Source organism: Lolium rigidum, chromosome 3, assembly GCF_022539505.1.
Source record: "Lolium rigidum isolate FL_2022 chromosome 3, APGP_CSIRO_Lrig_0.1, whole genome shotgun sequence".
NCBI lineage: Eukaryota > Viridiplantae > Streptophyta > Magnoliopsida > Poales > Poaceae > Lolium > Lolium rigidum.
This window is the reverse complement of record NC_061510.1, coordinates 339,827,014-339,899,102: the sequence shown is the minus strand read 5'-3', so window position 1 is coordinate 339,899,102 and position 72,089 is coordinate 339,827,014. Positions and strand designations below refer to the sequence as shown.

Sequence of the window (72,089 nt, the reverse complement as noted above, 5' to 3'; positions counted from 1 at the left end):
AAACCAAGTACTAACACGGTGCACGCACTGTCACCTTTGCACACATGCAGGAGGAATAAAACTACTTTAATAACACATCACTAGAGTAGCACATAGATAAATTGTGATACAACATGCCGCAATCATAAAGAGATATAAATAAGCACCTCACTATACCATTCAATGAGTAAGTATTCTGTGAAATCTAGCCTAAGAGACCCACACGGTGCACACACTGTCACCTTTACACACGTGGGAAGAGGAGTCTCCGGAGATCACATAAGTAAAACCCACTTGACTAGCATAATGACATCTAGATTACAAGCATCATCATATGAATCTCAATCATGTAAGGCAGCTCATGAGATTATTGTATTGACACACATAGGAGAGAGATGAACCACATAGCTACCGGTACAGCCCCGAGCCTCGATGGAGAACTACTCCCTCCTCATGGGAGCAGCAGCGGTGATGAAGATGGCGGTGGAGATGGCAGCGGTGTCGATGGAGAAGCCTTCCGGGGCACTTCCCCGCTCCGGCAGGTGCCGGAACAGAGATCCTGTCCCCCGGATCTTGGCTTCGCGATGGCGGCGGCTCTGGCAGGTTTCTGTGGGTTTCGTCAATTGGTATCGGGTTTTCTGATCCAGGGGCTTCTTATAGGCGAAGAGGCGGCGCAGGAAGGTCGAAGGGGGGCCCACACCCTAGGGGGGCGCCCCCCCCCTTGGCCGCGCCGGGGTAGGGTTTGGTGGCCCTGCCTCCTTTCTCTGGCGGTTCTCGTGTGTTCTGGATGCTTCCGGGTAAAATAGGAACCTGGGCGTTGATTTCGTCCGATTCCGAGAATATTTCGTTACTAGGATTTCCGAAACCAAAAACAGCAGAAAACAGGAACCGGCACTTCGGCATCTTGTTAATAGGTTAGTTCCAGAAAATGCACGAATATGACATAAAGTGTGCATAAAACATGTAGATAACATCAATAATGTGGCATGGAACACAAGAAATTATCGATACGTTGGAGACGTATCACACCTCGCCGTCGGGCACGCTCCGGTGACCAAACCGGAGCGGCGCCGCCACCATTCGATCTGTCTCGACTCCCTGATTCCAACGAGCACGCGCATGCCCCCGCGGGAACCCGGAATCGCCGGCGGCGACCACCACTGGCCGCCGGTGAGGCACATGGTTGCCACGTCGGCACCACGTGGCCGCCAGCGTGGACACGGCCCACCAGTCATTGACTGTGGGTGTGTTCTGCCCGGGTACATTTAGTAATTCCGCTTTAAATTTAAAACTCAGAATATTGCTGTAACTTCACATGAATTTAGAAAATTCATTATAACTCAGAAAAATACAAATGAGATATCAAAATGATCCTAAAAATAAGATCTATCCAATAAAAATATAATATGAAATTTTTATTGTTAATAAAAATTTAATTGTTTAATATTTATTAATTAAGCCTTTATTTCTATTCTTAATTGAATTAAAAATTCAATAATTAGGAAAACTTTCCAAATTAAATAAAAACCAGTAAATAATTAAAGAAAACATTAAAACTAATTTTCTTTATTTGTTAATTTATTAAATCCTTATTAGAAGGATTTAAACCCTAAATAATAATTACCTTAATTATTAATTATTTAAAAATAGTAAAATGCCAAATCCAATCTTATGTTTATTTTAAAGTGATTAATAACTTCAATCTTATAATGAAGTTATTATCTTAAGAACTATATGGTAGATTAGGAAACCCTAGTTCTATTACACATAAAATAGCAGTTCCATAATTTCATGTGAACCCTAAAACCCTAATTCAATTAGAAACTCTAGCTCCATTAATCCATATGAACCCTAATTTGTCCTAAACCTAAACCCTAGGTTATACCATGTGATCATCCTACTTCCTTTTAAATCATAGAACCATACAGAACCTAGATACTGGTCATGTACACATAAAATGTAGAAGACCTATCACTAATAAGATGTGGGTACCCCATATGTTCGTCTTCATCTGATCTAGATGATCAAATTGGGTTAACCAAGTGTAAACCCTAGATCCTATTACCAAAGCCATCATACTTTATTAACCTTATTTAGCATCACACAATTGTGATGAACCCCCAATAACAATTATGCCAAATATTGTGCATTACCTAATCATATTCCACTAAACCCTATTAGTATTAGATACTTATAAACCATAGTATCCAGGAGCCAACTATACCCTATTTAAGTGGATCCCATAATAAAACCTAGACCACCTCAACCCTAATTGATATACTTCTTATTAATTAAGAAGTATGTTCTTCAAAAGTTTTTCTTTTGAAGAAAATATGAAGTAGCCAACAACCCTGCCTAATAGGATCTATAAACCCTAGCTATCTATCACCAATAAGATATAACCAACTTTGATAGCACCTATGTATAACCAGTTGCTTAAGATGCTTAGGCTTAACTTAACCCTACAAGCCCTAGCTGATGATGAATCCAACTAGGTTGTGATCCATCTAATACTTACTCCAACAACTACATGAAACCATAGTCAACCATAGAACCCCCAACTTAATTATCATACTTGTCCTTTATTAAAGAATATGTTCTTCAAAAGTTATTCTTTTGAAGTATATAATAATCAATCATTAACCATGACATATAGTGCTAAAACCAACCACTATTCATTACATGTTAGGATTTTACCAAATGTTATCGTTGTGTGCTATTAATGCTATTATTATGATATATTGCATCACATGTTTAGGATACCATGTAACCACACCTGAATAAGAACCTTGTATGAGAATCATTCTAAAAGTGCAACACACCCGAAACTAATCATTACCACTCACTAATCCTAAATCATCGGGGTTAGGTCACGCTTAGAGCGATTGCATCTCATACTTATACATTAATGCATCCTTGCCAATCTTTTAAAACATCGTCCTTACCGGACGATGATGCTATTTCAGAATTTGGAGTTATTGCGCACCGAAGACCTTGCCTGCATAATCTTGCAGTCAAGAAAGGCAAGTTCATCACTTGCTCATGTCATTTGAGTATTTTTATCAAATTACTTGCAAAGTATTATGGTTATCACTATTGCACAAAAATCAAAACCACTACTTTCATAACTATGAATATGACTATGTGGTGGGCAATGGAACCATGGATTGTGTTGATATGGTGGAGGTTCCATTGCACGGGTTTATATCCATCTAGGATTAAACAACAAATGTCGCCAGTGATTCTTGTGCCGTAATACCCGTGTTAACCATAAGATCCGGAGTGGGACGGAGTAGTCAAAAGTGTTTCCACCTCTCGTTCATCAACGGATGCGCTTACCGTAGCAGCTTGTGTCTTGCGGAGCAACTTGAGGGTGGGGAGCCCCTTCTAATTCCCCACGGTATAGCTGTTGCTTACCGTAGCGGTTGCTCGCTTGCGGAACAACTTGAGGGTGGGGATCCCCTTCTAATTCCCCACGGTAATGTGGTCTATGATGGGTTGCAGCTACCGGCGAAGGAGTTTGGTTAACGAGTCCCAAACTGTTGTCGTGGTCGGGGTCCACCCTGAAATTACGGGAATAATGGGACCGACGAGGACCCGGGGTCGGGGTATGCAACAAAGGGTGGGTGTTCGAGGTAGCGGAGGAACATGATTGGCTAGACCTTATACCGGGCCTCACACCATAGGAAGTGTGGACAAGCATGCAGCTTGGTTGGCACCAAGGTTAAGATCTCTTATGGGTAAAGCAACACACCTCTGCAGAGTGTAAAGAACCGTGACTCGTCACTCCCCGTTCCGGGATATGGAACTGCGAACGCGGCCGGAAAGGAGCTCCATGAAGTTCTAGTAAACCGGTGAAGGCCGACGGACATAGCTCTTCTGAATAAAAGCAACCTCTTGAAGAAATGATTATGAAAACCTGCATTGGTATTAGACTTTCTGGTCTAATGCCGTAGCTAGTGCATTAAACACCTCTTTCCTATAATGAACTTGTTGAGTACGCTCGTACTCATCCCACTCTTAAATCCCCTGCTTAGATATGGAGGCATCGAAGGAGGATCTACAGTGCAACTCGAAGGCCGAGGAGTCAACAACTAATTCACGAGACAGGACCCTGTCAGAAGAGTCAGACACCACTTACATCAAGGAGAAAACCTAGTTTAGCTATAGAAAGGAACTAGCTTCCTAAACCTAGCTCCTATTTAGCTAGAATCTATTCATAGCCACAATAGCTAGTTAAATACTCTACAAATAGAGTTCGTGATAAGACTAGTCTACGAGTCGTTCTTCTGGAATTTATTTGCAGTTTTACCTCATTGTAAAGTAGGAGGCTGTGAAGATCTTATGTAACGGAGTCCGTGATGTAATTCTATAGACATGCCTTGGACCCGCATATGTTTCGTTGTACCACTACGAGCGATATAATACTAGTGGAACGGTGTTTCATTGGTGTTATATCAGACTTGCATACTACACCATGCAGTGGTATGCCGGGTCACCACAGTTGGTATCAGAGCCAATGCTTTGACCTAGGATTAAAACCCTTTAAAGGAGACCTATAGGATTGGTAGTGTCTATAGGAAGTTGTCTTAGGTGAACTAAATATTTTTATGACTTGAGATGGATATTCACTTGAGAATAATCCTGACACACTTGAGTCAACATTTCTTACCTATATTTCCTAAGTAATGTTAGCTAACTAATCTCAAATTATGTAGGATACTTTTAAGAACCTAAAATAATTATGAGTAGACCACAGTTGGTATACAATACATGGTAGTCCAAAGAGAGGATACAACCATAAGGAAGATATCCTAGTGGAAGATGTGTACCAACATATGTTATGGTTAAGTAAGAGTTATCCAGAACTGTAATAGGAGTTATATCAAGTGATGAAGTTAATTAAGATATCTTAATAAAATATGTAGACCCAGATAAGTAATGAGTAAGTAAAATTATCTAGACATGTGAAACAATTGATAGTAAGTAATAACTATGAGTCATATGAGGTAGTATTGACCATGATGAGTCAATCATGGGAGGTAAGTAAGAGAGATAGAAATAAAACATGTCTACTTACAAAGTAGTGATAGTAATCATATATCATTCACCTGAGAATCATTATGTGATGGACTAGAACCTCATAATTAATTAAGAGGAGTACAATAAGAAGCCAGACAATAGTGCCAGAAATGTGTTCCAAAAATATGGGAAGTGTGCCAAGCACATCTTGACCATAGTCTTATGATAGAATCGCTTGGAAGTATAGGAGCTATATTCCAAGAGTTATGTGTTAGAGTAGCCATGTTAGAACCTAGACATATCATGTGAGTTAGTCCTCAACAAAAATGGAAGCTAAGTTAGAAGTTCCAAAGAAAATTAGGTTAACCACAACTATCCTAGACCACTTTGTTTCAAGTTTATCTCATTGCAAATGTGCAATTAAGGTAAAGGTTGAGACAAATAGTAGAATCCCATCTATTCGTGCTAAGTATCACGATATAAACCTATCTTATGTGGTGTTTTATACTACACATCTCAGCCTGATGTTTAGAGATGTCATACTCAACTATTATATTCAGGCTTATGATGATGTGTATTATAAGCACAAAGCTGAATCTTCTTCGATTTTATTGGAATTTCATTGTTTGACTAGATCCATACATGAAGTTTGACTTTGATATGCAAATGCATGTTGCAATATCAAGTCCTTACTTGGTGCTATAGATCTAGAGGGTAATGGTAAACGTGTGAGGAAGTGACGATTTCTGAAGATTATGAAGACAAGATGAAAGTTCATCAGATAAAGGAAACAAAGTTGTGGGAAGCAACCATAATACTCTGAAGGAAGTACCAACCTAAACTCATGCTTTACCTCAACAGAGGAGTACTTTAGTACATAAGAAGCATGAAGGTGAGAAAGCTGGTGATTATGGTGAAGCTCAAGCAGATCCATAGTCAACATAGAAGAGGGAATGCATGGGAAATCACTTCGAATACTATAATCATAGTGTCAGCTAGTGGTTTTCTTGCAACAATAAACCCTCGAAGAAAGAAAGATGACCTATGAACCCATAGAAGATATAAGAAGACCATAGTTGGTATCAGAAGATCACAATTGGTATAGGATCAATACTGCAAGATAAAATAGAAGATGTCTCGACCAGTTTATAAGAACCTATAATAGAATCCATTTTTAGATATCAAATAGCCACAGTTGGTATAATAACCACAGCCGGTATCAGTTGGTAATACAAATAGTCCACGATTTAATTATTTGTAACAAAAGTTTGTGAACAAATAAAAATCTTGTCAGCCAAATAGCTAGATCTATAAACATTTAGTCAAAGGATTCACATTGGATGTCCACAATTGAGTGGATACACCACAAACATTCTTCGCGAGACCTTAGAAGAAGTACAAACCCATAAGTTAGAACCTAGACCAATATTCCAACCATAAATCCAATAGTTGGAAGAAAAGGAGTTGAAGACCATAAGAAAACTCTAAGGGGTAGAGTAAAGATTGAGTTGGATATACGATGACTTAATACTTTGAGTAAAATGGAAGAAGAAGGTCCGAACCGAGAGGAAGTTCAATCTTATTTTCATAAGACTGTTGAACACTACTTTCAGAAGGATGTCAGATCAGAAGCCGAGGTTCATACCTCGAGGACGTAAGAAGTAGATTATAACTCGAGAAAGTAAGTAATAATTACTCATAAGTACCTAAGCTCAAGTAAGACAAAGTTAATGAAGTTGGATGAAGAAGACACTGTAGACCAAATACAGCTCGAGAAGGCCAAAGACCGAAGGAGATTGATTAAACCAAAACTAAAGACTAATAGAATGTTTCCTTTCATGGAACCTAAAGAAACCAAAACAATTATAGGTATCAACTATAAACCATGATTGGATGGACTAAATGAGTCTAATCCATTCCTAGGAAAATAAACCATCACAACCATTTCCATGGTAAGTGCCTTACCAAGTACCATTATTGCAGTTTTGGTAGTAAGGGAAAACAAAGACCTAGTTTATCAATTAGGAGTTAATGTATCAAATTAGTCTTCAATTAAGACTAGCAACACCAGAAGAAGTCCTAATCATGGAATCTTCAAAGAGAAAGGAAACAAGCTTATAAAGTTGGAAGAAATCAAGGAATCAAAGTAAGAAGCCATGGTTCAGAGATAGACACTATTGGATTCCAGGAAGAATCTAGACAAGGGATATATTCAACTATATCCAGTAAGATAAATACGGAGTTCGAGAAATGTTGTAGTCTGCACAAGTCAGATCCACACTCCGAAACGTGAGAGAGTTCAAACTTCGAGGACGAAGTTTAGTTTAAGGGGTAGAGACTGTAATATCCCAGCATTTGGGGTTACAAAAATAGAGGAAACAGATGTGTGCATTGCATTCATGCATAGAAAATCTGGGAATTTTCGCGCTTTAAAGTAAAACAGTCACAGTAACTGAAGTTTCACTTGACCTTGGTGGAATTGAAGTAGCTCATCAAGTCAAGTGCTATAAACCTCAGTGTGACTTTGCTAAAACCTTGTTTTGGGAAAAGATGATTTGATCTAAGGGGTTAGATCAAATGGAACTAATAATTAACACAACAACACTTTACTCAATGATCAATTGCTTGATCTCATAAAAGATCATAACATGGTATTCCTTGCCATAACATAAGAACATCTATTCAATTGGAAATCAAGTAACCATAAATGGAGAAACCATTCTTCACTTATCTTTTCCATGTCTTTAACAAATAAATATTCCTACCATGAACCTCATGGTATTTCTTGAATTAAACTCTTGAACTTAACCCCAACAAAGGCTTATCATTAAACCCTAGAGATGGGAGAGGTATATAACCAACAAAGAGATAAGAAGCAAACTCTAAATTATTAACACTTAAAAGTTAAGCAACTACCTTGAGGTACAATTGAATTCACTTTAAAACTAAATACCAAATATAGCAAAACCCAAGGACCTAAGTGCATAAAAGCCACACCTTTTGATTTCAATCATAACTTATTAAATATGTGGAATATTACAAAACTAAATTCGTTTACATTACGAATTATAGTTCAAACTATTTGAATAAAATAAACTATGAGTATTTTGAAACTCATATGATCATGCCTTGGTGAAATCAAATATCATCATTCAAAATTGGGGTATAATCCTTATCTTTGACATTTTGATCCCAATAATGATATAAATACCACCACATATGATATAGTGACTCAACCACAAGCATAAAATCATTCACAAGATATTTAGTAACAAAAGCCACTTGGCTATCCAAAAATAAATCACATGAGAGGATAATCTCAATGCCACATAGGATGAAAATATCCACATAGCTTGAATCCTAAGCTATGCCACCTCATGCTTAAAGGATTGCTATGGATGAGAGCATGACAACCAAGCACCTTACTCATCAAATTAAAGCAAGAGTCATCCACCCATGTGTCATGTTACTAGAGCATGCCCAAGCCTATAAAAGGAGCATCACACTTCATTCTTCTCATCATTTTGCACCATGATGCAAGAAGACCAACACATTGAGCCACTCCATAAAATAGTTAGGATCAAGATGAAGCAGCTAGGAGGTGGAGGCATGCCACAAGATGCAGGTTTATCAGATTTCCTGAAGAACAAGCTACAGAAGCTAGCAAGGTAGAATTCTTAGGCAAACCACATATTTAGTTAATCACATCATCATTCCTTGAGTAGAACCTTAGATTATAATCCAAGTCCTTGTGGAGTGAGAGGGGTAATTGGTAAAACCATATCTAAATATTTCTAGTAATAACTTAGGAAGCCAAACCTTGATCATTATTAATTGTGTAGTGATCATAAAACCTAAGAACTTGAAGTAGAAGATATAAGCTCATAAGTAAAGCTTAGAGTTAAAGCCTATAATATATATGGTGAGAAACCATTCATCATTATCACCAAAGTTAACTATAAAAAGAATTATAGCTACTTTAGTTACTTTAACAATAGATTAAGAATATAAAAGAAATCTATTGGTATAAGATAAAACCAATTCTCAAGTCCTTAGTAACTAAAGGAGAACCTCAACTATTAAGCAAGTAACCACCTTATCATGGTTAGGGGAGATTAAACCCTAGCATATGCAATATGGTGTCATTCCATCCCTACAAACTAAAATGATATCTCAACCCTAGTTTATCACTATGGTGATCATAATTTAAACCCATGCCATAATTGAGATTCAAGTCAATAGCCATTAGGTAAATATCATTAGAACCCTAATGGTTCATTAATTAAATCCAATGTTCAATTATAAAACATAAGAGTCACCTAATGCTAAGTCCTATAATTAAACTATGTGTGGTGATCAACCACATATCATTGTAATTAAAGATCAAACCATGATGAGAGTAGAATTACTCTAGGCAAATCAAAGTGTTAATAGACCATAACACTAAAGCTAACCTTGAAATTGGGTTATCATCAACCCTATAAAACCATAATCAATAAGTGCTCACATGAAATAATATGCAAGTGATTAATTCTTCAAATAGAAAACAAATCTTAATAACAACCTCTAAGATACTTGGAGTATAATTATTAACTCTAACCATTCCAAAAGGGAGTAGTATTCCAAATGGAAAAGGAAATTAAAATGAATACTAAATTCTTGTCTAATTAAAATTTGCAACAAGGCTCACATATAATTATGTTTATGCAAAAACAATACAGTAATACAATGATCCTTGTAGTAAATCTCATGAAAACCAAATTGATAAACACCTGCAAAATAGAAAAGAGTTAAAATATGAATTCAAAATAGGAAATATAAAAAACATAAAAATAAATAAAAGAGAAAAAGGGGAGAAGCTTCACCTGGACCTTACCTGGCCGAGCAGCCCACCAGCAGCCCGAGCAACATCGGCCCAACACCAGCCCGAGTACCTCTTCGTTGAAATATCACTGAGAAGGGGTCGTCCTCATCTCCTTCCTCCGCATGGTCGACAGCACGAAGCCGTGCTCGGCTTCGTCTCGTCGCTGGCGGCTCCTCCTCGACCGAAGGCGTGACGAGGCGCGTCCTGGTACCGTATAAATCCCCGCGACGAACCCTAGCCCCAGTTCTTTCCCCTCTCCTCGATTTTCCCCATCCTACCGAAACCCTAGCCGCTCAGACGTCGACCATCGCCGCCGTTTGGAGCATCCCTGAGCTTCGCCGTTACCACCGCCGAGACCGCCGTCCTCGACATGCTCTGCCTGCAGGAGGAATCGACCCCGAGCAAACCGTAGCGCCGCCGTCGAGATCGTCTTCTCCGATGACAGGAGCGGGCGATTCCGGCGAACCAGGCCCCGGCAAGCCTCGCCGTCACGCGCGTCGTGATTCTGGTGAGCTTCTAAGTCCCCCAGCATACCTAGCTCGCTCGATTGCTCGCCGTAGCGTCACCGCGTCGCTAGCCCGTGACCCCCGCCGCAGCACCTCGCCGTCGGGCACGCTCCGGTGACCAAACCGGAGCGGCGCCGCCACCATTCGATCTGTCTCGACTCCCTGATTCCAACGAGCACGCGCATGCCCCCGCGGGAACCCGGATCGCCGGCGGCGACCACCACTGGCCGCCGGTGAGGCACATGGTTGCCACGTCGGCACCACGTGGCCGCCAGCGTGGACACGGCCCACCAGTCATTGACTGTGGGTGTGTTCTGCCCGGGTACATTTAGTAATTCCGCTTTAAATTTAAAACTCAGAATATTGCTGTAACTTCACATGAATTTAGAAAATTCATTATAACTCAGAAAAATACAAATGAGATATCAAAATGATCCTAAAAATAAGATCTATCCAATAAAAATATAATATGAAATTTTTATTGTTAATAAAAATTTAATTGTTTAATATTTATTAATTAAGCCTTTATTTCTATTCTTAATTGAATTAAAAATTCAATAATTAGGAAAACTTTCCAAATTAAATAAAAACCAGTAAATAATTAAAGAAAACATTAAAACTAATTTTCTTTATTTGTTAATTTATTAAATCCTTATTAGAAGGATTTAAACCCTAAATAATAATTACCTTAATTATTAATTATTTAAAAATAGTAAAATGCCAAATCCAATCTTATGTTTATTTTAAAGTGATTAATAACTTCAATCTTATAATGAAGTTATTATCTTAAGAACTATATGGTAGATTAGGAAACCCTAGTTCTATTACACATAAAATAGCAGTTCCATAATTTCATGTGAACCCTAAAACCCTAATTCAATTAGAAACTCTAGCTCCATTAATCCATATGAACCCTAATTTGTCCTAAACCTAAACCCTAGGTTATACCATGTGATCATCCTACTTCCTTTTAAATCATAGAACCATACAGAACCTAGATACTGGTCATGTACACATAAAATGTAGAAGACCTATCACTAATAAGATGTGGGTACCCCATATGTTCGTCTTCATCTGATCTAGATGATCAAATTGGGTTAACCAAGTGTAAACCCTAGATCCTATTACCAAAGCCATCATACTTTATTAACCTTATTTAGCATCACACAATTGTGATGAACCCCCAATAACAATTATGCCAAATATTGTGCATTACCTAATCATATTCCACTAAACCCTATTAGTATTAGATACTTATAAACCATAGTATCCAGGAGCCAACTATACCCTATTTAAGTGGATCCCATAATAAAACCTAGACCACCTCAACCCTAATTGATATACTTCTTATTAATTAAGAAGTATGTTCTTCAAAAGTTTTTCTTTTGAAGAAAATATGAAGTAGCCAACAACCCTGCCTAATAGGATCTATAAACCCTAGCTATCTATCACCAATAAGATATAACCAACTTTGATAGCACCTATGTATAACCAGTTGCTTAAGATGCTTAGGCTTAACTCAAACCTACAAGCCCTAGCTGATGATGAATCCAACTAGGTTGTGATCCATCTAATACTAACTTCCGAAACTAGATGAAACCATAATCAACCATAGAACCCCACCAATCAAATTATCATACTTGTCCTTTATTCAAGAATATGTTCTTCAAAAGTTATTCTTTTGAAGTATATAATAATCAATCATTAACCATGACATATAGTGCTAAAACCAACCACTATTCATTACATGTTAGGATTTTACCAAATGTTATCGTTGTGTGCTATTAATGCTATTATTATGATATATTGCAGCACATGTTTAGGATACCATGTAACCACACCCGAATAAGAACCTTGTATGAGAATCATTCTAAAAGTGCAACACACCCGAAACTAATCATTACCACTCACTAATCCTAAATCATCGGGGTTAGGTCACGCTTAGAGCGATTGCATCTCATACTTATACATTAATGCATCCTTGCCAATCTTTTAAAACATCGTCCTTACCGGACGATGATGCTATTTCAGAATTTGGAGTTATTGCGTATCGAAGACCTTGCCCGCATAATCTTGCAGTCAAGAAAGGCAAGTTCATCACTTGCTCATGTCATTTGAGTATTTTTATCAAATTACTTGCAAAGTATTATGGTTATCACTATTGCACAAAAATCAAAACCACTACTTTCATAACTATGAATATGACTATGTGGTGGGCAATGGAACCATGGATTGTGTTGATATGGTGGAGGTTCCATTGCACGGGTTTATATCCATCTAGGATTAAACAACAAATGTCGCCAGTGATTCTTGTGCCGTAATACCCGTGTTAACCATAAGATCCGGAGTGGGACGGAGTAGTCAAAAGTGTTTCCACCTCTCGTTCATCAACGGATGCGCTTACCGTAGACAGTAGTGTCTTGCGGAGCAACTTGAGGGTGGGGAGCCCCTTCTAATTCCCCACGGTATAGCTGTTGCTTACCGTAGCGGTTGTCGCTTGCGGAACAACTTGAGGGTGGGGATCCCCTTCTAATTCCCCACGGTAATGTGGTCTATGATGGGTTGCGGCTACCGGCGAAGGAGTTTGGTTAACGAGTCCCAAACCGTTGTCGTGGTCGGGGTCCACCCCGAAATTACGGGAATAATGGGACCGACGAGGACCCGGGGTCGGGGCATGCAACAAAGGGTGGGTGTTCGAGGTAGCGGAGGAACATGATTGGCTAGACCTTATGCCGGGCCTCACACCATAGGAAGTGTGGACAAGCACATGCAGCTTGGTTGGCACCAAGGTTAAGATCTCTTATGGGTAAAGCAACACACCTCTGCGAGTGTAAAGAACCGTGACCTGTCACTCCTCGTTCCGGGATATGGAACTGCGAACGCGGCCGGAAAGGAGCTCCATGAAGTTCTAGTAAACCGGTGAAGGCCGACGGACATAGCTCTTCCGAATAAAAGCAACCTCTTGAAGAAATGATTATGAAAACCTGCATTGGTATTAGACTTTCCGGTCTAATGCCGTAGCTAGTGCATTAAACACCTCTTTCCTATAATGAACTTGTTGAGTACGCTCGTACTCATCCCACTCTTAAATCCCCTGCTTAGATATGGAGGCATCGAAGGAGGATCTACGGTGCAACTCGAAGGCCGAGGAGTCAACAACTAATTCACGAGACAGGACCCCGTCGGAAGAGTCGAACACCACTTCCATCAAGGAGAAAACCTAGTTTAGCTATAGAAAGGAACTAGCTTCCTAAACCTAGCTCCTATTTAGCTAGAATCTATTCATAGCCACAATAGCTAGTTAAATACTCTACAAATAGAGTTCGTGATAAGACTAGTCTACGAGTCGTTCTTCTGGAATTTATTTGCAGTTTTACCTCATTGTAAAGTAGGAGGCTGTGAAGATCTTATGTAACGGAGTCCGTGATGTAATTCTATAGACATGCCTTGGACCCGCATATGTTTCTGTTGTACCACTCTGAGCGATATAATACTAGTGGAACGGTGTTTCATTGGTGTTATATCAGACTTGCATACTACACCATGCAGTGGTATGCCGGGTCACCACACGCATATACACATCTAATACACTGCGTCCCCCCTCTCGCCTCCCTCGTCGCCCTCTCTCTTTATATGTAGAAGAGATATGATAATGCTGGCATATACACAATTAATTTGTTTTGACTACATGTTTTCGGGACCGACATATGGCGGACGATAGAGCTGACCCGATTCCGGACAACTATGATCCGGACGCCGAAGACCATATGTTCGGCATCATAAAAGTCGATATTCCATTTGTGCCGACCGGAGAAGAAGAAGATGATATCTCTTCTTATCCGAACCTTGAGGGTGAAGATGAAGGGCGCCGTCGACAAGATGATGCCGAAGAAACGTCGATAAACGACGATCTTCAATTGGAAGTAGCAACCACCTCCGGCGCCGAGGTATATATATATACATATTGAGCGTCCGGTGATACAACTAACCGATTTGAATAAATGTGTGTGTACTAACGCGCGCGACTCTCTTTCTTATTTTAGCCCTCGGCCGGATCGTCGAAAAAATCGAGTACGTCGTCAAAGCGTGGCGCAACCAAGACGATGAAAGCAGGAGAAACATGCACCATCGATGTTGTCGACGAAGCAACCGGCGAGCCGCCGGAGCCCAGCAAGAACGCCACCAAGTTTGTCGGCCAATGCGGAGCCGTTGTTAGAGACAACGTCTCGATCACCCGCCAGGAGTGGAATGAGCCAAAGAAGGCACGTGTTGGTTTCACTTTTGTCGATAAGAGAGAAAAAAAGATTGCTTCAACAAGCTTATGGAACATTTCGTTCTACCTCCGGAATACCGCAAATACGATGAGGAGGGTAACAAGATTGCGGAAAACAAGAAGAGGCGCAAGCTAGTCAAACAGTTCGCTCTTTCTAGGATGGCCAACGCATTCCGGAAATACAAGCAAAATCTAGCCCATGACTTTGTCAACCAGGGCAAGACTCCGGATTTCAAAGGGCAATATGAGAAACTGCAACATGATTGGCCAGAATTTGTGAAGCAAAAGAAATCGGAGCAGTTCCTTGAACTATCGAAAAAAATAAGGAAAATGCGGCCAAGAAGGAGTACAATCATAAAATGGGGCCAGGAGGGTATCGCTTTTGGCAACCTAGGTGGGAGAAGATGGAGAACGAGCTGAGGGCGCGAGGAATCCGTCTAGGTACGGAGGGATGGGACCCAAGGGCCAAAAGCTGGTGGTACGGGCATGGGGGATCGCTGAACCCGGAGACAGGGGAGTGTGTTTACCAGGGCAAAATAATTACACCCACCAAAAAGCTTATTGAGGCAATGAGGGATGCTCAAGAGGGGAGGATCAAGTTCAACGGAGAGAACGACGCCACGACAAAAGCCCTCGGGAATCCCGAACACGGAGGACGTGTACGAGGAATGGGGCCCATTCCGTGGAAAATAGGGTTCCCCGTAACGATGACCCGTACGGTTACGTAAGCCGTAAGAGAAAGATGGATCGGGAAAAAGATGTTGTGGCGCAGCTTGGTAACGGAAATGGATGTGATGAAGAAAACCGTGAGTGTACTAGTAGCCGAAAGAGAGGCAGCTCGGGCGCAGCATGAAGATCATCCAATGGATCTCGGAAGCCGGCAGCGGAGAAGAAGCAGCGTGGCTTCCACGGAGGCCTCACCGGCTGGTGCACCGACGATAGAAATTACTGCACCGGAGCCTCGGTGGTCGAAATTACTGCACCGGAGCCTCCTCGCTACCCCGTGGACGATATAAAGGAGATGAAAGCATGTCATCCGTATTATCCTATCGGGAACATGTCCATGAAGGTAGCCATCGGCAGTGCTTTACCACCTGGAGCACTCCACCACAACAACCCCATTCAAGATGGCTATGCTCGTGTCACGGTGGAGGAGATAGTCCAAGGGTTTGAGGACCCGGACATTGACATTGCTACACCCGAAGGGGTGAAAAGACTTGGAGATGTCAAGCGCCAGTTCATTCTATGGCAGAAGAAATTTATCAAGTTTCCAGGCGAGGCGCCAACAAGTCCACCCCCGTACGGTGGTGGTGGTGGCGGTGGCGGTGACGGTGGCGGTGGCGGTGGCGGTGACGGTGGTGGTGGCGGTGACGGTGGCGGTGGTGCTTCACCTAATACACCTCATTCACGTCAACCGACGCCGCCCCCCAGTCCTCGTCCGGCGGGTGATCAGACACCGGTACCGCCCCCCAATCCACCTCCGGCGAAGAAGCAGAAGCAGTCCTGGGTTATTAACCCGGACCCTTATGTACCTAGAACCACAAAGATACCGAGCCATCACTGAAGCCTCTCATCCCGAGGCCTTGGGAACTTAGTGTCGAGGAAAATGCAGCGGCCGTGGCTGCTCAGCATGAGAAATGGAAGGAGGAGTGCAAGAAGAAAAGAGAGGGCGAGCCCAAGCCAGTATATTCTGACAAGCAAAAGCAGTGGGCTAAGTCATTTTTGAACACACCGTCCCAAGCCACGAAGAATCTGCCTGACGACTATTTACGTGAACTTCGTAGGCAAGCACTCGCGTTCAAGAGGAACCAAGAGGCGGAGAAGAAAGCCTTGGAGGACGAGGCCGAGACAAAATTAGAAAGGGGGAAAGAAGTTGCCCAGCTCGGGGAACAAAGTAAACAATCGATCGCCCCGCTCATAGTGCAAGCCACCGGTCCGGATGCCCCCGATATCATAGCAGCTGCGGCAGCACATGGATTGACTGTAACGAGTGCCAGAGAACAAGCGGCCGACTTAGGTATCACTCTTCGTGCACTGTTAGGCCTTGATGAGGCGCCAATGAAGGACGTAGTATTTACATATGTGAAGAATGACCCTCTCATCGAGCCTGCGCAGGAAGAGGATCTACCTCGACAAATGAAAGGTCTGCTAAATTGGTACAAGGGTTACATAAAACATAAAGACGCCAAAGACTATATCTATGCGGAAGTTAGATATGAGCATCACTTCAAACGTTACTGGGTACAAATTCCTCTGAGTGAATTGTTCCAGCTGTTCAATCTGCGCGACCTCGACAAATCTATCATCAGTTGCTACGTTCTGTAAGTGATTTATTAATTTCTACCCCATCTCGTTCATTGCCTGCACTATATATATATATATATATATATATATATATATATATATATATATATATATATATATATCCAAAATAGTGGGCTACCATGGTGGCTAGCTATGCATGCTCATCCAGCCGTGGGATGTGCTATATGGAGCATGGAATCCTGCCGTGAGAGCATGAATGTTTTAACGGAAGTTTTCAATGTCGTTGTATCAAGAGCACCATGTATCCAGCTAGCACACCAGCTTTTGCATGCCATTTTGAACGTCAATCTCATGTACAACCAAACTGTATTTTTATTGGTAGAAACGAACGCATAGCTATGTATCCAGCTAGCACACCAGCTTTTGCATGTCATTTTGTACGTCAATCCCATGTACAACCAAACTGTATTTTTACTCGTAGAAACGAACGCCAACTAATAGCAGGTGTTTGTTGTTTTTGTTCCTCTAACCGTGGCCTGCTTCTGGTATCAGGTAATTTAGTTAAGCTTCTTATCCTCCATACTGTTTTTACTGCAAAAATTAGCACGCCATTATTTTTACCTTTAGCAGTGCTACTACATTGATAAAGCGAGAGAGATGCAAAGGCTGGTAGGGGTTTGCAAATATCCTATAATACAGTGATAGAGTATGAAGAGGACTGGAGCATGGGTCAACGTCTGCTTGTTTGCCTTGGTAGAGTGATTCTGGAAAGATCAAGATACTGGTACCGAACGAAGCCAACTTCAGTGGATACAGCTACAGACAACTTGATCCAGAAAACGCTACGGAAGAATTTGAATGTGTATTTGGTCAGATAATGGGTAAACATTAGGTTGCTTTTTGTATATTGAAGAAGTAACTGCTTCGTTCTTGCTCATACAGCGCCAGTTGAGCTGTTGAAATATACGCTTTGCAGTAGTGTAAAACTAGGTGTGGCGGCTGTCAAAACGAAGGCCAGTTGAAACTGTAGTTGCAAACGTATTTTAGAATGGAGTACCATGCTCGTTGCTATTACAGTTTCCTTGCTACAGCTAGCAAAAACGGCAGCTGGCTAACGTCTGTAAACGGCATCATAACAGCTCCTAGGGGATTCTCGTGGCCAGCTATTGCAATCTTGATTCATTGAAACTTTTGCTCCCTATATCCAGTGGACAAGAGGGGGTGCATAGCTAGCCACCATGGTAGCAAATCCGCGTCGATATATATATACATATATATATATATATATATATATATATATATATATATATATATATCGACGCGGATTTGCTACCATGGTGGCTAGCTACGCATGCTGTTTTGGCCATCCGATCCTACTTTGTGATTCGTGCATTTTAACGTCCGTTAGACATGTTCCGTTCCTCACACAAATGTTCGTACCGAAATGCAGGTGAAACATCATCTCAAAGTGCAGCTAAACTGGCATTCCAAAGTGTAGTCAAAACAGTATCCTAAAGTGCACCTAAAGTAGTATCCCAAAGTGCGGCCAGCACAACAAACTGGATTTGTTATCTGCTAAGGCATCTTCCGACCAACATTCCTGTATTTTTTTTCTCGTTCCTTCTCTCCATTGACTGATTCCTTTCCCCACCAAAAACTCTCTCTCTCTCTCTCATCGACAAGCTCACCTTTCAGATATCAACCATACAACGGCCGGCTATCGTCCTCCAAAATCTTCATCTCAAGAACTGGAGGATGAACATCACTAATCACCAGCCGCACTCACACGCCTAAAATATTCTCCATGCCAGTCAGGAGAGCAAAAGATGTATGCATGGAAAATTGAATCGGTTATAGATATGACCCGCACTATCAATCTCTAGAAAAAACTTCAAGAAGAAAAATACAGCCTTGCAATCAGGCACACTTAGCTTCAGCGAGTTTACCACGAAATCCTCGCATCAGATACTTGGCTTTTTTCATACTCGTGGCATGTGCAGTTTTGATGGTAATGCATATGCAGTTTGGATGGTACGGAATATGCAGTGAAAGAAACTAGCACATTAGGATACAAAATTACTGAAGCTGGAACATAGTTTGGATGGTAAGGCATATTTAGTAATATGTAATTAAATTTGGGACCAAAACAATACAAGTTTATGAATAAATATGTAATTAAATTTGGGACCAAAAGAATCAGTAGAACAGATTGGAAAACACTTCTTTTGCACATTGATCTGATATCCATCCAGAAATACATATTTATGAACAAATCTGAATATAAAAATTTGGGACCAAAAGAATCTCTAGTGCCTGGTTGCCGTGCATACCTACAATGGGTACACAAGAAAACTGAAAACAGTGCAAATCTGGAAACAAATCTTTGCAATTTGATATGACAAAGTACATGTTCAAAAATTAAATCTGGGAGAAAATCTGCAGCTAAATTGGTGGCCACAATTTTGGGATAGAGAAAAAATACAAAAAATTCGCAATGGACGGCAGGCTTCCTGAGACCACCCCACAATGGACGGCACTTGCAGGCTTCGCTGGATCATCCCCTTATGGCACTTTGAACCCCATCCAGCATAGTAGCAAGATTCCTAGCATTTTTTGTACACAAAATTCCATCAGTACACGCGCAGAACGCACACCACGAGAAATTGCTAGGAGCATGACACTAGAAATTCCAATGAAAAAAGAAGAGCAGTACACTAGAAATTCCAATGGAAAGGCAGCGCCAGAAATTCCAACAAACTAGCAAACTAAATTATATCAGGGATATAAAGAAATTCAGCATGGACCCTATTCCCTCAAACGATCAAGCAAATCAACCGTCAAATCGAGCGCCGAATGGTTGATTCAGGGAAAAACAAATGATTGATTCAGAGACCAACATAGTGGACGGAGACATTTTCTCTTAGAGACCACGATTTTGGGATAGAGAAATCCATCAAGGGACAAGAGAAATCTGCAGCTACATCTCCACCTACTCCTCTTCCCATCCCGCACGACAGCAGTCCACGGAAAAAATCCATCAAGGGACCATCCCTCAACAAGCAAAATTATTAGAGAAAAAACTCCTGGATCGGGAGGCACACTACATATGTAATAAAACACCTTGTTCGCTTAAAAGTTGAAGCAAAATCGATCCAGATCGGGAAAAAAAAAGAGGAAGCAAATCCAGATGCAAAAAAGGCAACGCATTCAGACGAACACATATCAACAAATTATTAGAGAGAATCAGAGGCGCAAGATGAGAAAATTGTTTTGGCAGGAGCACATGACGTTTTGCCGCTGCATCTGTGCTCCTCCCGATCCGGAGCAGAGGATTACCGGGAGCCATCGTCCTTCTCCCGATCGACCTCTAGCATGGAACATCTTCTTTCCGGCCAACTGGTACGACGTCGCCTCTCTTCTCCAAATCCCCGCCGCCGGCTGGGCCCCTCCGTGCCCCTGATTTACTTCAACGACGCCATCAGCGGCGGCCACCCCTGCACCTGGGTCGCTGCCCGTCATCGCGCCCGCAGGCTCGCAGCCGTGCAGACAGATGCCTAGGGAGAGCGCGGCGGCCGTGAGAACAGGACTCCATTGCAGGGGAGGGAGAGGGGTGGAAGATGTGCAGTATAGCAGGTAGGTGGTGGTGGGAGTCGCATGAGTAGGCTTTGTGGTGGGTTTTCCGGGACAGGTGGCCGATTAATACAGTTAACGCCGTTAGTTCAATCCACGGTCGAAAATGTCCTATAGAATGATCAAACGGCTAACTGAGGGTGCGTAGCTAGCCACCTGGGTAGCAGACTATTTTGGATATATATATATATATATATATATATATATATATATATTGTCCTAACTATCTTGTTGTGTACGCTATATATTATGCAGAATGAAGAAGCGGGAAATGCGAATAAGGAACATCCATGATGTTGGGTTCATTGACCCACACATCGTTAATTCATATGTGTTAGAACACCACCCCGCCGACGTGGAGGAAGACCTGTGGCGGTTTATTAGAAAACAACGAACGTAAAAGTGATATTCTATTTCCTTACCATTTTGGGTGAGTGTTTCTGTCTTGAGCACATTCTCTTTTGTTTACTCCATGCATGGTATGTGGCTAATCGATGAGTTATGCATGACTGTGCATGTATCGTGTCCGCAGGTTCCACTGGATTCTTATGGTAATTAAAGTTCAGACCTCCTCGGTTCTCGTCCACGACTCTCTGAATATGGATCCGGCGCTTTGGGGCGACATGAGAAAAATGATGCAAAAGTAATTATTTTCATTCATTTGCGCTCTATATCGATCGGCCTATTTCGTTCATCATTTCCTAATATCAAGTAACTAATTAATAACTCTCTTGTTTATTTAATTTTCTTTGCCTCGTAGGGTTTGGAGACGGTTCGTAGATACCAAGGTCGGTGAATTCAAAAAAGAGCTACATTTTAAAATGGCAGTGCGGACGACTGGTGTTGTGGGTATACTTCATGGGTGTACCATCGACAGTGCCTAGATCCGGCAAGCCCGGGTGGCCCACAGACGGTGATGAGGCATGTGGCCCATCGGGCGGCCCAGTTGCTGTTGATCATGAAGGAAGAAGTCCAGCCCGAGATCAGCAGGCCGGATCCGTACCGACATAGGAGTAACCCGGATCCATGGAGGCCCATGAGGAACCCGGATCCGAGTACGACGTATATGGAGGGCGGATCCGTGACGTGCACGGCAAGATATTGTACCGTAGTTATGCTCGTCCGTAATCCGGCTAGGACTCTTCATGTAAACCCTAGATCCGTGCGCCTTTATAAGCCGGATCCCGGGAGCCCTAGAGGCACGTTGACAACCACAACTCATTGTAACAACGCGAAAGCGCCCAGATAATTCCAGACAAGCAGCAGTAGGCCCCTGTCATCGTGCGGGTGTTCCGAAGCCGGGTAACTCGCGTACCACCGTCCCGTGTGCACTCCGCCCTATGGCCCCTACTTCTTCCCCCCTCGTGAGGATCCCTCCTCCGAGGTACCGTCGATTAGGCAACGACAGTTGGCGCCCACCGTGGGGCCTGCGGCGTCTGGAGGCCGGAACCGGGAGGGTTCCGCCATGGGAAGCTACGACGACTCCATCGCTGTGGGGCGTGTTCTTTACGCCGGAAATCTGCCGATCGTCCCTCCGGATGAGTGTTGGATTCCGGCTAAAACTGACCCCATCAAGCTCTCCATCGTCCCAGTTGGCGGCATACACATCTTCATTGGGGAAACCGTCGATTCCGATGGAAACCCACTGGTAAGTAGCGCTGACGCGACCGCCGCTGAGCAGGACGCAGTCGCGAAGATCCGATCTGAGACGCTGGAACTTCCTAGCGAAGATTCCGCCTTAAATCTGGAAAAATCAAAGCCCACCCAATCCGCCCCTGAGCAGGAAACAAAGGTGGAAGACCAATGCAGATCCGCCTGGGTCTCCCAGGTGTTAGAAAAGCAAAGGTGTCACTTCGTACACTTCTTGGCCCATACCGCCGGAACCGCCCCTCATGAAGTCGGAGCTGGTCCCGAGCAGGAAGAGGCACCGGAAAACAACGCAGATCCGGATCAGGCTCAGCCTGTCGGAGAAAGCGAAGCTCCGGTCGAAGAGTCGATCTTGGGCAATCTGAGCCCAATTTCCGGAGACACTCCGTCCATGGAATCTGATGACTTCGTGCGCAAGTTGGAGGAGTATGGTCTCGGCGATCAGCCTGAAGTCAACTCCGCCCAGCCGAAGCAGGTTCTCGCAACGGTAGCAGCGCTGGGACAAACCGGATCTGGAGACCAAGTTAGCCAATCTGAGCCATCTCAACAAGGATCCCCAATGTCTCGGGTGCGACCCCAAAGGGATTCTCCTTCGGAGGAGATCCTGTCAGCAGAAGAGGTGGCCGCGCGAGCAGTTCTTAACACACCTATAACTCCGGGCCACGCCGCAGATCTGGAGGCTCTAGAAACCGCCAGAAAGGAGATGCTGGCCACAGCCAAGAGGCTCGCCGACGCCGAAGCTGCATTAAAGATAGGAAGGGCAGATCATGCCGCCTGGCTGGAAAACTTCGACAGACAGGACCGCGAGATTACTAACACACTCGAGCACGTCAAGAGCATGAGGGCTGAGTGGGAGGTAAAGATGACCTACGCGCAGGCGGAGGCTGATCGTATTGTCAGAGAAGCAATTCCGCCTCGCAGGATAGCCTTCAACACGCCCGCAGTTCACCAGCCGCTGGAAACTCCAAAGGACAACATGCTGAAAGCAGCGGAATTGCTGAAGAAGAAGGACGAAGAAGTTGATATCAACCATCTCCGCACACTTGTCGCTTCAGCAATGCCAGCAGCAGAGCAAGGCAGATACTTCGCGCAGGTTGGAATCCAATCCGGATAACTGTGTATCTACCGCGCAGAAGGACGCCCGCGCCGATCGGCATCCCGACGATGAATCACACACCGGATCCTCAGAGCGCAGAAGAAGGGCCAGGGAACACCCAAATCCGATCCCCGTCCCATCACAGACGCCTCCGTCGGATCCAAGAAAGGGAAAGGATGCGATGTACTCCGGACGAGACAGATACCGCAACCCCTCTCCTCCGCCCAACGGTTACCCGCGACCCCCTCGCCGCCGTAGTCCAGCCGGAAACACCAGGCCCATAGGGCACGGTGCGATTGTTATCCGCGACAACGTGCTGCCAAGAAACGAGAAACGAGGAGCGTTCGCCGGAACCTCGCCGGAACCGGAGCAATGTTCCCGAGCCCGAGCCCAGAAGGAGTCGGAATGAAGACCGCGGTCCGGAACCTCGCCGGAACCGCGATCCAGAACCTCGTCGAAGCCGCGACCCAGAGCCTCGTCGGAGCCGTGACCCGGAGCCTCGCCGGAATAACCAGGGCAGCCAGCGCCAAGGCGAAGGCAGCCACAGAAGCCGGAGTCAGCACCAGGAAGGTCGTGGAGATTCAGATGGCGGAAGCAAGAAGTCGGACCGCCCACCTCGCAGGTCTCCCTCACCACCACCTAGCGGTGGCGGCGGAGGTGGAGGCGGAGGCAATGGCCGGAGATCTCGCTCGCGCTCAAAGTCTCCCCGCCACGGCTCACGCGACGCACGGGACCGCCTTAACGAGTACGGAACCGACTACATTGGTCCGAAGTGCTTTGGCAGAATGATTCGAGAGGAACCAAAGCCAAGGAGCTCCCTCAAGCTACCCGGAAATCTGAAGCATTATGATGGCACCGAAAGGCCGGATACCTGGATTGAGGACTACTACAACGCAGTAACCTTTGCCGGAGGAACCCCTAATATCGCCTGCCGCATGCTCCAGTTGTACCTTGTAGGACCAGCCCGGATCTGGCTCAGTGACCTCGAGAAAAACTCCATCTTTTGTTGGTTCGACCTGAAGACCGCTTTTGAGAAACACTTCAGGGGCACCTACAAAAGACCTGCCACAGCAAGCGACCTACAAGCTTGTATCCAGAAGAAGGGAGAAACCTCAAGAAACTTCCTCACACGATGGTTGGCATGCAGGAACGAGTGCGAAAACGTCGATCACACCACTGCCATGTACGCCTTTATTGGTGGACTGCAGAGAGGAGGATTGTTGAGGCATAAGCTTACATGTTTGGCTAACGCCAACAAACTGACTCTGGATGAGATGATCTCCATCGCCAGTGATCACACTGCCGCCGATGACGACGCGGGCGGTGACATCGCAGCTACGAGCAATCCCCCTGCACCGGCAGAAGAAGAACCGTGATAACGGTAACAATAGCGGCCACAAACGCAAAAACCCCGATGACCGGAAGAGTGGCGGATCCGAGATGGTCGCCATGGCGTTCCAACGCGGAGGTTCGAGGAGGCGGAAGAGGACGCGGCCGTGGAGGCGGAGCCGGCGGGGGTCGGCGAGCATGGCACCGAGGTCACCGCCGGCGGATCCCGCGCCCCGCAAACCTACGAGGAGTACGGAGACATGCCCTGCCCGGCCCACTTGGATCCGGCTACGGGGAAGTCCACTCATACCAACCGCAACTGCAAGTGGGTCAACGACCTCAAGAACGACCCGGAGGCAGGATACAAGCGAGCCCGGAAGCACCGCCCACGCGGCAAAGGAGGCAAGGGCAAGAACAAGGACAAGGAGGAGGACAGTTCCGAGGCGATGGACGAGGATGATAACTCGCCGGATCCCAAAGCCGGATCCGCAGGAAAATCCAACCCCTTCGAGAAAAAGAGCGTGGGGGCTTACCACACCTTCCTCGGAACCCCCACGATCCGTGCTACAAAATCAGCTACCCGGTTCCCGAACGCCACGGTTCCGGCTGTGCCGCAGTATGTCAGGTGGTCGGAAGTTCCGTGCACATTTGATAGGGGAGATCATCCCGCCACTGTGCCAAAAGAATACTACGCCTTGGTTGTGAGTCCCCGCATAGACGGGTATGACTTCTCCAAGTGCCTCATGGATGGCGGGGCCAGCTTGAACATCATGTACCTGGAGACTCTGGAGCGGATGAACCTCACCAAGGAACAGCTCAAACACAGCACCACTGAGTTTCACGGCGTGGTTCCGGGTAAGAAGGCGAACTCCCTTGGCAGCATCACACTCCCCGTGGCTTTCGGCGATGTTCACAATTTCCGCGAAGAAAAGATCACGTTCGAAGTTGTGCCCTTCAAGAGCTCCTACCATGTCATCTTCGGCAGGCCCACCTACCACAAGTTCCACGCAAGAGCGTGCTACATCTACAACAAGCTCAAGATGCCGGGTCCTAACGGTATGATCACCATAACCGGAGACTACAAAAAGGCTCATGAGTGCGAGTTGGGCGAAGCTGCCTTTGCGAGTCCGTGATCTCCGGAGAAGAGGCCGAAAGGCTACGGAGCCGCGGTGGATCCGACCGAGATGCGGACCACAAAGAAGCGGATCTCCGAGCGGAAAACCTCCTTCAAGCCCGCAATAGAAACCAAGAAGCATGACCTCATTCCGGGTGACTCCTCCAAGCAGGTGTCAGTCGGAGCCAACATGGACCCCAAATAGGAAAGCGCGCTCGTCGAGTTCCTCCGCGCTAACATGGATATCTTCGCATGGCAACCTTCGACATGTCCGGAGTACCTAGGGAACTCGCCGAGCACTACCTCAACATCAATCCGGGGGCTAAACCAGGTGAAGCAAGCTATGCGACGCTTTGGAGACAAGAAGCGCCGCGCCATAGGAATGGAACTAGCAAAGTTACTAGAAGCAGGTTTTGTAATAGAAGTTATTCACACCGATTGGGTCGCGAATCCCGTCCTTGTACCCAAAAAGAACACCGAAATACTAAGAATGTGCATCGATTACTCGGCTTGAACAAACATTGCCCGAAGGATCCGTTCCCCTTGCCGCGCATTGACCAAGTCATTGATTCGACGGCAGGGGCGGAACTTCTGTGTTTTCTTGATGCATATTCCGGGTATCATCAGATCCGGATGAAGGAATCCGACCAAAAGGCGACTTCATTCATAACCCCGTTTGGTACTTACTGCTATGTTACTATGCCTTTTGGTTTGAAAAATGCAGGTGCTACTTACCAGCGTACGATGCAGCGGTGCTTGAAGGACCAAATTGGCCGGAACGTGCACGCTTACGTCGACGACATCGCGGTCATGACCCGGAAAGAATCCGACTTGATCAGCGACCTCACAGAAACCTTCAACAACCTCCGCAGGTACAAGATGATGTTGAATCCGCTGAAGTGCGTCTTTGGCGTGCCAGCCGGAAAACTCCTTGGCTTCATAGTCTCTCACAGAGGCATTGAGGTGAACCCGGAAAAGATCAAGGCAATCCTGTGCATCAAACGACCAACTTGTCTCAAAGATGTGCAACGGCTAACTGGTTGCGTCGCAGCAATCAGCGAGGTTTGTTAGCCGTCTTGGCGAGAAGGCGCTACCTCTGTACAAGCTGCTGAAGAAAACAGACAAATTTGTCTGGGACGACGCAGCCGACGCAGCTCTTCGTGGGTTGAAGGAAATACTTACCTCCCCACCTATCTTGGCAGCCCCGGTAGAGTCGAGCCAATGCTCCTTTATCCGGCGGCTACCAACAAGGTCGTCGGCCTCGTCATCGTGGTGGAGCGAAAGGAAGAAGGTCATGAATATGACGTACGGAGACCTGTCTACTACATTAGCGAGGTGCTCGACGGAATCAAAGCAAAGATACCCTCACTTTCAGAAGCTTGCTTATGGAGTTTTCCTAGGCAGCCGGAAGCTGAGACACTACTTCCAAGAGCACCCAGTAACAGTTGTGAGCAAAGCTCCGCTGTCAACAATTCTCAACAACGCTGACGCAACAGGACGAACAGCTAAGTGGGGCATCGAATTATCCGCCTTCGACATCGCTTACAAGCCAAGGACTGCGGTAAAATCCCAAGTCCCGGCAGATTTCGTTGCGGATTGGACGAAGCTCCGGATGCAAGTCCGGACCCGGAACCGAAAACATGGGTCATGCACTTCGACGGATCCAAGCAGCATCAAGGCTCAGGAGCCGGAGTCACCCTGAAGTCCCCTACCGGAGAAGAACTGCAGTATGTTCTGCAGATCCACTTCGAAGCTACAAATAACATGGCGGAATACGAGGCTCTACTACACGGACTGCGCATCGCTAAGGAACTAGGGATCAAGCACATCATTTGCTGCGGAGATTCCGACCTGGTGGCACAGCAAGTAGCCGGAACCTGGAACGCCAGAAATTCCGTCATGGCGGCCTACAGAGACGAAGTTGACGAGATCGCCAAGAGCTTCCTCGGATACGAAGTCAAATACGTCAGAAGAGACGACAATGCAGCGGCAGATATGCTATCCAAGCTCGGATCCGGCAGAAAGCCAATTCCGCCCGGAATTTACCTAGAGCATCTCCGGATACCCTCTGTGAAGGGCGCTAACCCGGAAAACCCGAAGTGGCAGTGTCTCCGGCTAAAGAGGTATTAGCTACCATTCCGGCTTGGACACAGCCTTTCTCGGACTACCTCATCGATCGAAGTTGCCGGAGGACGAGGTCCTCGCGCGCCAGATCATCAGACGAGCACGATCCTACACAATTGTTGATGGACAGCTCTACAAACGAAGCGCAACAGGGGTATTTCTCAAATGCGTCTCGAATCAAGATGGCATTGAAATCCTCAGAGAGATCCACGCGAGGGACTGCGGGCACCATGCCGCTCCCGGGTCACTCGTTGCAAAAGCTTTTCGGCTAGGCTTTTATTGGCTCACGGCTAAAGAAGATGCTGATAAGATAGTCAAGACCTGCCGAGGTTGTCGAGTACTACGCTACTCAACCAAACGCTCCAGCCCAAGAGCTGAAGACCATACCTATCACCCGGCCATTTGCGGTCCGGGGGCTCGATATGGTTGGTAAGTTAAAAAGATCATCTCCCGGTGGTTGTGAATACCTCCCGGTCGCCGTTGACAAGTTCAGCAAGTGGATCGAGGCCAAGCCGGTGAGAAAAGCCGACGGTGCTACGGCACTAAAATTTGTCATCAGCCTCGTAATGAGATTCGGCATCCCACACAGCATCATCACAGATAATGGCACAAACTTCGCTCAGGGAGAATTGAAGGATTACTGTGAAACAATGGGGATTCGATTGGACCTTGCATCTGTGGCTCACCCACAATCCAATGGTCAAGTCGAAAGAGCTAACGGTCTAATATTATCAGGAATCAAGCCACGCCTCGAAGAACCGCTGCGAAGAGCAGCCGGAGCTTGGGCCGACGAACTGGACGCTGTTTTGTGGAGTTTGCGAACTACCCCTAACAGGTCAACAGGGTTTACCCCTTTCTTCCTGGTATACGGATCCGAAGCCGTCATTCCCTCCGACATCATCCATGATTCACCGCGAGTTTCCGCCTATAACGATGAAACAGCTGACGAGGCCAGACAGCTATCTGTGGACCTGATCGAAGAAGCTCGGAATCTAGCCGACCAGCGTTCCGCCATCTACCAGCGAAGCTCCGACGCTATCACGGTCGTCGAGTTCGGAAACGCTCCTTCATGGCGGGAGACCTGGTCCTCCGCCTTCGACAGGTGAAAGACCATAAGCTGCAATCTCCGTGGGAAGGACCCTTCGTCGTTAGCAAAGTGCTTCACAACGGGTCGTACTACCTTGTTGATTTCCGCGAGCTAAGGGATAGACCTGCTAACTGGCGCCGGAAACGCAAGCGTGAGGATCCGGCTGACATCTACGATGAAACAGATCGCCCTTGGAATATAGCACAGCTACGTCCTTTCTACACTTAGCATATTTTTCCGAGTTACAAACTCTGTAATAGTTATACATGATCAATGAAATAAAGCTTATGGTTCACTCTTTGAGTCTTTTACCTCCTTTACTTGTTCATTTTAGATCGTGTATGTTTTTTCCGACTAAAACCGCGAGCTGGATATTTCCGCCTAGGCGTGTATGAAAGTTGTGATTTTCAAAATCGTCCTTTAGGACGTAAGCTTAAGTTTTCTGATTAAGTTGTTATCTGTTGCGAACTCGTGGATTCCTAGTAGCGATTTCCGGCACCTATGCCTGGGGGCTTGTTTCCGCGGTTATGGACGGACTGCCATTGGGCTTCGTCGCCGCTGGCAAGCGTTTCCGGCTACGGTTTTCCGGCTCGTGGAAGGTCAAGCGGGCAAGCCGGAAAATAACGAAATCAGCACTTGCTTTCCAACACAAAACGAAACATGCACATAATATTTAACGGATAGCAGGATAAGTGTTTCCGCCCCATGCACAATCGTTTCGTTCCTAGCTACTTAAGAATTTAAGTCTTATTACAAACCCTCAATGGGGCCAAAATGATGCAATCTGGTTTCATTGTTTTCAACAGGAGCTCTACTCGGAGTCCTCCTCTTCAGATTGCTGGTAGCTGGAGCCGTCGTCGCTGCCACCAGATCCGGCTTCAGAGTCGTTTCCAGAGTTTTCTCCAGAGCGCTCGCTGCTGGACCCGGAGCCTTCCCCATAAAACTCTGGCTCGCCTGCTTCCTCCTCCGCATCGGAAAAACCTTCGGGCAGATTGTGTTTGCGGTACCAGAACGAGTTATCCACTCGCCTGACAAACAGCTCTTCATAGCCTTCAGTTTCCGTGAGGAGGGCGCTCATGTCGGAACTCTCGGGAGCTCCGCGTGCAACTTGCGCCATGTTGAGTGAGGGGAAGAAGGCCTTGCGGGTGGCTAGGACTAAGGAGGCGGCTCCGCGCGCGGAAGACTTCTGCCGGTCTTTGATCAACTCCGGCACTGTCGCATGAGTTTGGTCATTGTATCAATGACCGTGGTTTTGGCTTTCTTCGGCGACAGGGCCGTGGCGATTCCGCGGCAGGCTTTAAACAGCGCATCGATTGAGATCCGCACTTCCTCGTATGCCTCCGTCCTCGTCAGGTTTGAGTCCTTTGACCACTCAAGGCCAAGGCTTGCTGTGGAAGAAGAGGTTCAATCTTGTCAGCGAAAACATATAAGCTGGTCGGAGCAAACGACGCGGAAAAATGCTTACGGAAAATAAGTTTGTCAATGGCTTCCGCCTCCGCCTCCAGGGCTCTGTTCTTGGTAATTAAGGAGAGCGCGCGGCCTTGGCTTTTCTCCAGCTTGTCGATCAGTTCCGCCTTCTCACGAGCATGCTTCTCGGAGAGCTCCTTCCTTGCCTCGGTCTCTTTGCTCGAGGACTCTTTCATGAAGTTGTTGAGGGACTCGTTCTCCGCCTCAAGCACCTCCACCTTGGCGGAAAGCTCAGCAAACGAGGCATGCTTGGCGGTTTCTTCGCAGGTACTCAAGTTGCGCGTGTTATGCATCTTAAACTATGAAACACACAAAGTGAAATACCCGGATTTCGTACCTTTAAGGCGGGTCTCGAGCGAGGCGGATAGCATTTTGGCTGCTTTCCGCGTTTCGGCGCAGCCCTTCAATCTCCTTGATCTGCTCAAGCACATGGATGCGCAAGTCTTCGTGCAATTTCCGTGTAGTCCGTGAGACAAGCAGGGAGTTAGTCGGATTTAAAATCTTGGGGGCTGGCAAGGAATTCAGTTTGAGGTACAAATATTTTAAATTTCCGCCTAAAGTACATTCCGGGAAAGCATCGGATAATACACACGGAGCTATATCACCCAATGCTTGGGGGCTAGTGTTACCTGCCGCACTTCCTTGTGCTTGGCGAAAAAATCCTTCAAATCTTTCTCCAGTTCCGCGAGATCTCGTGTCTCCTCGTCCGGCTTCCCCCATACCTTGTTCAGCATTGCGGAAACTTCCGCGTGACGCTGTGCGAGGGTGAGCTTCTGGAGGGATGGAGTTGGCTCGAGGCTGACTCGGGGCGCATTGGTAACTTGGAGGAGCTTGACCTTCTGCTCTTGTTCTTCATTGGTAGGCCCCGCGAAAGCGGAACTTGGCTGATCAGAGGGAGGAACGGGTGAGGAGGTTCCCTTGGCGGAGTCGCCCTGGTGAGCGGGATCTTCAGGAATGTCGTCAAGGTCGATGACGTCCTTCGGATCCGGCTTGGAGGTGGATGAAGCTTTTGGCGGAACTCCAACCTCAGGAGTAATGGGAAACGAAGCCGGAGATGGCTTGGCCTTTTTCATGATGACCCTTGGGGCCTTCGGAGGCTGGCTTCCGGAACTTCAGGAAAAACATAAAAATATAAGAGTAAGTGTTAAATCAGAACTTGGGTCTCGGAAGAAGACGCTTACCCGGAAGGCTTGAAAAAGTGTTGGATGGCAGGCTGCCCCTTGTTGCTGGTATTAATCAGCGCGAGGCGCTTCTTTTCCGCCTCAGCTTTCCGGGTAGCCGCGATGCTGAGTGTCTCGCGGGGGCGTTTCGCGTAAGGGCTTGAAGGGGCTGGTTTCTTCCTCTTCGCGGGACGTGAAGCTTCAGGAGCTTCCGCCTCTGACGTGGCCTCTGGATCCGCGTGGCCGGTGGATGGGACTCGGAGGAGAGTTCCGAGTTGATTTTCCTCCAGCGCCTCGAGCTGGTTCGAAGTTACACTTAGCCAAAAGTTCGAAGATAAATAATAAACCAAAGTCAAGACGACGTACCGCGGTTCCGGATCCATTTGTATGGATATCCTTGTTGCATACGTGAACGTGGAGTTCACGTGAGATCTTGAGGAGGACCCGGATCCTCTTGTCGATGGCGTCAGCGGACAGGTTATCCTTGGTGGCGCGCATTGGATCATCGCGCCCCGTGTATTCAAACATCAGGCGGTCCCTGTTTTGTAGCGGCTGGATCCGCTTGGTGAACCAGGAAAGGGTTAAGTCCTTCCTCGTCAGCCCCTCCTCCGTGAGCTTGCGGATCCGCCTAACGGCGCGGGTTAGTTGAGGCGAGTCGGAGAAGTGGGGGCGAGTGCGTCCATGACGGAAGCTCGGTGGGAGGGCAGTTCTTGAAAACTGGAAGTTTCTTTTCGCTCGCCGGGTCGGAGACGTCTTTCAGATAGAAGAAGCCCCCGGACCAGTACCTCGCGGATTCGTGGCGGTCGGTAGGGGGGTAGACGCGGCCCGGGCGGAGTATAAAAGTGATGGATCCGCATGTAGCAAGTTCGGCAGATTGCCGGATCCTCTCCTTCTTGACAGAGAAAAAGTATTGGAATAAAGAAATCTCAGGGGTTACCCGGAGATGGCCTTCGCAGAGGGCGACGTGGTTGCCGATGGCGAGGACGCTGTTTGGAGAGATGTTGTGGGGTTGGAGTCCATACGTCTTCAGTATCTCCAGGAAGAAATCCGAAGGCGGAAATGAAAATCCGCGCTCCACCAGTGCCTTCGTCAGCACCATCTCGTTGTCCTTCGGAGCCGGAGCAAGTTCATCTGGAACTGACCTCCAGCTTCCGGGTTGCAGAAAGCCCTCCGACTCGAGATTCTTGAGCTCCATCTCGGTGGTGGCACAGGGCCACCACTTTCCCTTAGCTTCGGAGTCGCGCTTCCGAGCTTTTGACTTCTTGGCAGCTTCCTCCGTCTGCTGCACCATTTGACCCGCTTCGGAAGTTTTTTCCGGGTGAGCGGAGGTCCCCTCAGTTTCTTTGCCAGAATCCCTCGGAGGATCCAGCTTAACTGGGGCGAAGGGAGGCGGAGCGGAGGAGATCGGCGTCGCCATGATTGGTTCCGAGCTTGGAGGCGGAGTTGTTGAAGACATCTGAAGAAAATAGTTTGTCGGAAACTAATTTTAGTCGGGTCCCATGTCGTCTTCCCCAAAGTTTATCCCTACCAACTACGGCACGAGAACGGCGCTCGAGAGCTCACCGTGATGGAGTCCGCGGTGGTCGGAGTCGCCGGCGACGAGGTTTCTGCGCGGTGGCTCGCTGAAGTTAAGAACTGGACGAACACTGTGCGGCGGAGAGGCGACTCCGGCGAAGTTCCGGCGAGATTCCGGCACGGCGGAGAGGAGCTCGTGGGCGGCGCTTGGCCGAGAGCCGAGAAGGGGGTGAATGAGGGTAAAAGGGCTCGACGGCGGATATTTATAGGCTGAGGGGATGAGATTCGTGTTCCGCATCCTGCGGTCGGAACGCAAGCGTCGCACCGTTGGATGCGTGACACGTGTCCCAAACCCTAGCGGTAAAAATGGCTAGAGATAAGTTACCGCGGAAATCGCGCGAAAATGGCGCCAGAATTGGCGGAACCGTTTGAGTCTTTTAAGATTCCGGGTAATTGCGTAAGGATAAGTTAGTTCTCGTTCGTGCGGGGAGTAACCCGGAGATGTTCTTTGGAATGTCGATGGATGAAGTCCCGCAGGGTGGGAGCATTTTCCGGCTTTAAGTTGGAAAAAGAAGAAAATGCAAAGTTGGAGCTCTTCAAGTTTCTCCGCGTTACCAACGTTTGCCGGAGATCATGATAGGCCGGCAAGGCGGAAACTGCAGGTGAAACTCGGAGAACTCTGGGGGCTACTGTTGTGGGTATACTTCATGGGTGTACCATCGACAGTGCCTAGATCCGGCAAGCCCGGGTGGCCCACGAGACGGTGATGAGGCATGTGGCCCATCGGGCGGCCCGATTGCTCGTTGATCATGAAGGAAGAAGTCCAGCCCGGGATCGGCAGGCCGGATCCGTACCGACATAGGAGTAACCCGGATCCATGGAGGCCCATGAGGAACCCGGATCCGAGTACGACGTATATGGAGGGCGGATCCGTGACGTGCACGGCAAGATATTGTACCGTAGTTATGCTGTCTCGTAATCCGGCTAGGACTCTTCATGTAAACCCTAGATCCGTGCGCCTTTATAAGCCGGATCCCGGGAGCCCTAGAGGCACGTTGACAACCACAACTCATTGTAACAACGCGAAAGCGCCCAGATAATTCCAGACAAGCAGCAGTAGGCCCTGTCATCGTGCAGGTGTTCCGAAGCTGGGTAACTCGCGTACCACCGTCCCGTGTGCACTCCGCCCTATGGCCCCTACTTCTTCTCCCCCTCGTGAGGATCCCTCCTCCGAGGTACCGTCGATTAGGCAACGACAACTGGGGATACTCAGCCATCGGGGACCAATCTATGTGGATACTATGTTTGTGAGAGGATCCGGAGATACTGCAATGAGCGGGACCAGAACTGTGAGAACAACATCCTGAGGAATAACCTCCGGAAGACGCTTAGTCCGAAGCTCGCTTCCGACCACTTCAAGAGGAACTAGCTGGATGGTTGGCGAGGAAGTCATCGATCCTAGAGGAGAACACTATTACGATGACGTAGAACTTTATATGCACCAGAATTTGTAACTAACTTGTTCAAAATTGTATATGGTCATCCGATATTGAATATATATTGTATATGGTCATCCGATATTGAATATATATTGTATATTCCTCTTGAATTCTTTTTGGTTCTAATTTCAAATTTGTTTGAAATTGTACATTCATATGCATGTATGTATACGAGTACCGTAGAATATGTGAAACTCCTTCAAAATTAAAACCCAAAAGAAATAAAATAATACAAATTAAAAAGAAACCAGATTTAGGGGAGGGGGCTAAACCCTAAACCTCGCGGAGGCCTTTAGTCGCGGTTGGCCGGAAGAACCGCGACTAAAGGTCCTCCGCCCGGCGCTCGCCTGCGGCCCACGTGGACGGGCCTTTAGTCGCGGTTCGTAAGGAACCGCGACTAAAGGGGGGGCCTTTAGTCGCGCTACTTTGGTCGCGGTTGCGCCACCGCGACTAATGGCAGTTGCCAACCGCGACCAAAGCCCCTTTTTCCACCAGTGAGATCGTCGATGAGCTGATGGGTACTTATGGCTTGGAGTAGCTTGTTTCGTTGCCAGCTCGCCCCGCGTGGTTCAGAAAAGTGGACATGAACCAGAAAGAAGTAGATCCGACGCCGTTTCATTTCCGTGAGCATCTTAGCTCCGCGGTGAGAATCTAAAAGCAAATCAAAACACCTATGCACGTGATCACCAAATCCACCCTCTAAATGACGATTATTGGTCATGGTATCCCTTTCTTCGAAAAGAATGTGTGATCTTCCCAAAAAGAAATGGAAACTTGAATTTTTGGATTAACATTTTAGGTTGAGCTAGATTAATACCATAGGTTGAATGGAAATAGTCACATATGTTTGCTTCTTTTGGCCATCTATGTATGTAAAATAGACTTTTGTATCCTCCCAATTTATCTTCGAAAAGTCTACAATGTGGACACACGCAATCACTCTACACGATTACTATGAGTTCCACGGTAATGTTGCGTTAGAAGGTCCTATCATTTATTTACATGCTCCTTACTTGTCTCGATAACAAATTAAATTTCCTAAGACTACCCACAATGGGAGTATCATAAGCAGTATCATGCATGCCATGTTGGCAAAAATCTGATGTGGCACACCAATTAATGAGGTGAGAGATGAGAGTGATATTATACTACTAATATGATACCGTATCATAGCACGTAAAACTAGAAAACTTAATGGCAAACACATCATGTACACACATTTGCATTGAGATTCTACAAAACATTAAATATGATGATACTATGATACTATCTTATAATATTATGCATTGTGGGGTTAGTATCATACACTAGTATCATATGCCCCATCATAACTAGTCTAAAAACACGAGGACCGCACGATTGCCAAAGAAAAGTTATTATCAGTCCTTGTTTATGTATAAAACATCTCTAGGCAGACATGATGGAGCGGTAAATTGAGTCACGAACAATGCGACGGTATATCCGTCTAGTTGATTCGCTTTTTGAATTTGGTTGCTTCAAGCCATTTCCCAGCTCGGAGCGCTTGACCAAACACAGGTTCTACACTTCGGGAAGCAAAAAACAACAGGCCATAAAACCCAAACCCATCCGGAAGGCTCCCACCTAAAGACAAACAAACGGAGGAAGGACAAAAAAAAACTCATTCAATTTCCCTCCCCCTTCAATGCCGCCCATCTCTCTCTTCCTCCTCCCCCTCCTCCTGCTCGCCGGCGCCGCGGCGGCGGCGGAGCCCCCGTCCTCAGCACCCCCGCCGCCACCACCGTCCGAGCCCCCGACCCCGTCTCCACCTCCGCCACCACCTGCGGAGCCCCCGACCTCAGCTCCCCCGCCGCCACCACCCGCGGAGCCCCCGACCCCAACCTCCCCTCCGCCGCCGCCGCCGGAGAGGAACGGGACCCTCTACGAGCTCCTCCCGCTCTACGGCCTCCCCGCGGGCCTCTTCCCCTCCACCGTCACCGCCTTCTCGCTCGCCGACAACGGCAGCCTCACCGTCGACCTCGCGGGGCCCTGCAGCGTCCACTTCGAGTACCTCACCTCCTTCGACGCCCGCGTCACGGGGGTCCTCCGCTACGGCTCCCTCACCGACCTCCAGGGCGTGCAGGTCCGCCGCTTCCTCATCTGGTTCGACGTCGTCCGCGTCAAGGTCGACCTGCCCCCGCCACCGCGCTACGTCTACCTCGACATCGGATGGATCACGCGCAAGCTCCCCGCCAGCGACTTCGAGACCCTCCACGACTGCGACGACTCCAAGAACAAGTGCCGCCTCTCCTCCGCGCTCGCCACCGCCGCCACATGGTTCCAGGTCTGACATATTGCTTCCGCCTTTCCCTCCCGGTGCTATTAGTTTTAGCTAGTATTTCAGTTCGATGGATTGTTGATTTCTTCATCTCGATTACTAGATCATACAGTAGATTAGTTTCGTGGGCGATCTGTATTCTGTCTAGAGACTTACTACTCCTGTGGTAGTTGGTTTTGACTTGCTGTAGTACATTTCTGAGGTAGTGCGTAATGCTCAAGGTAAACACGCTCATAGCTGCTTCCTTTGTCCAAATCTTATGTGGTAGTTGGTTTTGACTTGCTGTACATTTCAGAGGTATTCCGTAATGCTGAAGGTAAACAAGCTCATAGCTGCTTCCTTTGTACAAATCTTATATGGACAATGAAAGATGTGGCATAATTAATTGCAAATTAGCATGTGTGGCTCTGTCGTCTGCAAGTTTCCTAGAGTGGTCATAGACAAGATATATCTTATATTGAGAAATGTATTTCACATTTACTTGAAAAGGAGCAAATAATTGTAATGTAGAACCTGTATATCGGTAAGCATGGGTCTGATAGATTGGTTCTGCCCTCCCTGGTGCTATTTTGAGATACTATTTCAGTTTGATATATTATTGATTTGTTCAGCCTTGATTAGATCATAGGTTGAGCTATCGATTAGTTTCGTGAGCGACTTGTATTCTAGCTAGAGACTTCCTCCTGTGGTAGTTGGTTTTGACTTGCTGTACATTCCCGAGGTATTGCGTAATGCTGAAGGTAAACAAGCTCATAGCCGCTTCCTTTGTTAAAATCTTATATGGACAACGAAAGATGGGGCATAATTAATTACAAATTAGCATGTGTGGCTGTGTCGTCTGCAAGTTTTCCTAGAGTGGTCATAAACAAGATTTATCTTATATATAGAGATGTGTTGTACATTTACTTGAAAAGGAATAAAATACTGCAATGCAAAACCATTATTTCAGTAAGCAAACGTAATTGATGGGTATCAATGAAGTGCAATATGCACGTTGATGTTCATGCATGTGACATGTCTTATGTTTTTGGTGTTGTGCCACTCTTGAACTGAAGCAAGTGTAAATTGGAAAACGCCATTAGATATGAGAATAACTCGTAGGACCCATGGATGAATGGCAGTAAAACACAATTCCATAGGGGGCTAACTTGTAGGGCCCAGGCATACATGGCACTGAATAGTTTCAAACTGGATGATCATTCTGATGATACAGAACACTGCTGCCGTAATAGTAACCGTATAGATGATTACTTTATTTATTATTTCCTCTCATTGGCTAAAGTTAAAATTGAGGCCAGTCAATGTATGCATTTCTCTTTGACCAGATATTTATCATTTGATTATTAGGATAAAGATCCATGAGGTGTGATATTATTATTTCCTGAATTTTGCTTGCCTGCACTACTTTTCTTTCAAAAGATTGCACATGGCTTGTAGATAATGCTGTTGGTTGTACTTGTACATCACAGAGTAATGAGGAATATGTCTTTATCATGTTACCAATTTTTCGATGTTCTAGCTAACTATTATGTGAAAGTCTTGTTTCTAAATATTGTTACGAACCTTGCAGGACTTCTATGCCCAATTTTAGGGGATGCGGAAGGTCTATAATTTTGTGTCAGCATCAGATGAGGTAGATGCTCCAATCATTCTTGTTCGTAATCATACATTTTTAATGTACGGTGGATCCTCTTCTATGAGGCCCATATTGTTTGGGAGTATGCATGTGGCAATAGATCTGTTGCTATGACTATGAAGAAACATGCTCAATTTGATCAAAATTTAGTTTCCGCTCTTTAGAAGTACAGAGATCTTGCAGATCTCCTGGACTCTGGTTGCTTGTTTCATCTTGGAGGTCCATCTCATTATGCATTTTTGCTCATTTGATCTGTGTTCAACATCGATTGGCAAACTTCTCTATTTACAAACTCTACTTTTCTTCTGGGTCTTTGTTGTGATGAAACTCCTATATTTAGTTTTAACACTGTTCAGTTTAGTTAACATGCCTTAGATACTGTCACCACCAAATGAAAATGTTAACACTGGCCATCTCTTCTTCTGGACAAATAGTGAGTTGAATGTAATATGTCATCCAAAACTTTGTCAGAATGGATCACAAAATATAGACAAGCTTGCCTTATTGCTGGTGGCAGATATCTGACAAGCACCCAAATGATAGGCATTCAATGCAGTAATGCGGAGTAGTGATGATGGCCTGGGGCCTTGCCGACAATTTGAGCTGTTGGTTGGCTTCTTGCACCATTATGTTGATGCCTAAGCATATCTTGCTGATGGTAGCATGTGCGAACTATTTGCTTACACTCACATGTACATAGTTTTTCTTATTGCATGTACCATCTAGTGATTCAGTTAATTTCTCGTCACCTGGACTAATCTATACTGCCTACTTTCTGTAGCTTACGGCCTTCCGCGTCCTGAAGGAATTGGAGCACTAGCATTTGTTAGACATGGTGTATGTCTCTACGACTTCTATATAGTACTCATGCTGCAGTCTCAACTTTAGATCTGTTTGGGAGCCACGAGATCTTATGGAAATGTATTGGTTATTTTAGTCCAAACTGATGCTGCGTGCTCCACGCATCAATACAATAACACTTCTGAAGTGGTGTATGTGTCATCTTGTTGGAAACTGTGAAAGTCTCACCATCACTTTCCTCTTTGTGTGAGCAATGAGCACAGAGGTGTGCTGCAGTAAAGCGAGTCTCATCTGGATAAAAAATCAATAACGTCCCAGCAGTAATATAATTTTGCGCAGACAAACCAAATACTGCATATATAGGGTTAATTAGATATATGCATATGCAGCATATATCTAATTAACCCTTATATATACTTTCAGGGTTTCAGCTCAACCTTTCTGTGGTGACGAACCATCAGGAAACCTATTTTACATTGTCAAATGCCTCTTTAGATTAATAACAGCTAGGTTCTAATTTTAATAATTATAGTCATTACCACATTTTGATCTTAGCACAAGGAGGCCATGACTTCCTTTCGGTAGCATTAGCACTGCTTGAGATACAAACTGATGCATCAACATGACCTTATTCTCCGAGGAGGTGCTATCCACATACTAATTATATCATCAACAGAGTAACAAAGCAGGGAGGAATACAAGCAACATTGAACTATTCACGGTGACTCTCATATACGCCGCTGCCTTCAAGCTGCGTCTGATGCTAACTTGACTATTCTTGGAATTATGTTGAATTGGGTGGGCGATAGTCTCTGAATACAGAGGAAGAGCCACCGGATGCAGCAGGGGAAGGCGACGAGGCTACAAAGTTACTTCCTGGTAGTGATGCTGAAGGATGCCCGTGATGTCCAGTACCTGCGAAGCGAGATGGACTTGCTGTAGAGAAAGGACTTCGTGGAGTGTGGCCCTGTAAGATCACAAGTAATTATAGATCAAAACATATAAAAGGACTCCACTTTATCACAGAAATTGTTATATTCTAGAAATAATTCATCTAGCCAAACCCATCAAATTAATATAACACATTCTCAAGCCTCAGAACTTTCAGAATACCAGCATTATTTAGTACTAAAATGTATTCACTAATGTTGTTAGACTCACTATCTGCAGTCTCGTGTCACTTATTACCTAAAACTGATTTACTATAGCATCCAACAGAGGAATGTAGCTTAGAACTCGAAACATGACCAGTGCAACAACTTACAGAATTGTGGTGGAGAGAACCAAATGGAGACCTAGCAAGCGAGGTTGTTGAAGGAGAAATATTGTGAACATGATGCATGGGGCGTCCAGGTGTGCCCTGGTTGGAACCAGCATCTGACTCCCCAGCAAACTCGCTGAAATTGACATCAACAGTCATTCTAGGCACCTGTCTAGGAACAAAGCTTCCATCAGCCGCGTTTTCTGACGGTTGAGGCATGGCAGCACGCGACGAAGCTTGTATGCTACGCTTTCTGATTTCTTCTTCAGCATTTAAAATCTGTTCAAACAGCCAAACAAATGTGCTGAGTACATTGAAATAGCGAATACCAATGACAAATTCCTCAAAGAAACTAAAATAGAGCGTACAACCACTGATACGCTAATAATGAGACTTAATTTAGAGCTGATTCTAAATCATGCAATAAATTGCAAGTTATGCTTATATTCTGAAACGGTCAGATTACTTTCACAGATCAACGAGAAGATCGATATCCACAGTAATCCAACGAAGTACCACCATCCATTGTCCGATCAATATGCGTTCCACTCTGGTACTAATATAACTGTATACTCACGATGTATAGCATTCGAAGGCAGTGCAATGTGCAGCAACATGACTAATATCTTCCTAAAATATTTGGTAAGGAGAATAACAAGCGAAAGAAATGCTCCCTCCGTCCACAAATGGATGCCTCAAGTTTGTCAAAATATGAATGTATCTAGACATGTTTTAGTGTGTAAATACATAAAAGTTTAGACAAAGTTGAGATATCTTTTTGTGGACAGAGGGAGTACTATAAATTGCATAACTTCAAAAGCCTAGTACGAATTTTGTCGCTCGACATGTCAGTTACTTCAGTTAGCAGATATCTGTTTCAATTTCGTTTGCGCGTAAGTTTTTACCCTTTTTCATATTAGTCTGCGTATTGCCCCTCTAGGTGCGCTCTCAACAATTCTTTCCTATTCTACCCCTCCTTTTCTGGTTGGGCCAAGAAAACGAAACGTCACGATGCCCAAGCACCGAACGCACACGTAGGGACAAAACAGTAAGAAAAAAAAAGCAACGCTCCACTATCTTTCCTTGCTATACGGGTCCAGCCTTCTGTGCAGACTACTGGAACTGAGGGAGCATACACAAATCCAATTACTTTAAAGAACTTTTCCTGACCTTTCTACAAATTTGTCCAGGTACTTTATTAGAAGTTGATGCATATTTAAACTAGGAAATTATTTAATCGGTTTTATATTCAGGATAGCAAGTCTATTACTACTATTTTTTGGATTCAGATATTTTCAAATGGAACAGAGACTCGTTTGAATCAGTGTCTTTCAAGTGGGTACTGAGTAGATGATAGAAGTAGAGAAACCCCAAGAAATTATCAAATATGAAGTTGTCTACCACCCAACATTACCCAGTATTCAACATTCAGTCACCCATTTAAGCGAAAAAGCAAAGTAGAGGCTATGGAGCACATAGCAACTAGTTCTGAACCACAATCAAAGTCAACACAATAAGAAAAATCGAGTCAGCGCAATTAATACCTGCTTCAGCATCTGCACAAGATCGTGCTTTTTCTTACTTAAGGTATCTAGCTTGTCAGTCAACTCTCTCTTCCTTTCTTCAACTCCATCATGGTAACTCACCTATAATAGAAATAAAATTCAGAGTCAGAGGTCCCAATGAAAAAAAAAGAACAGACCCAATTATGTGTGGATAGTCTGTGTGGTTAATGAATTCTACTCAAGAATCACAAAGCACCGACAAAATGTCCAAGTAAAACTATAAAAGTTGTTGTTCAACAAAGCAGGTGTTCAGAAGCAACAAGCAATATCTTGTATTCTCACCAAAGATCCGACTGTTATCGAGTGCAACAAAGAAGATTAATTGTCGAGTAAATCTCAAAAGCTTCATTCATATTCAAACCTAGAAACAGAACAGTCCAACCCAAGAATTTCATCCAATTTTCAACACTGCTAAAGATTTTGATTCTAATACAGAACTACCATAATACCATGAACGTACCAATTCTAGAAATCTAAGAACACCGACGCATGAAGGAAAAGTGCACCTATTTGTTTCTTCCGCATTCTGTAACCAGCAACGAAGCAGGCGTGGTCACACTCAAGTGGACATGGTCCCAAGCAAGTGAAAAGAATCATACAACAATTGGACAAAGACCAATTTGACATTTACAATTACTGCTTAACACTTCACTATATAACTGTCAAACTTTAATTCCCATAGTATAGCATTTAGTTTGCAAAATGGGATGTCAAATTCCAAGTGCAGCTCTGAATTCAGGTAGGCCAAGATAATGTGTATAGAAGTTCATTTATTTCCATAAGAAATACCATGAACAAAAATGCAAGATTACATCTCCAACATCCGCACGAAGGAAAAGTAGCCTTTTATGTTGTTAGTAGATATTTTTTTAGTTGCTTCAAACACAGATTCTAATGTTTAGCAACTAAACATACTTCTATTTGATTCTTCTGTAAACGCAAATATAATGGTCGATAATTAGGAGTCGTGCTCATGTGCACGCTTACTGGTCCTTACCAAAGAGCCAACTGTTGTCTAGTGCAGCTAAGAGCCTTCATTACCGAGTAAATCGCAAAAGTTCTATTGCTTATTCGAATCTACAAACAGAACAGACCAACCTAGGAATTTCATCATATTTTCAGCACTGCTAAATATTTGTATTCTAATACATAACCACCATGGAAGTACCAATTCTAAATTCCGCAAGTGCACATCCTCCAATGACCTAAATCTCCCAAGCCATCAGTTATTGGACGTTTCGATGCGCGACAAAATCTCAATCTACATGCGACAAAATCTATATTTAGGGTTGATAGCACTTGGCACAATTTCAGCTACAATTCCATATAGAGCAGCAGGGAGCTACCAGAAGCCAAGAGTTTCAACAGGCCTCACCTCCGGGTTGGGGTCGAAGCCTTCGCTCTCGCCTTGACCTTCTTCAGGATCACCATTGCCGCTAGCATCCCCGTCTCCGACGACCACCTCCCCCGCATCGTCCATCTCCACATCCTCCACCGCCCCCTCCTCCTGCTCCTCCTCTTCTCCCATGTCCTCCCCTTGCTGCTGCTCATCCTGCCCCTCTTCCTCTTCCTCCACCTCCTGCTGCTGCAGATCATTCCCTTCCTCTTCCTGCTGATGCTGCAGCTGCTGCGGTTGCACATCATGCCCCTCCTCCTGCTGATCCCCGTCTACCTCTTCCGCCTCTCTGGCGGGCTCCTCGGCGACTTCATCCAGGCGGGGGTTGCGGGAAGAGCCCGGGGAGTTGGGCCGGTGAGCCCCCGCGAGGCGGGAAACGGCGAGGGAGCGGCTGCGGAGTAGGCGGCGGAACCGGGACGCCGAGAGGGTTGGTGGCGGCACCTGCCACTGGCGCGCAGCGTCGTCCCCGGCCCGGTGGAGGTTGCCGCGGTACATCGAGATCGCCACCATCTCCTTCCCCCTGCCTGCCTCCGCCGTCTAAGTTTCGGGTGCGGCGGCGCGGCCGTTGGGCCTTATCAGCCGACCTTTCCGTGTTTCCATTTGACGGTCTTTTCGTGGGCCCTGAACCAACTCCATGCTTGCCAGTAAGTTTGGGCTTGTTGGCTTAGTTGTTGGGCCTTTCGAGTTTTCTACCTACGGATTTTTCAGATTGAGAAAGGGTCTATTACAGTCGCGCTGGGCCAATTATTTATAGTTGGGCTATATATACGTGCTGATAGGCGATAGCAGACACAGTCTTCATCAACAAGCTAAGGGTACCACACCCTCAACAAAAAAAATCTACATCTCAAAAAATAATAATCTAAGGTGCCATTAGCAAAAGGGGAGTGCTGGGCGTCCCCCGGGGGAATCCCCCGGGTTCCCAACCGTTGGATCAAGCGATCTGGGATATTTTTGGCCATCCGATCAAACCACCCAGCTCTCTCTCCCACTTTTGCTACCATGATTACCAAAGTAGCAAAAAACGGTTCAATTGTAGCAAAATCTATTTTCACCAACCTTGCTGGAGACTCGTTGAAGACCTCGCCGGAGACATCGTAGCAAAGAAGTTATGCTATTGTAGCAAAAAAAAGACTGATATTGTAGCAAAACCGAAGACATCACCGGAGATGTCGCTGGAAACCTCACTAGAGACATCGCCGGAGACGTCGCCGGAGAATTGGTAGCAAAAATTATATGCTATAGTAGCAAGAAACCACAAAATATTGTAGCAATCATTTTCGTTAAAAGTAGCAAACTGTAGATGTCGCCTGTAACCTCGCCAGAAACCTCGCCGGAGAAGTCGCCGGAGAGTTGGTAGCAAGAAGAATATGCTAAAGTAGCAACAAAACACAAATATTATAGCAATATTTTTTTGCTATTGTAGCAAACTGTAGTATTGATGATTCTCCCGGTAGCTGCCGTCGCTGATGCCGACGGTGGCGACCTCGCCCGACCGTCAAAGGCGGCGGGTGGTGGAGGCGCACCCCCGACGGGCCCCCTTCGCGCGGAGGCGGGACGTCACCGGGGCTGCGAGATGGTGGAGTGGAGCGGTCGGCGGCGTGGTTTCTCGAAGGTCGTCACCGACGCACGGCGGAGGTCGAGGATGAGCTTTAGCCCTCGACCGGGCAGGCAGCAAGGAGGGGAAAGGGAGGGCGCGGCGGGGAAGCCGGGTGGAAGCGGTGAGGAAAGGCGGCGCGGTGGCCTGCCGGCGACGAGGAAGAGAGGTGGGCCTGCCGGCGGCGAGGGGGGCGGGGCGGAGCGCCAGTCTGTCGTTGTACTGTTCGGGGAGAAAAAGAGGACGAACATGTGGAAGAGATCGCTCGGGGGAAGGATAACGATGCTCGTGGTGGGGCCCAATCACCACTTTGCGCTATCTCACTCGGTCGCTCCGGGTGCCAGCGAGGCGGACGATCAAATCGCTGTTCCCCCGGAGGAACCTCAGCGTTTTCCTTAGCAAAACGCCAATCTTCATGAGGGTCATGTTTTGTGCAGCGCGGAGCGCTCCCATGTTGACACGTGTTACAAGCGGAGCGGTCGCACACACTTCCGAAAGTGCATCGTGCAAATGTACTTACAAGTTTAACATAGGTGTATTCACAGGTATCCAAAAGTACAACTATGGCTAGAATGCTGAAATACACCAAAATACACCCGTGGTAAAACATGAAGTACACCGAACTACATAGTTGTATTGAAACCGAAACTATGTCAAACTACGCCTGTAGTGAGACCCGGAGTACACCAAAGTAGAGCAGATGAACTTGTGATAGTTTTAGAAGTACATGTCCCAAAACTTACCACCAGAAAAACTTATCACCAAAAGATCTAGTACTGAAAATCCTGGTGCGACGATCAAAAAGTGAAAATGGTTGGACGAACGGTTTTCAAGACAATATATTCTAAAAATTAAAATCTCGAAATAATGGGAAAAAAATACTTTGTCATCTAATTCCACCCATAGCATTCTCGCTAATGACTCACTCCACTTTGCTTCTAGTTATGGCAAGTGTCATGTGTCGAGATAACACCATGTGTCACATGTGGAGCAAGTGTACTTCCCTTCGGCATTTTTTTTTAGAGATTTTGATAGAGCTTGTTCTCCCCAAAAAATCTGAACTTGTCTAAAAACAACATAATTATGTTGCTAACCTCGATTGAGAAGGAAAGAAAGAGGAGATCGCTTAAGTGTGGCTAGGACACCTCATATTATTTTTGTTTTATGTGAAATCAAGTGGCATCATTCTCTCAGGCATTTCATCGAGCACCTCTTGTGCATAGTAAAGAAAAACAAACTAGCACACAACTCTCACATCTTCCACCAAGAAAAAACAGAGGAGAGGGTTGGCTGAACGAGGGATATTTATAGGCAAAGTGAGACCTTTTACACCGGTCTGTGCCACGAATCGGTGCTAGAGGTTCACGCCTACCACGCGACTGACGTGAACCCTTTAGCATCGGTTCGTGGCATGAACCGGTGCAAATGCCTGCCTATTACCGTGCACGGTACTAGCCGCTCGAACTGGTGCTAATGCACCCTTTAGACGAAGACAAGCCCTCGTCGTCTACCCTCACAAGGTGTCTAAGCCAAAACAACAAGGGCAGAAGGAAGGAACAAAGTACAAATGCGAACGACAAAGCTTCTGAAAGTGCATGGAGCCCCCATGTGTGGTTTTGGTAATTAATGACAATCCCTATGGACTAATGTTTGCATTGAGTTATATTTGTAGGAGTTGTCCATAGGCAATTCTTGAACCATATGTTGGCTTCAAGGTTGCAATAAGAAGAATTTGATGAATGATATCAAGTGTCAAGTATGTCTTGAAGATGAAGATGAAGTGAGCCCTCAAGTTACTTCAAGACATTAAAATGATGAAGAATGAAGAAATGAAGTGCAAGTTTAAGATGAGCCAACTCGAAGAGTTCATAAGCTTGAAGCTTGCCATGGAGAAATGAAGTGCAAGTTCAAGATGAGCCATCTCGAAGAGGTCCTTTGCTTGAGTCTTGCCATCCATATGGTGATCATGAATATGTGAAGATGCGCCGAAGAAGAAGCTCTCCCATGGTGGATTATGGGGGAGCAATCCACATGGTGGTCATGGTTATGTGAAGATGCGCCGAAGAAGAAGCTCTCCCATGGTGGATTATGGGGGAGCAATCCACAAGACTTCGTCAAGCAAACACAAGCAAGAAAGGCGTTCCATCTTGTTGAGGTCAAGATTGTCGTCATCGATCTCAAGTGGAATGCGGAAGTATAAGATTTGATCTTGATAGGGTTTCTTTCTCACCGGTCTCATAGTGTAGTTGGAGACCGGTTTATAGTTTAGTTGCCGTACTATCAAGAGGGCTCTCGAGTGAGTAACTCGATCGTATCGTTCGGAGAGAGCTCAAAACTTTGCATCCTTGCATCATCTTTCTTGGTTGTTATTTGGACCTTATCCATGTGATGTTTTAGAGCTTGTGCTTATTCTCATGACAAGCTCTAGTTCATCGAAAACGGATTTCGCATAGATCACTTGTTGCGTTTTCGAGTTTGGTTCATCATCTTTCTTGGTTTTATTTGGATCTTATCCATGTGATGTTTTAGAGCTTGTGCTTATTCTCATGACAAGCTCTAGTTCATTGAGAATGGTTTTTGCATGGGCAACTTGTTGCATTTTCAAGATTGGAGGTTTTACCGGTATGTCTTTTTTAGATAGGTCAAACCTTTCATCATTTATTTCTATCCTACCTTACTGGACTATGATGGTTCCCTGCATTATCTTGTAGAGCTTGTTACTAGCTTCGAAACAAGCCCAAGATCATCAAAATCGGAGTCCGGATGCAAAAGTTATTCAAGTTTCCGTGAAGCAGTTTTTTGGCCGGAAGTTGGCCGGAAGTTCCGGTGGCCGGAACTTCCGCCCTAGTTCCGGCGAACTTCCGGAAATGACGATTCTGCACGCAAAAGTATACTGTAAGCTTTCCGGGGACGCCCCACTTCATCCGGAACTTGGCCGGTACTTCCGGGGGGCGGAAGTTCCGCCCCAAATGATCGGAAGTTCCGGTTTTGACGAGTTTTGTGCATAACGGGCAGATTTCTCTTGCCCTATTTAAGGGGGTCTTCTTCCCCAATGTTCCACATCCGTTGGAGCTCGTTTTTGCCCCCATTGTTGACCTTCTTTGAGCTTGCTATCTCCCTCTCCCTCCCATGAATCTTGCATCTATTTGAGAGATAGATAGAGGAGATCTAGATCTACACCTTCACCAATCAAATCCCTCTCTTTGTGAGGGGAATCCACTAGATCTAGATCTTGGAGAAATTTGGTGTTCCTTCTCCTATTTGTTCTTCCTCTCTTATTCCCCCAATAGCTTTTGTAGCTTTGTTGGAATTTGAGAGAGAAGGACTTGAGCATCTTTGTGGTGTTCTTGTCATTGCATTTGGTGCATCGGTTTGAGTTCTCCACGGTGATTCGTGGAAGTGAAAGCAAGAAAGTTGTTACTCTTGGGTTCTTGAAACCCTAGACGGATTTGAGGCCTTTGTGGCGATTTGTTGGGAGCCTCCAATTAAGTTGTGGATGTGTGCCCCAATCTTTGTGTAAGGCCCGGTTTCCGCCTCGAAGGAAATCCCTTAGTGGAACCGTGACCTAGGCCTTTGTGGCGAGGGTCACCGGAGATTTAGGTGAGGTGCCTTCGTGGCGTTCGGTGTGTGGTGTGAGTACCGCATCTTGGGGTGAGGCCTTTGTGGCGTTGGTGTGCATCGAGCAACCACACCTCAAGGTGAGCCTCTTGTGGCGTTCGGGAGCACTAAGCAACCGCACCTCTCCACCGGAGATTAGCACTCGCAAGAGTGTGAACTCCGGGATAAATCATCGTCTCCCGCGTGCCTCGGTTATCTCTATACCCGAGCTCTTTACTTATGCACCTTACCTTGTGATAGCCATCGTGCTTGAAGTTATATATATCTTGCTATCACATACTTGCTTGTATTGCTTAGAATAAGTTGTTGGTGCACATAGGTGAACCATAGTATATAGGCTTTGGGCTTGAAAAAGTAAACGCTAGTTTTATTCCGCATTTGTTAAGCCCATCTCGTAAAAGTTTTAAATCGCCTATTCACCCCCCCTCTAGGCGACATCCGTGTCCTTTCAATTGGTATCAGAGCAAGGTCTCTCGTTCTTAGGCTTCACCGCCTTGAGAGTAAAGATGTCGGTTAGGGGATTAGATCACAATAACTTTTTTATATTTGATGGCACAAATTATGATCTATGGAAAATTTATGTGATTAATATTTTGCGGGGTATTTCCCCGAACATGGAGCGTTTTCTTGACATGGGTTTGTCTTCTCCTAAGGATCCCCAAAATTTATCTTATGAGGAGAAGAAAAACTCTTGTCTCGATGCTCTTGCTTCTCATGTGTTTTCCATTGTTGTGAGCAATGTAGTTACCTCTTCAATCATGCCTTTTGGGAGCGCTCATGAGTTATGGACAAAGATTCAAGATAAATATGATGTGTCCAATATTATTAAGGATGATTGTATTGCTTCCACTTCCGGCCGTGATGAGGTCTCATCTTCTTCCACTTCACCAATGTGTGGCAAGACACAGGGTAATGATATGGTGAGTGGTGATGAAAATTGCAATGTTGATATTGAGCTTAATAATGATGATTCTTCATCTCTATCTCATTGCAATGCTTCATCTATGGACATAAACACATATAGCACTATAAATCATCTACATGCTTGTGTTAATAGTCCTTGCATATCATGTGTAAGTTTGTTGAATAAATCTCAAGATGATATGCTTTCTTTGTCTTGTGACCATGATAAAAATGCTTCTATTTCCTCTAGTGGTTATGTGACTAACAATGTAGAGGAAACCAAAAATTCTATTGGTCAAGACAAGATCTTGAAAGGAGCCTCAAGTAACTCCTCATCTTTATCTCACGGTCCTCATATATGCCTTATGGCCAAGGGTTCCACGGTACCTCCTACCATGGAACTGATGACCCACAAGTATAGGGGATCGCAACAGTCTTCGAGGGAAGTAAAACCCAAATTTATTGATTCGACACAAGGGGAGGTAAAGAATAGTTATAAGCCTTAACAACTGAGTTGTCAATTCAGCTGCACCTGGAAAAACACTAGTAACAGGGGTGATGTGAAAGTAGCAGTGATATGAGAGCAGTAGTACCGAGTAACACAGCAGCAGTAATAGTAATATGAGAGCAATGTCACCAGAAAACAGTTGACATGTAGAACAAGTATATGATGATGAAAGATGGACCGGGGTTCCCAGCTATCTACACTAGTGGTAACTCTCCAATAACAAGTGTTGGGTGAACAAATTACAGTCGGGCAATTGATAGGATTGAAATAGCATTAAGACAGAATATCAAGATCATTAATCATGTAGGCATGTTTTCCAATAATAGTCGTACGTGCTCGCAATGAGAAACTTGCACAACATCTTTTGTCCTACCAGCCGGTGGCAGCCGGGCCTCAAGGGAAACTACTTGGATATTAAGGTACTCCTTTTAATAGAGCACCGGAGCAAAGCATTAACACTCCGTGAAAACATGTGTCCCTCACATCACCGCCATCCCCTCCGGTTGTCCCGATTTCGTCACTTCGGGGCCTTTGGTTCCGGACGGTGACATGTGCATACAACTTGTAGATACAATCTAAGCAATAAGTATAGAGCTCAAATCTAAGATCATGGCACTCGGGCCCTAGTGACAAGCATTAAGCATAACAAGATTGCAGCAACAATAACTTCATAAACTTTGTAGATAGACAATCATAATGTAACAATCCATCGGATCCCGACAAACACAACACCGATTACATCAGATGAATCTCAATCATGTAAGGCAGCTCATGAGATCATTGTATTGAAGTACATGGGGAGAGAATACCGACTAGCTACAGCTAGAACCCGTAGTCCATGGGGGAACTACTCACGGAGCATGATGGTGGCGATGGCGTTGATGGAGATGGATTCCGGGGGCACTTCCCCGCCCCGGCAGGGTGCCGGGACAGAGAGTTCTGTCCCCCGAATTGGAGTTTCGCGATGGTGGTGGCGCCCCTGGAGTCTTTCTGGAGTTTCGTCAAGTCGTACGGTGTTTTTAGGTCGAAAGGGGTTTTATAGGCGAAGAGGCGGCGTAGGGAGGCACCTGGGGGCTCCCCACCACAGGCCGGCGCGGGCCCAGGCCAGGCCGCGCCGCCCTATGATGTGGTGGCCCTCTGGCCCCTCTCCGACTCTTCTTCGGTGTTCTGGGTGCTTCCGGGAAAAATAGGAGGTTTGGTCTTTGTTTCGTCGAATTCGAGAGAATATTGCCCGAACAGCCTTTCCGGAACCAAAAACAGCAGAAAACGAGAACCGGCACCGTGGCATCTTGTTAATAGGTTAGTTCCGGAAAATGCATGAAATCATCATAAAGTGCAAGCAAAACATGTAAGTATTGTCATAAAACAAGCATGGAACGACAGAAATTATGGATACGTTGGAGACGTATCGGCATCCCCAAGCTTAGTTCTGCTCGTCCCGAGCAGGTAAACGATAAAAAGAATAATTTCCGTAGTGACATGCTACTTACATAACCTTGATCATACTATTACAAAGCATATGAAATGAATGAAGTGACTCAAGGCAATGATCTATAGTTGCTAACAAGTAGATAACATATAGCAAAACTTTTCATGAATAGTACTTTCAAGACAAGCATCAATGGTCTTGCGCAAGAGTTAACTCATAAAGCAATAAGTTCAAAGTAAAGGCATCGAAGCAACACAAAGGAAGATATAAGTTTCAGCGATTGCTTTCAACTTTCAACATGCATATCTCATGGATAATTGTCAACATAAAGTAATATGATGAATGCAAATATGCAAGTATGTAAGAATCAATGCACAGTTGACACAAGTGTTTGCTTCTAAGATGGAAGGAAGTAGGTAAACTGACTCAACATAAAGTAAAAGAATGGCCCTTCTACGAGGGAAGCATCGATTGTTATATTTGTGCTAGAGCTTTGGTTTTGAAAACATAAAGAGAGCATAAAAGTAAAGTTTTGAGAGGTGTTTGTTGTTGTCAACGAATGGTAGTGGGCACTCTAACCCCCTTGCCAGACAAACCTTCAAGAGCGGCTCCCATGAATTATTTTTATTTTTGGGTGGCACTCCTTCCAACCTTTCTTTCACAAACCATGGCTAACCGAATCCTCGGGTGCCCGCCAACAATCTCATACCATGAAGGAGTGCCCTTTTATTTTAGTTTTATTATGATGACACTCCTCCCAACCTTTGCTTACACAAGCCATGGCTAACCGAATCCTCGGGTGCCGTCCAACAATCACATACCATGGAGGAGTGTCTATTTTGGTTAATTAATTTGGGACTCGGGAATCCCATTGCCGGCTCTTTTTGCAAAATTATTGGATAAGCGGATGAAGCCACTAGTCCATTGGTGAAAGTTGCCCAACAAGATTGAAAGATAAACACCACATACTTCCTCATGAGCTATAAAACATTGACACAAATCAGAGATGATAAATTTTGAATTGTTTAAAGGTAGCACTCAAGCAATTTACTTTGGAATGGCAGGAAATACCACATAGTAGGTAGGTATAGTGGACACACATGGCATAGTGGTTGGCTCAAGTATTTTGGATGCATGAGAAGTATTCCCTCTCGATACAAGGTTTAGGCTAGCAAGGTTGTTTGAAGCAAACACAAGTATGAACCGGTACAACAAAACTTACATAAGAACATATTGCAAGCATTATAATACTCTACACTGTCTTCCTTGTTGCTCAAACACTTTTACCAGAAAATATCTAGACCTTAAGAGAGATCAATTATGCAAACCAATTTCAACAAGCTCTACGAGTAGTTCTCCACTAATAGGCTTAGACTACATGAAAAAACTTAATCATGATCTACTTGAGAGCTCAAAACAATTGCCAAGTGTCAAATTATCCAAGATATATGAGGCATTTTCCTTTTCCAACCAAATATAAATAAGTGCAATAGCTTCCAACTTTTATCATTGAACATTAAAAGTAAAACGAAGAACAAGCGTTCATATGAAAAAGCGGAGCGTGTCTCTCTCCCAAACATGGATTGCTAGGATCCGAATTTATTCAAACAAAAACAAAAATAAAAGCACACAGACGCTCCAAGTAAAACACATATGATGTGACCGAATAAAAATATAGTTTCAGGGGAGGAACCTGATAAGTTGATGAAGAAGGGGATGCCTTGGGAATCCCCAAGCTTAGACGCTTGAGTCTTCTTGAAATATGCAGGGATGAACCACGGGGGCATCCCCAAGCTTAGACTTTTCACTCTTCTTAATCATATATCATCCTCCTCTCTTGACCTTTGAAAACTTCCTTCACACCAAACTTCTCATAAACTTCATTAGAGGGGTTAGTACTCAAAAAAATTTGAATCCACCTTGGTCCTGTAGTGGCACATTGCAAGAACTCAATAAAACATTAGCTACAGCCCTCTACGTCTAGAAAACCTCGCTTAAAGTCCACAAGAGACAATGCAAAAAAACAGAGACAGAATCTGCCAAAACAGAACAGCCAGTAAAGACGAATTTTAATAAAATACTTCCGTTGCTCAAATCAGAAAACTCAAAACTAATGAAAGTTGCGTACATATCTGAGGATCACTCACGTAAATTGGCATAATTTTCTGAGTTACCTACAGAGAATTAGCCCCAGATTCGTGACAGCAAAGAAATCTGTTTCTGCGCAGTAATCCAAATCTAGTATCAACCTTCGATTAGAGGCTTCACTTGGCACAACAAAACACAAAACTAAGATAAGGAGAGTTTGCTACAGTAGTAAACAACTTCCAAGACACAAATATAAAACAAGGTACTGTAGCAAAATAACACATGGGTTATCTCCCAAGAAGTTGCTTTCTTTATAGCCGTTAAGATGGGCTCAACAGTTTTAATGATGCACTCGTAAGAAATAGTATTTGAAGCAAAAGAGAGCATCAAGAGGCAAATTCAAAACACATTTAAGTCTAACATGCTTCCTATGCATAGGAATCTTGTAAATAAACAAGTTCATGAAAAGCAAAGTAACAAGCATAGGAAGATAGAACAAGTGTAACTTCAAAATTTTAAGCACATAGAGAGGTGTATTAGTACCATGAAAATTTCTACCACCATATTTTCCTCTCTCATAATAATTTTCAGTAGCTTCATGAACAAACTCAACAATATAACTATCATATGCAGCATACTTTTCATGATTTCCAAACACATAATTTTTATCAAGTTCAAGAATAGTGGAATTAAAACTTTCAAACTTACTTTTATCAATAATATAACAAGGTAGTTGATCAATCTCAATAGATATGGGACTCATAGAATAAGTCAAGAACTCTCCAATCCCATTTTCATTAGTAGTACAATTAATTTTATCAAGTAACATAGGACCATCATCTAGAGCTTTATCATAGACATTTGCCAAACAAAATTCTTTAGTACCATGCATTTCGACATCGAGGCACAAACAAAGCATTATCATAAGATTTATCAAAGTAGCATGGATTATCATAGATAACGAGTAGCATAATCATTCTCACAAGTATTACTCATAGGTACTATTTCAAGAGAATCCACAGGAACATAACATTCAACCTCTTCGGGTAAGCATGGAGGACAATCAAATAGTGTAAGAGATAAAGAGTTACTCTCATTAGAAGGTTGGCATGGGTAGCTAATCCATTCTTCCTCCTTTTGTTCGTCGCTCTCCTCTTCTTTTTCATCCAATGAGCTTCCAGAGTTCATCAATTTCCTCCTCTTTTTCATCCAATGAGCTTTCGGGTTCATCAATTTCTTCTTCCGCGAGTTCCCGCAAATTGTGAGTGCATTCTTGTGCATTAATGTGTCTCTCTTTATAATCAAGGATATAAGGATTCCTACTGTAGCATTCTATGCAAGAATTAAGGATAGTAGAGACATAATCTTTAAGGCCCTTACAAACAACACAAGTTTCATAATTCTCAACCATGAAGGATTCTATCTCGGAGGCTCCCATAAATAAGACAAATTGTTCTACCTCTTCGAACCCATAATGAATATAGCAATTCCGATTATAGTTCTTAATTAAAAATTCCTCACTAAAGCCACATTGAAATTTAAGATGTTTAGTATCCTGTTGAGAGCAACAGTTTATATCATGGCGTTCAAGCAAGATTTTAGCAATTGTATTCAATTTTTCTATCATAGCACTCATTATTTTACCAGTTCTTGATTCTCTATAATTATTATAGCATTCTATAAGCTCCAAGTAGGTTGTTGGTTCTCCCATAACAGCAGTTTTTAATTTTTCGATTTTTCAAATTTTCATGGATTTTTGGGTATATGAGGAAAGTAAAACAAAACTGAAATAAACTAGACAAAAGTAAACTAAGCAAACTAATACTAGACAATAATAAACTAAGCACAAATAAACTAGACAAAAGTAAACTAGCAAAACAAAATAAAATAAAAGTAGAGAGAGAGGTAGAGTGTACTCCCCAGGTGAACTTATGAGTAGAGCTATGCCTCCCCGGCAACGGCGCCGAGAAAATAGTCTTGATGACCCACAAGTATAGGGGATCGCAACGAGTCTTCGAGGGAAGTAAAACCCAAATTTATTGATTCGACACAAGGGGAGGTAAAGAATACTTATAAGCCTTAACAACTGAGTTGTCAATTCAGCTGCACCTGGAAAAACACTAGTAACGGGGGTGATGTGAAAGTAGCGATGATATGAGAGCAGTGAGTACCGAGTAACACGGCAGCAGTAATAGTAATATGAGAGCAATGGCACCGGAAAACGAGTTGACATGTAGAACAAGTATATGATGATGAAAGATGGACCGGGGTTCCCAGCTATCTACACTAGTGGTAACTCTCCAATAACAAGTGTTGGGTGAACAAATTACAGTCGGGCAATTGATAGGATTGAAATAGCATTAAGACAGAATATCAAGATCATTAATCATGTAGGCATGTTTTCCAATAATAGTCGTACGTGCTCGCAATGAGAAACTTGCACAACATCTTTTGTCCTACCAGCCGGTGGCAGCCGGGCCTCAAGGGAAACTTCTGGATATTAAGGTACTCCTTTTAATAGAGCACCGGAGCAAAGCATTAACACTCCGTGAAAACATGTGTCCCTCACATCACCGCCATCCCCTCCGGTTGTCCCGATTTCGTCACTTCGGGGCCTTTGGTTCCGGACGGTGACATGTGCATACAACTTGTAGATACAATCTAAGCAATAAGTATAGAGCTCAAATCTAAGATCATGGCACTCGGGCCCTAGTGACAAGCATTAAGCATAACAAGATTGCGAGCAACAATAACTTCATAAACTTTGTAGATAGACAATCATAATGTAACAATCCATCGGATCCCGACAAACACAACACCGATTACATCGGATGAATCTCAATCATGTAAGGCAGCTCATGAGATCATTGTATTGAAGTACATGGGGAGAGAATACCGACTAGCTACAGCTAGAACCCGTAGTCCATGGGGGAACTACTCACGGAGCATGATGGAGGCGATGGCGTTGATGGAGATGGCTTCCGGGGCACTTCCCCGCCCGGCGAGGTGCCGGGACAGAGAGTTCTGTCCCCCGAATTGGAGTTTCGCGATGGTGGCGGCGCCCCTGGAGTCTTTCTGGAGTTTCGTCAAGTCGTACGGTGTTTTTAGGTCGAAAGGGGTTTTATAGGCGAAGAGGCGGCGCAGGGGGCACCTGGGGGCTCCCCACCACAGGCCGGCGCGGGCCCAGGCCAGGCCGCGCCGCCCTATGGTGTGGTGGCCCTCTGGACCCTCTCCGACTCTTCTTCGGTGTTCTGGGTGCTTCCGGGAAAAATAGGAGGTTTGGTCTTCGTTTCGTCGAATTCGAGAATATTGCCCGAACAGCCTTTCCGGAACCAAAAACAGCGAGAAACGAGAACCGGCACTGTGGCATCTTGTTAATAGGTTAGTTCCGGAAAATGCATGAAATCATCATAAAGTGCAAGCAAAACATGTAAGTATTGTCATAAAACAAGCATGGAACGACAGAAATTATGGATACGTTGGAGACGTATCAGGAACCTAATATTTCTCGTGGTGATAAGGATGAGGATGAATATGAAGAAGAGGATTGGGTTGTCTCTCTACGCGATAAGGGTATGAGTGTATTCAAGGTTCTCTACAAAGATAAAATTGCTAGCTCTCACTTCTTTGAAATCTTGACTACCGCTATTGAGAGCCAAAAACTTATTTGGATGCATGAGAACACCATTGATAAAAAGGGTGCTCTTGAACGAGAGTATGCCGACGATGTAGCATCATTAAAGAATGAACTTGAAGAAGAACAAACCATCAAGGAAGCTCTTGAGGAGACCTTTGCTCTAGAATTGTCTAGAGAAAAGGAAAACCATGATAGAGCTCTTGAGATGGCAAATGAACTAAAGCTAAAAAATGATAAGCTTGTGTTTGTTAATGCTAAACTCCTTGAGAATTTTGAGCAACTCAAAAAGGGCTCAAGGGTCATTGAGAGTGCGCTCACCAAACTCACCGAGTCGCATGAGCAACTTAAAGCTTCTTATCTAAAAGAGCATGCCAACTTGCATTCTCCTATTGCTATTGATAATGATGCTTGTGCTACTAACTCTACTTCTTGTGAAGCATCTACCTTGAAGGAGAATGTTGAGCTAAGGGCTCAACTTGATTTGCTAACTAGCAATTATGGGAAATTGGAAGAAAATCATGGAAAGCTTTCTAGCTCCCATGAGGATCTTCTAGCCTCTCATGATAGGCTAAAGTTAGCTCATGAGGCTATCATATCAAAGGAAACACCTTGTGAGCCTCGTGTGGATACTAGCACTACTACTCAAAATGCTATATTGCCATGTGCTAGTCCTAGTAATTCATCCACTCATAATATTGCTAAATCTTGTGATGAATTATCTTACTTGCCTTGTTGCTCTAACAATGAAGATTCTACTTCCTCTAGTACTTGTGTTGTTACTAACCATGTAGAGGAAATCAAAGAGCTCAAGGCCCAAGTCACTTCTTTGAAGAACGACTTGGTAAAGAGTCATGAAGGGAAATGCAAACTTGACACGATGTTGAGTATGCAACAATCCCCCAATGACAAGCGTGGACTTGGATTCAAATCCAACAACAAGAACAAGTCCAAGAACAACAAGAATAAGAAGGGACAAGTACAAGTCAAAGACCCGGCCAAGATTGTTTGCTTCAAGTGCAATATTGAAGGGCACCATGTTAGATCTTGCCCTTTGAAGAAGAAGCAAAAAGGGAAGCGGCCTCAAGCTCAAACTCATATTCAATCTCAAGTTGAAGAAATGCCACTTCCCAAGAGGAAGCAAGCCAATGCTCCCATTGTGGAGAAATCTAGTGAGAAGGAGAAGAAAAGAACTTGCTACATATGCCGTGAGAAGGGCCACATCTCCTCCTTTTGCACTATCGGTACCTCATCCAACTCTATCACCATTGATGATGTTTATTCTCTTCGTAAGGATGAGGGTGGCAATGTGTTTGCCAAATTTGTTGGTACTCAAAGTGGTGTCAAGAAAAGAACCATTTGGGTTGCCAAGCCTATTGTGACTAACCTCTTAGGACCCAACTTAGTTGGGGACCAACAATTCAAAACTTTATCAATAGGTGCTTGTTGGAGGGCATTGGAGACTTGGCTACATCATGAAGAATTAATGGATCTTCATCATTTATATTATCTCAAGCCAAGTCTTTTGGTTATCTTGCTTCTATCATGTATTCAATGTTCCTCCTTGCGGTAACATGTTCTCAACTCACTTATATTGAAAGTTACTCGCCCCTTTGCATGTGTTAGTTTTGTTCCTAGCATGTGTTTGTATATGTTGTGCTTCCTACTTGCTTTTTTCTTGAGAAATCAAGTCTATGTATGTTGGGTTGCACACCGTGTACTTGTGTTGGTGTTGGAGCCACTTTGCATCTTGTTGTATCTTATATGGCTCTTATGAGCGATTAATGGACTATCCCATTTTGGGGGAGTGATATTCCTTTGGGAATTTCATGATCCTAACAATGTGTGTACATGAGGAATATCACTTAGAATTGATATTGCAAGATTATCTAGTCTCTATGTGATATCATCTTCATGAGAAATTCAAATTCTAAATGTCCATTAATATCTCTAGTTGGATCTTATTTGCCTCTTGTGAAACTAAATTCCTTATCACATTATGGAGGAGTAATAAGCTTTGTGTATATTACAAGCCTAGAAAATGTGAACATTTGAGGTTGTGTCACATAGAATTGATATTGTAAATTATCTCTCTCCTATGTGGCATGTTTGCTCAAACAAGTTCCAATTTATTTAAATGGCTTCATAGCTAATATCTTTGTAGATCTTGGTTATGAAAGTTTTTCTTGGCATGGTTTTTCACAATGTGTCCCTCAATACAATTTTGGAAAACCATGTGCTTCAAGTCATACTATTAATTGCTTTGCATGTTGGTATGCATACTATTAATTGCTTTGCATGTTGGTATGAATACTATTAATTGCTTTGCATGTTGGTATGACTAATTGAAGCTATCAAGAAACTCTATTTGCATGATGGTTAACTCTTATCTTTTACCATATGCTTTATTTGGTGTAAATATGCATCTTATGGATCTAATTTGTCTATTGAAACTTTCTTAGCATTTTAGTAGATATAGGTAGCGTGATGATCCTAGTTTTGTGCATTTTGTATTCATATGCAAAATCCTAGATAATGCACTAATCTTGGGGGAGCTCTCCTATATTGTTAGAATGCTTAACATCTCTTTATCACTATCAAAAATTTGGTTTTGGGAGACATAATTTTTTTTGGTACTTTTGTGCCATCATAAAAAGTTTCGAGGGTTTGGTTTATTTGTTGGAACCTTGATCTCTTGGGAGTTAGTTATCTCATTCTTTTGTGTTTAGGTTTAATTAGCTTCTTATAATGAGATAATTCTTGGAGTCAATCTTGTGTTGATTTGATTCTTTGATATAATTTGGACAACCATTGTCTCTTGATTTATTTGGTGTTTTGTCCAAATTGTATCTTTCTTTGGTTCTTGAAAGTATTGTGCATGCATATTTAATATATGTATATCTTATGGCATGTGTTACTTTCTTTGATCCAATATATAGGGTAAACTCCATCAAATCCTAATTTGGCTAAGATGTGCATGAAATTCAATTTCATATCTATAGGCACATAGTATTGTGGAGTTTGTCCTATATGTTGTAGTATGTCTAACTACTTCGGACCCAATTAGTTTGGGGACCATTTTGTACTTACCTTTGTGTTAGGTGCAATGGATATGCATTGGATGTTTGTCTCACTCTTGGGAAGAAGTGGTGACTCAATGGTAACTTGAGGCAAGCTAGGATGGTCAACGAACACATATCTACTACATCCACACCAATGCTATCTCAGTAACAAGTATCTTCTCATGCATATTTTTCTAGCATCCAACCATGTGGTTGCATCTTGGCATGAATCTCTTGATTTGCAAATGTTGTGCTTCTTGCAAAACTTTTAATGAAACCTCTTTATTGTGAATGTGAGTAATTTGAGATGAGTGCATTTGTTGGGAAGTATTTTAAATCATGCTCATGATTCATCCATCCCAACTATGCCTATCTAGCAATTTTATTGCATATCAATTCCTCAAGGCTCTCACATGTGCAATATAGATGAAAGTGCAAATTTAGTTACTTCTTTTGGTATCCTCGTTTGTGATACTTGTTGCCTTTCTCAAATGCATCCCAACTATCTTCTATCCCTTGTTGATATTTGTGATGTATTTTATTTGTTTGTGGTTGAAGTTCATGAATGTACAATAAGATAAAATTGAGCCTTTGGCCATGCTATTAAGCAAAAATTCTTATTGGTATATTGCATGATTTCGTCTTGGATATCATACTATTTTTCTTGCGTATCTATTTTGTGTGTGCATGTTTCTTTGTGGATAAATATCTTTGTGATATTGCCCACTTAGAGAAACTTATACACATAAGAGATGATACATCTCCTTTTGATATCTTATTTATTTATTGCGTGTTGATTGGTCATGCTAAGCAATATAATTCATTGAAGACTATGATGATGCTTTTTGCTCATCCTTGTAATAGTCTTACAATATGCTTTATCATGCCTTTCACATATCATCTTGGTTGAGCCTTTTTATTATGGTGCCTCTTACTTGTTGCTCAATTATTTGTTTGTTGCAAGTGTTTAGATTATTTTTCTATCAATGATCTATTACAAATGTTTGTGTTTTAAATGAGGGAGTGAGGATTCCATGTTATGCATATTTTATTCAAATGCAACATTTTATTTTATGCATGTACCTTGGGGAGCTTCCTCATTTGATTTAGAGCACTATCTTGTGGTGATCATTAGAGTTTGATTCACTTGGTATCTTTTGTTTTTGAATGATATTATGGGAGTGATGATTCCATGTTTGTGCACTTTATACTCCAATGCAAATTGTCTAGTTTTGTGCACAAACCTTGGGGAGCTTCCTCATATTATTTAGAGCAATCTTCTTGATCTTATCATAATATCTATCTTTTTTTGGTATCCTCTTTGTGGTTCATTTGGTTGCTTGCTTCATTTGTTGAAGCTTCTTGACTTTGTTATCTTTTTGCAATCTTTGATCCTATCTATAGCGTGATTCCTTCCGAATATTCGTCATTGGATATGTGCATTTGATTCCACTCAAATTATGAGAAATGCACACGCTATGGAGGAACTCTCACTATATTGGCCTTCTAAATTTTTCACCCATTTCGGCAATTGGTGCCAATGGGGGGGGAAGTTTGGAGGGTTTAAGGGAATTTGGTTATGTCTTTGTTTTGTGCTTAAGCATGTGCCTTTATTGCGTTGCATCTTGTTGCTTTGCATAGTTGAATATTTAGAGGAAACTCCACTAGGCTTTGAATGCCAATATATGCAATGAAAGTCAAGATCATTCACACATGCATATATTATGGGGGAGTTTGCTCTATATATTCAACTTATTTGTTACTTAAATTCCTTATATAAACCCTCTCAAAGAGATTGTCATCAATTACCAAAATGGGGGAGATTGAAAGTGCATGGAGCCCCCATGTGTGGTTTTGGTAATTAATGACAATCCCTATGGACTAATGTTTGCATTGAGTTATATTTGTAGGAGTTGTCCATAGGCAATTCTTGAACCATATGTTGGCTTCAAGGTTGCAATAAGAAGAATTTGATGAATGATATCAAGTGTCAAGTATGTCTTGAAGATGAAGATGAAGTGAGCCCTCAAGTTACTTCAAGACATTAAAATGATGAAGAATGAAGAAATGAAGTGCAAGTTTAAGATGAGCCAACTCGAAGAGTTCATAAGCTTGAAGCTTGCCATGGAGAAATGAAGTGCAAGTTCAAGATGAGCCATCTCGAAGAGGTCCATTGCTTGAGTCTTGCCATCCATATGGTGATCATGAATATGTGAAGATGCGCCGAAGAAGAAGCTCTCCCATGGTGGATTATGGGGGAGCAATCCACATGGTGGTCATGGTTATGTGAAGATGCGCCGAAGAAGAAGCTCTCCCATGGTGGATTATGGGGGAGCAATCCACAAGACTTCGTCAAGCAAACACAAGCAAGAAAGGCGTTCCATCTTGTTGAGGTCAAGATCGTCGTCATCGATCTCAAGTGGAATGCGGAAGTATAAGGTTTGCTCTTGATAGGGTTTCTTTCTCACCGGTCTCATAGTGTAGTTGGAGACCGGTTTATAGTTTAGTTGCCGTACTATCAAGAGGGCTCTCGAGTGAGTAACTCGATCGTATCGTTCGGAGAGAGCTAAAAACTTTGCATCCTTGCATCATCTTTCTTGGTTGTTATTTGGACCTTATCCATGTGATGTTTTAGAGCTTGTGCTTATTCTCATGACAAGCTCTAGTTCATCGAAAACGGATTTCGCATAGATCACTTGTTGCGTTTTCGAGTTTGGTTCATCATCTTTGTTGGTTTTATTTGGATCTTATCCATGTGATGTTTTAGAGCTTGTGCTTATTCTCATGACAAGCTCTAGTTCATTGAGAATGGTTTTTGCATGGGCAACTTGTTGCATTTTCAAGATTGGAGGTTTTACCAGTATGTCTTTTTTAGATGGGTCAAACCTTTCATCATTTATTTCTATCCTACCTTACTGGACTATGATGTTTCCCTGCATTATCTTGTAGAGCTTGTTACTAGCTTCGAAACAAGCCCAAGATCATCAAAATCGGAGTCCGGATGCAAAAGTTATTCAAGTTTCCGTGAAGCAGTTTTTTGTCGGAAGTTGGCCGGAAGTTCCGGTGGCCGGAACTTCCGCCCTAGTTCCGGCGAACTTCCGGAAATGACGATTCTGCACGCAAAAGTATACTGTAAGCTTTCCGGGGACGCCCCACTTCATCCGGAACTTGGCCGGTACTTCCGGGGGGCGGAAGTTCCGCCCCAAATGAGCGGAAGTTCCGGTTTTGACGAGTTTTGTGCATAACGGGTAGATTTCTCTTGCCCTATTTAAGGGGGTCTTCTTCCCCAATGTTCCACATCCGTTGGAGCTCGTTTTTGCCCCCATTGTTGACCTTCTTTGAGCTTGCTATCTCCCTCTCCCTCCCATGAATCTTGCATCTATTTGAGAGATAGATAGAGGAGATCTAGATCTACACCTTCACCAATCAAATCCCTCTCTTTGTGAGGGGAATCCACTAGATCTAGATCTTGGAGAAATTTGGTGTTCCTTCTCCTATTTGTTCTTCCTCTCTTATTCCCCCAATAGCTTTTGTAGCTTTGTTGGAATTTGAGAGAGAAGGACTTGAGCATCTTTGTGGTGTTCTTGTCATTGCATTTGGTGCATCGGTTTGAGTTCTCCACGGTGATTCGTGGAAGTGAAAGCAAGAAAGTTGTTACTCTTGGGTTCTTGAAACCCTAGACGGATTTGAGGCCTTTGTGGCGATTTGTTGGGAGCCTCCAATTAAGTTGTGGATGTGTGCCCCAATCTTTGTGTAAGGCCCGGTTTCCGCCTCGAAGGAAATCCCTTAGTGGAACCGTGACCTAGGCCTTTGTGGCGAGGGTCACCCGAGATTTAGGTGAGGCGCCTTCGTGGCGTTCGGTGTGTGGTGTGAGTACCGCATCTTGGGGTGAGGCCTTTGTGGCGTTGGTGTGCATCGAGCAACCACACCTCAAGGTGAGCCTCTTGTGGCGTTCGGGAGCACTAAGCAACCGCACCTCTCCACCGGAGATTAGCACTCGCAAGAGTGTGAACTCCGGGATAAATCATCGTCTCCCGCGTGGCTCGGTTATCTCTATACCCGAGCTCTTTACTTATGCACCTTACCTTGTGATAGCCATCGTGCTTGAAGTTATATATATCTTGCTATCACATACTTGCTTGTATTGCTTAGAATAAGTTGTTGGTGCACATAGGTGAACCATAGTATATAGGCTTTGGGCTTGACAAAGTAAACGCTAGTTTTATTCCGCATTTGTTAAGCCCATCTCGTAAAAGTTTTAAATCGCCTATTCACCCTCCCTCTAGGCGACATCCGTGTCCTTTCAGCTTCCGCCGAGAAGAAACAAAGACACCACTCCTGCTGGACCCGGATCGTAGCGGCCAAAAGCTGAGAGGGACGTGGTTCCTTCCGGCGCCAAAAAGAACATCCGCGCGCAGCTCAGAACACCAGACAAAGACGAAGGTGCTTTGCGTGCAGCACGGGAGGTACACTAGTAGAAAAAAGGTCTTTTATTTCAACCTATTAGTCCCCAAATATTTTGATCCGGGACTAATGGGCTCTTTAATCCCAGTTCTGTTGGTGACCCGAGACTAATGCTCCGACCCAGGACTAAAGGGAAAAGGTTTCTCTGGTTTTACTCCCCACGCACCCTTTACACACACACACACACACACACACACACACACACCTAGTGGATCGCCTTTTTAACTCTGTAAAATAGAAAAGAAAAATGATAAAAAAAATCATAAAATAAAATCTTTTGAGATTCCTGTATGTTACGCAACCTACTATTAGGGAAAATTAAGAAATTCGAATATTCACTTGTTTTGCAAAAAATGTTTGAAAAATGGTAAAACCGCATTAACTTTTGCATACGATGTCGGAAAAAAACGTATAATATATCAAAATCATCGTGGGAAAAAGTTACTTCCGAATTCACCCGGGTTTACCTGGTTAGCCAATTTTTAGATTCTCAAAATTCCAAATGAAAAAACGAAAGCAAGAAGATTTTAGTTTTTGCACTAAATTACGGATTATATATTTTTAAAATTTTAAAAAATTAAAATTAATAATTGTATCCTGCATAAATATTACTATTACTTTTACCCAATTTTTAGATTTTCAAATTTTTAGGTTTTAGGTTTGGCAAAAAAAAATAAGAATAATACAAATTTAAAAGTTAATGTTTATTTATTTATTCAAGATTATTATTACATCATTACTTTTGTTTATTAAAAGAATTATTTGAAATTAAAACAAAAAATAAATGTGACATCGACCAACATGTTAATAGGATTGATATGATACTACTATCACATACATGCGCGCGAAACACTTGGATTCGGGACTGAATGAAACTCGGAAGTTAAGCGTGCTAGTGCTAGAGTAGTGGTAAGATGGGTGACCGAACGGGAAGTTTGACCACGAGTAAGTAATTTGACTAGAGATAAGTCTAGTTAGAGATAGAGACTAAACTATGCAAATAACTGAAATAATAGAAATTCCGAAAAAATAGAAAAATTGGAGTGAAAAAAATAAAAAATAAAGTTTCAAAAATCCGGAGATATTTTCGCCCCGACACGCGGAACCACGTGGATGGACCTTTAGTCCCGATTCGTAAATAACCGGGACTAAAAGGGGGCCTTTAGTCACGACCCTTTAGTCCGGTTGCACGACAGGGACTAAAACCCCCTATGACCTGAGACTAAAAGGTTTTTTTCTACTAGTGGCACTTGGTTGTGGTTTATTCAGACAAGGACCTGCCACCCGATGGCTATGTTCTCGTCTCCACCTTTCCCTCCATGGACTGCAAGTCTGCAACAGGCAGATGAATCACAAGATATGTACGTACTACAGTACTTGGAAATGTTTGCTTGCTTTTCGCAGCTTCAAACCCAATTTTTTCGAACGATCTTCCTCGCAAAAACTTCCCCCGCAACCGAACAATTGAGCTTTTCGTGCGGAATCCTGGACTGGGTGTGCATGTCCTTTGCATGTTGTAGAGGCAAACCACGCATGTTGGAAGTTCAGGAGAAGGATCTGAAATGGAAAAGGATAGGGAAGACACATTCGTACTCCAATTACTTGCTGTGAATTGATTTTTTTTCTTTCACATCGAGTATGTATGTTCAGGAACTTTGTTGAACTTGCAGAACCTACAATTTTGTTCCCACTATTTCGGTGCACCAAAATTTGTGCAATACATTAAAAGTCAGTTTGGTTACTTGCATGGGTTTTTTTTCCTCTTATGAATTTTGGCCCGTCGACCGTATCCTGCTTGAGTGGATACTAAGAGCATCTCCACCGGCAGCCTCCAAATAGTCGCCGGTAGAGGCGCCGGCACCTCTATATGGGGACGCCGGCACTGCATCCTCTATCTAGGGAAGTTGTTCCCACACCAGCACTAGTCCTTAAACCGGCGGCCTCGATAGATGTTTTCAATTAAAATCATATATAAAAGCATAGAAAGTCAAATAAAGAGAAGAAACATTTCATCCACAAACTAATACATAATAGGGAACGTGGTTTACGCGAAGATATAATTTGGAACATGGTTTTCCACAAACTAATACATAGTTTGAACCATGGTTGACACCATTGCAAAATAATTAAACCTAACTAGGTTGATCATTGCAGGTTTCGTGTGTTCGCTGCCAAGAAAGAACACTTGCAGAGACACCCAGTCACCCAAACTGGAAAATCCAGCTGGTGAGGGTGCACTGTTGGTTCTTACAGGAAGAACATCCAAAAACATACGTGCCTATTTTCGCTGCGAAGAAAGAACACTCAATCATCGTCCTCCTCAGCGTTGTCGCCGTGGTAATGGCGGTGGCCGCGCGTCTCGGCGAACAACTTGAAGTAAAACAAGGATCATGTTATAGAAATGTGAGCATACCTGAAACATAGCATATTTATCTCAATGTCAGTGAAATGTGCTTCTCTTAGAGCCATGAGGGGTGATACCATGAGAGAAACACGGCATTCTCTGAAGAAAAATTTCTTCTAAAAGTACTTCATTTAATACCTCTCGTTGTAGACCCTATTAAAGAATATCAAATTTGCCGTGTTTAAAAAGGGACCTATTGGTGTCATGAAATAGAGGTATGACTTCCCTCAAAACTATACAGTCAATAGTGACTTGTCATACGGTCCAGCTCATGTGAAATCAATTTTTTTAGCAATTATTTTAATGTCTAGAGATCAGAAACGAATTAACAAAGTTCCAATTTATTTGTTGGACAATGAACATATCAAATCCAAAGAGCAAAAATATATTTTGGTACTTTGCAGAGCAAAATTAAATGCAGCGACCTTGACATTTTGTGAAGCACTTAGTAGCAAAAACAAATGTGAGAGTTAACTGTTGATTACCAGTGCAGACGATGAGGTCCACGCGTTGTTGTGCAGCCACGGAATCCACACCGTGTGAGTCACTATCAATTTTGATAGCCCATCATCTGCAGCTGTAGTGCTTTGCCGAAGCGATCAGCTAATGTAGCATGTAACTCCACGGGGCAGGGACGGTTACAGCTATAGCGGTGCTATCCGGTTCCAGGGGCCGACGGCGCGGAGATCTAACTCCTGACGCGGCTAACATGGTCGTCCTTTGACAGCGGCCTCTGTCAGCGAGCGGCGATGGCGCGAGGTTAACGGCTTCACCGGATCGCACGTAGCCCTCTGCATGTTCTGGCCGTAGACTGGTGAGCGAGGAGCGGAAGGCGGCGGCGTATCTGCCGGAGAGAGTAGAATCTGCGGCGGCAGCCTGCTTCACCGTCAGAGGGCGGCATCTTGGTCCGCTTCTAAGGAGCGGTGCGTGTGGGGCGAGAGCATCTCCAGTCGCGTCCCCCCCCCCGAACCGTCTCCTAAATGGCGCCGGATCGATTGTTTGGGGACGTGTTTTGGTCGTGTCGTGTTTGGGACGTCCCCAAACATTAAAATACTTTTTTAAATTTTTTGCATTTTTATTTTTTTTGACACAAAATACAGTGGGGAAGGCCCCCACTGCGTCATTTTCATATATAGTGCAAAAAAGATGGCATGGTTATATACAAATGGTGGGCAAGGTAAAAAAAGAGAAGAAGTAAAAAATAAAAATAGAAAAAAATTACAAAGTGTCGATCCATGCTTGCATTCCTTCCTTTAAGCTTGGTTTAACCCTGTGCCTAATCTCCTGGATAGTTGCTTTGAAAAAGTTGTAACATCCCTGGATACTTCTTTGTTCATTCTCAAATATAATCATGTTTCTGTGATTCCATATACTCCAACATCCAGCCATCATGGCTATTTTGAAGAAAGGGTTAGCCCGATCTGATAGAATTGTCCAAGATCATGTCAATTAGTTGGAGGTCTGTGTTCCATTCCTCACCTATTTTCCACCAGATAACCTGACTGAAATCACATGAGAAAAAAAGATGTGCAAGTGTTTCTTCGGCATTCTCCATACACAACACACATTTGCTGGATTGTAGTTGAAATTTTTTCCTGGATAGCAGGTCTCTTGTATTGAGTCTGTCTTGCAAGAGAAGCCAGAAAAAGAATTTATGTTTTGGTAGACAAGGTGACTTCCAAATCCATTTGAAGGGTTTAGGTGAAGGTGGTGCTTTGATCAAATCTCTATACACTTTACTGGTAGAAAATTTATTTCCTCCAGTAGTAAGCTTCCATATGTCATGAGAGTTGCTGCTGTCTATGATGGAGTTGATGGCCATGTGTAGATCATTAATTTGATGTGCCACCAGAGATAGAGGTAATTGGAAATGATCATATAATTCATCCAGATTTAGGTGTTTTACCTGCTGTAAAGTAATTTCCTTATTCTTTGCAAAGGAATGTAACTGAGGGAAACTTTCATGCAGCACATTATCATTCCATTTGTCGGTCCAGAGCATAATAGATTTTCCTGATTGTGGTATACAAGTGGTAAGCTGCTTGAATATCTGAATGTGAGATAGACAATTTTTCCACCAAAAGGATCCTCTGTTATTCTTAAAAATCTTGGATAAACCTTCATTGTAATAAGCTCTCCATAAAAGATTCACCCATGGTATGTTTTGATGATTGTAGAATTTGAATAGATTCTTGATCAAGAGCGCTTTATTGTGTTCTCTCAGATTTAAAACACCCAAACCACCTGACTCTTTTGTCCTGCAAACTTTATCCCATTTGACCAAGCATTTCCCTTTAGAGCTCTTCTCAATATATTTTCCATGCCAAAGGAATGTTCTGATTGATTTTTCAATATGATCTGGATGGGTATAATGTACTTTTAAGGCACACATGATAAAGTTTGGCATTGCTGAGATAACCGATTTGATAACCACCAGTCTGGAACAGTGAGATAATAAGTTTGATAGCCCTGCTAGTCTTCTGTCTACTTTAGTAACCATAGGTGTTAGGTCCTCAATGGTAGGTTTAGTAGTCCCCATGGGTAGTCCCAAGTATGTAAATGGCATAGATTCCTTCTTACATCCAAATAAAATCGCTAGCTCATTGCATCTATCATAAGAAATATTGATTGGTACCATAGAAGATTTATGGTAATTAATTTTGAGACCTGTAGCTTCAGTAAAATCTTCCAGTATCCGTTTGAGTTCTACAATCTGTGTTGGTTCTGCTGGCATGATTAACAACGTGTCGTCAGCATATTGTAATATTGGATAACTCTGACCATAAGATTCATCAATAGGCAGGGAGATGATATTATTTTTCCATGCATGGTTGATAATTATCTAGAGTAGTTCAGCAGCTGCTACAAATAATAGAGGAGATAGTGGGTCGTCTTGTCTTACCCCCCTCTTACATATGATGTTTTTACTTGGTACTCCATTTAGAATAATAGAGGTGGAGGCTGTGGTTAGTATCAACTTGATCCAGAATAAGAATTTATCTCCAAAACCCATGTGCTTGAGCATAATGAGAACAACACTATGTTCTACAAGATCAAACGCTTTTTCGAAATCTAGCTTGATAATAATGATCTCTTTTTTTGGATTTGTGGCAAATATGGAGGTACTCAAATGCCCAGGCTATGCAGTCTTGAATTGTTCTGCTTTTGATGAAGCCATATTGATTACTATGAATCAAAGGTATAATAACATCTTGAACCCTGTTGGCAATTAATTTTGTCAAAACCTTCAGTGCCATGGTGACAAGGGAGATAGGTCTGAAATCTGAGGGATAAATAGGGCATCTGACTTTTGGTATTAGTGTGATGTATGCAGTATTGATACTGCTAAGATCCAAATTTCCATCATAAAAATTGTTGCACATATTGTAAAACTGATGCTTCATAATATTCCAAAAAAAATTCATGAAGAGACCATTAAATCTATCAGGTCCAGGGGCTTTGTCATTTGGCATACGTTTGATGATATTATCTATTTCCTCAGTAGAAAAAGGGATTTCCGCAATACTTAAATCTTGTGGAGAGATCATGTTTTGCAGGTCAAAATGCCAAGTGGTGTCCACTAATTGTCATAGCCTTCCTTTAAATGAGTTCCATAAAATAGCAGCTTTGCTTTCATGATCAGTAAATTCAATATCTTATTCATTCTTCAGTACTGCAATGAGGTTGTGCCTGTAGTTTCTGGTGGCCACAATATGGAAAAATTTTGTATTCTCATTTCCTAACTTTGCCCAACTGATATTAGCTCTTTTTCTCCAATAAATCCTCTTAGCCTCCAATAATTTGGCCAAGTGTTTCTTGATAATATTTCTGAATTTTTTTCCATATGAGTGAGAAGTCTCTGCTCCTCAATCCCATCTAAGAGAGCTAATACATAACTGCAGTTGTCCATAATACCTGACAATTTAGATATAGATTGGAACATGGTTTTCCACAAACTAATACATAGTTTGAACCATGGTTGACACAAATATAAAAGATTGCAAAAATACTAAATCTAACTAGACTGGGCATCGAAGGTTTCGTGTGTTCGCTGCCAAGAAAGAACACTTGAGGCACACCTAGTCACCCAAACTGGAAAATCCAGCTGGTGAGGGTGCCCCTGTTGGTTCTTCCGAGGAAGAACATCCATAAACCTTTGTGCATTTTTTCGCTGCGAAGAAAACAACACTCTTCAATCGTCTTCCTCCTCAGCGCTGTCACCATGGTAGTTCCGGCGGCAATGCGTCTCGTCGAACAGCTTGACGCTCACATCCCTGTCGCCGAAGTAGGAGAACACGAGCATGAAGCCGGCTTCGAGGCGGTGGTAGTGCGCGAACTTCTCCCAGTCGATGTGGAGGTACATCTTACCGCAGGCGTCGTAGATCACGTCGATGATCCACCGGCAGCAGTGGCAGCCATCCTCTCGCAGATGCAGCGAGCCCGAGTGCTCATCGTCGGCGACGAACTCGGCGAAGTCGTCCGACAACCTTTGGATGCCGTGTGGGTCGCCATTGAGGACGACGATGAACTCGAACAACACGGGCCCCTCCTCGTCCTGCTTGTCCGACGATGAGGACGACGATGGCGTCGCAGGCGACGGCGAGCGTGCAGCTCTGCCGCGGCCACGACCACGACCACGGCCGCGAGCTCAGCCTCTACCTCTACCAGCCATGGCGTCGACTCTTCAGATGGTGGCGTCTAGGGTTGGGGAGAAAGGCGCTAGGGTTTGTGTGTGAGAGGGACGATGAGAGGCGGGCATTTTTTTATAGGCCGGAGGGAGGCGGGGGAGCGGTGGCGCTTATTAACGCCGGCACGTAGAGCTAGGCGGTGACGAGATGCTTCGCTGCGCC

The 72,089-nt window shown here is 44.1% G+C and overlaps 3 protein-coding genes and 1 long non-coding RNA gene across 4 annotated transcripts in view; 1 reads left to right on the top strand and 3 right to left on the bottom strand.

The window, feature by feature from the left end:
* Nucleotides 1-19,109: 19,109 nt before the first annotated feature.
* LOC124700144 lies at nucleotides 19,110-20,447 on the bottom strand. Its single transcript, XR_007001656.1, has 2 exons — nucleotides 20,246-20,447; nucleotides 19,110-19,512 (listed from the first exon to the last, which is right to left on the bottom strand). It is a non-coding gene; the product is annotated as an uncharacterized LOC124700144 (long non-coding RNA).
* A 14,833-nt stretch (nucleotides 20,448-35,280) lies between these two features.
* LOC124697131 lies at nucleotides 35,281-39,570 on the top strand. The gene is made up of 4 exons (XM_047229765.1): nucleotides 35,281-35,299; nucleotides 36,398-36,879; nucleotides 38,444-38,506; nucleotides 39,291-39,570. The coding sequence occupies exons 1-3, from the start codon at nucleotides 35,281-35,283 to the stop codon at nucleotides 38,462-38,464; spliced, it is 522 nt and encodes a 173-aa protein (XP_047085721.1). The 3' UTR covers nucleotides 38,465-38,506; nucleotides 39,291-39,570.
* A 209-nt stretch (nucleotides 39,571-39,779) lies between these two features.
* LOC124700143 (cyclic nucleotide-gated cation channel beta-1) lies at nucleotides 39,780-44,042 on the bottom strand. Its single transcript, XM_047232316.1, has 4 exons — nucleotides 43,512-44,042; nucleotides 42,116-42,217; nucleotides 40,575-40,850; nucleotides 39,780-40,277 (listed from the first exon to the last, which is right to left on the bottom strand). The coding sequence occupies exons 1-4, from the start codon at nucleotides 44,040-44,042 to the stop codon at nucleotides 40,095-40,097; spliced, it is 1,092 nt and encodes a 363-aa protein (XP_047088272.1). The 3' UTR covers nucleotides 39,780-40,094.
* Nucleotides 44,043-67,139: 23,097 nt separating this feature from the next.
* The window catches only part of LOC124697129 (disease resistance protein RGA5-like), a 19,435-nt gene continuing 14,485 nt past the window's right edge, over nucleotides 67,140-72,089 (bottom strand). Inside the window, exon 7 of the mRNA XM_047229762.1 lies at nucleotides 67,140-67,205. Within this exon, the coding sequence (XP_047085718.1) occupies nucleotides 67,140-67,205 (66 nt within the window). The remainder of the gene's footprint in view (nucleotides 67,206-72,089) is intronic.

Coding starts and splice junctions, on each gene's coding strand:
- LOC124697131 (XM_047229765.1), top strand. Junction 36,880..38,443: donor CCGCCGCCACATGGTTCCAG/GTCTGACATATT, acceptor CGAACCTTGCAG/GACTTCTATGCCCAATTTTA.
- LOC124700143 (XM_047232316.1), bottom strand. CDS start 44,042: ATGGTGGCGATCTCGATGTACCGCGGCAACCTCCACCGGGCCGGGGAC. Junction 42,218..43,511: donor GCTTCGACCCCAACCCGGAG/GTGAGGCCTGTT, acceptor TTTCTATTATAG/GTGAGTTACCATGATGGAGT. Junction 40,851..42,115: donor TTGTGCAGATGCTGAAGCAG/GTATTAATTGCG, acceptor CTGTTTGAACAG/ATTTTAAATGCTGAAGAAGA.